This window comes from Prunus avium, chromosome 7 (genome assembly GCF_965620075.1).
Source record: "Prunus avium chromosome 7, drPruAviu1.hap1.1, whole genome shotgun sequence".
Taxonomy (NCBI): Eukaryota; Viridiplantae; Streptophyta; class Magnoliopsida; order Rosales; family Rosaceae; genus Prunus; species Prunus avium.
This window is the reverse complement of record NC_142290.1, coordinates 7,376,763-7,448,646: the sequence shown is the minus strand read 5'-3', so window position 1 is coordinate 7,448,646 and position 71,884 is coordinate 7,376,763. Positions and strand designations below refer to the sequence as shown.

General features: G+C 37.2%; 4 protein-coding genes, 1 non-coding gene and 1 pseudogene across 9 annotated transcripts; 3 read left to right on the top strand and 3 right to left on the bottom strand.

The window, feature by feature from the left end:
- The first annotated feature begins 12,131 nt into the window (after positions 1 to 12,131).
- LOC110754937 (Chaperone DnaJ-domain superfamily protein) lies at positions 12,132 to 16,999 on the top strand. Of its 4 annotated transcripts, XR_002526418.2 has the most exons (4): positions 12,132 to 12,793; positions 13,207 to 13,276; positions 15,831 to 16,137; positions 16,220 to 16,999. XR_002526418.2 is itself a non-coding variant. In XM_021956067.2 (3 exons), exons 1-3 carry the CDS (start codon positions 12,393 to 12,395, stop codon positions 15,846 to 15,848), a joined length of 489 nt encoding a protein of 162 aa, XP_021811759.1. In that variant the 5' UTR covers positions 12,132 to 12,392; the 3' UTR covers positions 15,849 to 16,999. The 4 variants fall into 4 exon arrangements, 3 of the variants coding, with proteins under 3 accessions (XP_021811759.1, XP_088100270.1, XP_021811758.1); XM_021956067.2 differs by having other exon boundaries at positions 15,831 to 16,999; XM_088244144.1 differs by lacking the exons at positions 15,831 to 16,137; positions 16,220 to 16,999 and adding an exon at positions 15,669 to 15,824 and having other exon boundaries at positions 12,133 to 12,793.
- On the bottom strand, positions 16,653 to 17,735 carry LOC110754936 (membrane steroid-binding protein 2). Its single transcript, XM_021956065.2, has 2 exons — positions 17,282 to 17,735; positions 16,653 to 17,017 (listed from the first exon to the last, which is right to left on the bottom strand). Exons 1-2 carry the CDS (start codon positions 17,626 to 17,628, stop codon positions 16,762 to 16,764), a joined length of 603 nt encoding a protein of 200 aa, XP_021811757.1. The 5' UTR covers positions 17,629 to 17,735; the 3' UTR covers positions 16,653 to 16,761.
- A 7,275-nt stretch (positions 17,736 to 25,010) lies between these two features.
- LOC148292942 (uncharacterized) lies at positions 25,011 to 49,947 on the top strand. Its single transcript, XM_088244512.1, has 5 exons — positions 25,011 to 25,190; positions 46,146 to 46,508; positions 48,708 to 48,845; positions 48,981 to 49,877; positions 49,921 to 49,947. Exons 1-5 carry the CDS (start codon positions 25,011 to 25,013, stop codon positions 49,945 to 49,947), a joined length of 1,605 nt encoding a protein of 534 aa, XP_088100638.1.
- LOC148292943 (small nucleolar RNA R71) lies at positions 45,081 to 45,187 on the bottom strand. The gene has a single exon (XR_015826015.1). It is a non-coding gene; the product is annotated as a small nucleolar RNA R71 (small nucleolar RNA).
- Positions 49,948 to 57,070: 7,123 nt separating the features above from the next.
- Positions 57,071 to 58,129, bottom strand: LOC110751987 (uncharacterized; annotated as a pseudogene).
- A 4,024-nt stretch (positions 58,130 to 62,153) lies between these two features.
- LOC110757303 (protein kinase family protein / C-type lectin domain-containing protein) lies at positions 62,154 to 67,034 on the top strand. 2 transcript variants are annotated; one of them, XM_021958881.2, is made up of 6 exons: positions 62,154 to 62,371; positions 62,501 to 62,600; positions 62,712 to 62,769; positions 64,366 to 64,797; positions 64,884 to 65,454; positions 66,091 to 67,034. In XM_021958881.2, the coding sequence occupies exons 2-6, from the start codon at positions 62,511 to 62,513 to the stop codon at positions 66,614 to 66,616; spliced, it is 1,677 nt and encodes a 558-aa protein (XP_021814573.1). In that variant the 5' UTR covers positions 62,154 to 62,371; positions 62,501 to 62,510; the 3' UTR covers positions 66,617 to 67,034. The 2 variants fall into 2 exon arrangements, with proteins under 2 accessions (XP_021814573.1, XP_021814572.1); XM_021958880.2 differs by having other exon boundaries at positions 62,154 to 62,600.
- Positions 67,035 to 71,884: the final 4,850 nt, after the last annotated feature.

Here is a 71,884-nt window from a genome sequence, read left to right as displayed (position 1 = left end):
GGATCTACCTACAAAAATACACATAATATAATATAATTATAATTAATTATATTATATTATTAATTTAATGGTTTTAAATGAGTGAGATTTTAGGCCATTCGCTCTTTATGGCTAAAAATAATTTACTATTTTAGTTTAGTTAATTTTAGCCATTGAAATGAATCAAGTAATTCTAAAAGCAGAACTCAAGGTAGTTCCTTAGCTTCTTCCTTTTGTTTCTTTAATTGTCTTAAAATTCCTCTCGTTCCCTTTTTCCTATAAACTAGGAATTCATAGTTCTATCGACTAGAAGTTTGGTATCACCCACAAGGCTCCGGCCACCACCACACACGTCTTTGGCTACTTGGCTCTCCCTATCAGAGAAGACCACCATCTTTTTGTTACTGATAGGAGCATATTTATGCGACTTTGCTATCTTATTTCTTTGCATTTACTTAGTTAATTCCCATTTGTTAGAGTGATTTAGCTTATTTTCGTACTATTGTAGGTCCAGATGGCAAGATTGGTAAGAAAGGGCATTTTGGGGCATTTTAGAGCAGTTTTGGACTTGGAATGGATAGCATATGCATGGGGCAAGATGGATGGACGTGTTTGAAGTTCAAAGAGGCTAGGAATGTGCTAAAAAGATGGGGAAATTAATTCAAGAATCAGCTTCTTAGAAGAAAGCATTGGGGCCGCACCTTTCTCCTAAAAAGGTGGCGCCTGGGCCCTATCCTTGTTCTAGAAGAAATCTACCAAACAAACCCTAATATCTAGTGTTTCTGCTAGGCCCTTTTACCCTAGATCTACAACATATATAAAGGAGGGGTTGCCGCAGGAAAGGTGTGTTTTTGGGGGCCGTAGCAAGAGAGGAAAAAGAGAGAAGAACTTGGAGACACAACCTGCTGCATCCATTGGGGTTTTCAGAGTTCTTCTTCCCTATTTTAGTTAAATGTTTATTCTAGATTGCTTTTCAGTTATTATGAACATGTGTAACTAAATTTCTTCTTAGTTAGGGGTGAAATCGAAGCCATGGACATATGGTTTATATGAATTGATCACTTCCAGTTATGGTTTCATAAAGTATGAATGCGATTTACTTTTCTGTTTTATTGAGAACTTATTCTTGTATGCGTATTAAGGATGCATACTTAGTTTGTATGTAGGGATTTGATGCTAGAATATAAGGGAATTTCACCTAATCGTTATGAACTTATATTCACAAGTGGTAAAAGTCACTAGTCATGATTGAGTTAAGTAAGTTCTTAGCAGGAGTATCATGCTTTTCATAGTTACGAATGCTTTGTTAATGCTTATGATTTTCACAAAATTTAATGATCTTTGATACGTATCTTTATCATGCTGTTCATATAGGGAACTTGATGAGAATAATTTGATTGTGTCGCTGAGTCCAATTCAATGAACTTAGGAAAATCTGAGAGTTAATTAGTGCATTCACAATTAATTTGGGGCATTGTCATTCATACTTTATAGAAAGAGTAACTAGAGATCGATTTGTATGCATATGTTCCATGTGTGGAGAAGGATCCTCTAGCTATCCCTTAATCCATACTTCATTCACAACTTAGTTGTTTGCTGCTGTCATTATTACTTTAGTCTACATCGTCCAAATTTCCCCCAATCATTGTTTTCCTTAACTTAGTTTTCAGTTTAATAAGTTTAATTTTTGTTGATTAGCTTCCCTCCTAATCCCCAGAATAGAACGATCCCTACTTACTTGTACTACGATTGCATAATTTATAGGGTTTAATTTGTGTGTTAGTTATTTCTCACGCCAGTTACTTTATCATATCTTTCTCAAGATCCAATTAACTGACTCAGGCATCGAAAGGCCTTTGGCCAACACCCCTTGGGTGTGGTATATTTACTCCAATCTTTTTTGAAGGGATTGAGGAAGAAGAGAGAAAAGGAAGTTCGAAGGGCGAAGAATCTCTTGCAAATATTGTCCCGTGAGAATTTTGCTCAAATAGTTGGTTTGATCCCGTCAAGGGTACATCCTACTAGACGCAACCACGATAAAATTTGAATCATTGGTTACATCAACCAAATTCCCACAAATCAAATTCATTCCATAGCCCCAAATTTCTGAACTATGTTGGTTTGATCCCTTCGAAAGAGTACTTAGGCAATCTAGGGTCAATCTAGATGCAACCGCTTTCAAATAGAATCCATACAGAATCCTTGGTTTCTCAATCAAATTCCCCCCTAACACAATTCCATATTGAATCCCTGGTTTATTCATCTAAATTCACTCAAACACTCCTCAATATGATTCAAATCAAATTTTCCTTGCAATGAGTCATTTATTCATTGCGATTTTTTGAACTACGAGTTGCTTGATTCTGACAAGGGACACAAAGGCACCTTGAGGTTTGACTTGGGATCAGGTGCAAAACCAAACACACACATTCTGTTTCTTTATGATGGAATCAAAAGGTGTTGCCTTGTATGTTGAAGAAAAATGTGAACCTCCCAACATAATTTCACCACCACTATTTAAATAATAGGATTTTATTATTCTAGGTTCGACCCATTCGAGACACAATGCCTCTTAATTACAATCTCTTGCATTAATCAAGGGAATACCCTTTGATTCCATCATAAAGAAACAAAACATGTGTATTTGGTTTTGCAGCTTCAAACCTCAGGGTGCCTACGTATCCTTTGCAGCAATCAAGCCACTCGTCGTTCAAAGAATTGCAATGAATAATTGACTCATTGCAAGAAATTTTTTGACTTGAATTGTATTGATGAGTGTTTGAGTGAATTTAGCTAAATAAACCAAGGATTCGATATGGAATTGTGTTTGGGGGCTTAATCCCGTACTCATTTTCTCTACTAGCTTTTTGCTCAAATATCATGGTAGAATATGAGGCACTCAACATTGGCCTTGAAATTTCTCTCGAGATGCATATTGATTGTTTGCAAGCATACGATGATTCACAGTTAATTGTCAGATAGTTAAATGGCCAATACACTGTCAGAAATGCGACTCTCTTTCCATACCATGAAACGGAAAAATACCTCATGTCACAATTCCTTGACATTCATGCCAGTCACATCCTGAGGTTAGAAAATGATAAAGTTGATGCACTAGCTAATTTGGGTGTGTCGTTAATGCTACTTGATGAAAGGGATATTCAAATCACTATTGAGGAACGTCATTTACTACCCCCAGCTATAGAGATAATCGAAGAAGTTGTTGCGTCAAATGTCATTACAGTTTCTGAATGTGAGAAAGAACTAGATGACCTTGACTGGCGCCATCCCATAATTGAGTATCTCCGACATGGCAAGTTTCCAAGTGATGCAAGGAAACGAGTTGAAGAGAGACACAGAGCCATCCAGTTCGTGCGTTTAAACGATACCTTGTACAAATGGTCCTTTGATGATATGTTGTTAAGGTGTCTGTCAAAACATGACGCAACTAAAGCCCTTCATGATACTCATGTTGACACTTGCGATGCTTATCAAGCCAGTCCAAAACTCTCAATAGATTTGGTTATTACTGGCCAACAATGGTACGACTCTCAATGAAATTTGTAACCACATGTAAAGATTGTAGTTGCCTAGAGATTTCATACACTAGCCACCCCAACAATTGCATTTGACAACTTTGTCTTGGCCATTTGAAGCTTGGGTATTGGATGTTATTGGTATCATAAAGCCTAAGTCATCACGTCAACACCAATTCCTATAGAGAACATACAAGCAGACGATGTTACAAACTTCATAAGGAACCACATCATCTGTCGTTATGGGGTTCCATCAAAGATAATATCTGAAATGCATTGTATTTCAACTGCAAGTTAATGACCAAGTTGTGTGAGAAGTATAGGTTTCAACACTCGTTTTCCACGAGTTACAATCCTTCGTCAAACAGTCAAGTTGAAGCTTTCAATAAGAATCTGTGCAATATCCTAAAGAAGATGGTCACAAGAAATAAAAGAGACTAGCATGAACGCCTCCCTGAAGCATTATGGGCATATAGGACAACTGTACGCAACTCAACAAGATGTACACCATACAATTTGGTGTATGGCTCCGAAGAAATTATAGCGTTAGAAGTCCAATTGTAATCTTTAGGGGTAGCTTTATAGTTGACAAACCCCAACAAAAATGCAAATGTAAAACTGGCAGAACTGGAAGCTTTACAAGAGAAAACACTGCCAGCTCAACAAAGGCTCGAAATCTATCAAACTCAGGTTGCAGGGGCATTCAGATCCTTCTCAATTGGAGATTTAGTTTTAACTATCCAAAGACCCTTTGTCATTACCAAGAAAGATGCATGGCAAGTTTGAACCCAAGTGGGAGGGGCCCTACGTCATTACTAAAGTTTTCTCCAAGGGTGCCTTTGAGTTGTCAAACTTAGAAAGCAAATGCATCTATCCTTTTGTGCATGAGAAATTCGTCAAGAGGTTTTATGCCTGATGGTTCAAAAATGCTCGTTGAACTAAAAACCCGCAAAGGCTGTTAAAGCAAAAGTTAGGGTGCCAAAAAAAAACACCCGTTGGACTGAAAACCCAAAAGGGCAGTTCAAGCAAAGTTAGGGAAAATCAAAATGCTCATTGGGCTAAAAAACCTGGAAGGGCAATCCAAGCAAAAATTAGAGCAAAAAAATTATAATTTTTTTATAAAAAAAAGAAAAAAAAAAGAGCTTTGTGGCCTGAAAACCCAAAAGGGCAGGCCAAGAAAAAGAACTATAGTCAACTTGATCCCTCAAAAGAGGTACATAGGCAGTCTAGTTCCTTAAAATTAAGATTCAGTCACAAGTTCGAAAATCCCCCTTCATTACCTCAATTCAAAGAGGGTGAACTATGTTCGGCTCGATCCCTTTAAAGAACTATAGTCAACTTGATCCCTCAAAAGAGGTACGTAGGCAGTCTAGTTCCTTAAAGTTAAGATTCAATCACAAGTTCAAAAATCCCCCTTCATTACCTCAATTCAAAGAGGGTGAACTATGTTCGACTCGATCCCTTTACAAGGTATATAGGCAAGTTAGCCCAAAATCTAGGTGCAACCACAAATGATCACAAATTCATTTTGTCCATCGATGGTATTAGCAGTTGGTTAAATTGTTGTATGAACTCCAACATCACATGAGCATAATATGTGAAATAGGAAAGCAAAATCGTACCAAATGTTTATTTTAGAAAATTATTCTTGGTGGAAAAACCACATTACAAGAGCAAGGAATGTTGAATCAAGCTCATCTATTAGGGCTCACTACATAAAGAAATTGGGGCATTGATTAGTTGGTGAATCTTTTGCTCTTGAGCCTTCATTGACAGTCGACTACTCCCAATTTGGGAAATCAGATCGTCTTTAGCATCAATTCTCGTTTGTTAAAGCCGGGCTGCCCGTTCATTCTGATGCTCCAAAGAAACCTCCAAGTTCATCTTTTGCGCTTTAAGGGAAGTTTTCTTAACTTCGTGCTCTTCCCGCATCTGGCAAACTCTCTCTTCTACTTCCCTGATAGTAGCTTCCTTGACATCCAAGTCATCAAGCTCTTTAACAATCTCTGTTAGATGCGTGTCAACAATTTACTTAGTGGTTAAACATTCCTCGTGCTGACGGATCAAATCATCAATTAGATTAACATTCACATCTCCTAATGCTTCAATGTAGGCGTTGCTCTTGGAATGTTGCCTGGAAAGCTCAAAAATCCAGTCCACAAACCTGACAAATTGTTTAAATGTAGCTTCACCACACCCAAAAATATCAACCATGGACCACAAAAGTTGAAGGGCCTTGAGAACCTCGAAATGGTGCATAAGAAGTTAAGCAGGTGTCTCTGAGGAGGAAAGTCAGCTGAAGATACCTTTAATTTCTCCACTGATGAACTCCTGCCTGCTTTTGCTCACTTCAGTCCCAAGAATCTTACAAACAAAATTCTCGACATATGCTAAATTTCAAAGAAGTTGCATAACTGCTAAGTTAGTGTTCTTATGAATAATGTTTTCCTCCTCACTTGAAGAAATGAACTCAAAAGTTGAGTTATCTGCATTTATAGGCTCCATTTTGCAAGGGAAAACAACATCATCAAGTCTCATTTCCCATTGCATCCGAAATGAACTCTCTTCTTCGGGTACACGGCTAGAACTTTCAACCTCAACCTTGTTGTGTTTGTCATGACGTACTTGTTTGAGGTGTGTGAGCCTCGATTAACCTTGGGGAAGTGGTGCATCGCTGGATTAACCCCAAAGAAATGGTGCCCTCTAGCATCACGAATTCTGTTCTTGTGTCCTTCCTCAAAGAAGCACCATGAGGAGGTGAAGATGAATTGGAGCCCCTTTTTCTCATTCATGTCAAGATATTTTTTAAATTATCAGTCACAAAGACATGGTCCTTCCATTGGACGTGCTTGTCTACAACTGAGAAATTATTTGACACAGAAAATCCCATGTAAGGTGCAAAGTCATCCACCATCTACAATACCACAAAGAGCATTCTCCTATGCAGGTAGAGCGTGGAATATAGAAGTGCACCATGGTGTATTTCCGAAGAAGAACGGCTTGTGCTCTTTCTATTTTTTCAATCCCACATCGCCATCTCTCACACACACACAAGACAAGCTTGTTCGTTGGAACACCTTGGTCAAAACCAAATTGGTGAGCGAATGTGTTTAGGTAGTAAGGCTCCAACCAAAGATTGCCACCCGCCCTCTCAAGAAGCAATGCAAAGCACATGCAAATCAAGTACTCAAAGACATTGTGTGCTAAAGTCTCTGTGTCTAAAAGGATACAATCTTCATGTGCGAGGAAGACACTGGGCCGATAAACCATGAACTCGCACCTGAAGATGATTCTAGCTTGATTGGAACTAACATATTTGGCTTCGATCTAACCACCTCGCTAGAAGAGGATAATTTTATGGAAAGTTGCTATCACATCGACGAGGAGTCAAATTAGGAAAATGCTCAACTAGCCATCCGACCACGTAATGAATGGGAAGATGCTCATTCACTAGCCGAGGTCCTTTATGATGAGTAGCAACTATACCGAGAGGATGGTAAATAAGGCCTAATACCGTTGGTCCAAGTGAAACTAGACATATAGAAACATTCTAGCCTTATAGCCACACTAACTTGCAAGACAAAACGACTAAGCCAAAAGGCTAAGAAAGCAGTCAATTGTCCTTCACGTGAAATGTCCAAAGGAAGCTTTTGGGCCTTGTCTTTTTATTCAGGAATTATTTGCTTGCCATTCTCAGCAACACCATATACAAGTTCTCCTTGCAAAAAATGTTGAATTCAATGACGGTAGTAATTGTCTGCCGCGCAAATCTCACGGCCTGGAGTTCCGGGCCGAGGGGATGTGCGTTGACACGCGATTTCCTGCTTTCGGGTGCGGTGCGGTTGTGCGTGGGCGTGCCAGCACGGTCTACCGTGCGTCGAGATGTTGATGAGTGTAGGATGGATCAGTGATGCGCCTATTTGAATTCATCTTCTAATCAAACGATTGTAGCCGAGAGAGGAACTAGTCTCGGCTGTTAGGTTCACGGCCTGAACTACAAGGCCGTTGAGTGATGGTGTTGGTGGTGGGTTTTGGGCGGTGCTCCGGCGCGTCGTTCAGGGAACGACGGTCGTATGATATATGGGGTGAGGGAACGAACAACAGAGATGGTGCTCCGGCACCTTGAAAATCAAGGGTCGTATGATATATTGATGAATGAATTTTCCTTACAGTTTAACACTACTCCTAGGAAAGCAAGTAAAGATATTGAAAGTGCATTACAGGAAAAAATAAGTTGCTCCGTGGGAGGCTTTGGTTTGGTGTTTGAACCCGTTGAATGTAGCTCGAGCCTTGTATTTATAGGAAGAGTTCCTGGATGAGTAATCGAGGCTAAATTTACGCATAGTGGAGTCTGATTAGCGCAAGTGGGTGTCCAATCGACATTTGGGATCGTGAAGCATGGTGGTGTGACCCCATAAATCCTGGTGAATCTCGGCCGCCGCCCTAATCGTGGTTTCTGCGCAGCTGGCCGTGGAGACGCATTTATTGCTCTGATAGCTGGTGACCTAATCTCTCAAGCTGCAAGAATTCTTGTGAGAATGTCTACGTCTAATCACTCTGTCTTCTGTCGCCACAACCTGACTTCAGTCACTTCCCACCTTCCCTCATGCATTAAATGCTTATTTGTGGCCAGTGGGTTTGCTGCATTAAACAGGCGCTACTTCATTAAATGAAGCATGGGTCCTTGCTATCACGTGATGATCTAACTTTAATATTTCTGGCCGCGATTTTGCTTGGCCTCGGCCTCGGCCTGCACTCGAGGCCGAGATGATCATGCCTTGGCAATTTTCTTTTGTGTTCAGGAAGGCAAAGCACCTCGTTGAAACGCTGCGTTTCAGTTTTACGAGCAAGTGTCAGGGCCGAGAAAGGAGGCTTCTTCGGCCAGCTCATGGCCGTGATTTATTAGGCACAAATAGTAATTTATTCCTTCTTATGGAAAATGCATAGTTGAGCGTGGATCCTCAAAAGTTCCCCAACAGTTGAGGGATATAAGTCTTCGTGACATAGCTCTTCGTTCAAAGGGATAAACTCATCATATGGGAGACCCAAAATTGGTAATTTGCCAATTACTTTCAGGTCTTATAAAGAAAAGCTCATTTCACCATTCCAGGGATGGAACATGTTAGATAAAGGCCCCCATAACTCACAGAATGCTCGCCAAACATTAGGGCAAATATCGTAAGAGTAACGGGAAACATCAACTGCACCATAAATATTAGTTTGGCATAGGATGTCACCAAAGTTGTTTAAGATAGACTCCATCCACTACAATATAAATGGTTGAAAATTAGCACGACCGAAAAACCTGAAATTGCTTCCCCATGCAATTTTGTTACAAATCATCTTGTGCATGACAGGATACAAATCGTCTCTTGGTATAAACTATTTGTCCCCATCCAACTCATTGTTTACTTTCATCAAGCAGTGAGCTTGGAAGCAATGACCTTTTTGCTTGAGAACTGATACTTGGACATCGATCCAAAACATCAACTACATGGGATCGATAGGATGGAAAATGTGCCAATGGATGTGGTGATAAGGTGGAATTCAACTTATAAAAAACTTGATTGTGCTTTCAAGTACAAGATAGTTTTCAATAGGATGGTGGCTGAAAATCAAGCTTTTCAAACTTACTAAGTGCAACCAAACCGATTACATCCAATTTAATTTTCCATGAATTGGTTAGTTTACAAGTTGAGATTGAACTCAAAATGAATGATCCAAGAGATCCGGTCTTGCAAAGGTGGCTTGATGAATGAAGAAGAAGTTTTAAAAGTATTGGGGAAGTTTTAAAAGTGAACAAAATGACTTTTATAGCATTAGTGCCAAACCCAAGATTTAAACTTCAAATGCTTAAGATAAGCTTCCAAAATCTCAAGGTCGATTCTAATAAGAAAGATGAGGTTGTGAGAGAAGTCAGAACATGCTTGTTCAACTTGTATCATGAGTATAGAGGGGTGGATGCCTTAGTGAGCCAACCAATGAATGAAGGCCAAGATGAAAATTTTGCAAATGAGGTTTAAGGCTATTATGTTCTTCAAACTAAAATGTTCCATCAACTTGTGCAACAAAGGAAGGAGGAAACACTTGTGGAAATATCCAATGAAGTTGATAAAAATACTTCATCGATCCTTTTGAAAGCCCTTTTAGCAAAGGATTTAAACTCTTGAATTGGTATAAAGGCAATGAGGGTAGATATCCAATCCTTTCAAAGATTTCCAAGGATATCTTTGCTATCCCAAGCTCTACTGTTTTTAGTGAGAATGTTTTTAGCTTAGGCAAGAGTCTTGTAGATCCTTTTAGAGCTTCATTGACACCTAAAATGGTAGAGGCATTAGTGTGTACCAATGATTGACTCAAGGCGGATGAATTTTGCTTCTACAAGGAACCAATAGATGAAGAGTTTGCGTTCTATAAAGAACTTGAAGCACTTAAAAAAGTAAGACATATCTAATTATTTTTAAAACAAAAATTTCTATTTGTGGCTTCTTTTTTTCACATTAATATTTTTTTCACTTGTTATTAGATTTGGCTGGTACTCAAGCTTCTACAACAACATCACTACCTCCTTGATTTGCTTCCACATCATCATTACCTCCTCTTTGAAGAAATATATCATTTTGATTTGTGAGAGAGACCATGGTTTGTAACTTAAATAAGTTTTCATTCCACTTCATTTCATATTTAGGTTGTAATTTTAATTAAGTTTTCATTGCACTTCATTTTCTATTTGGGTTGTAACTTTTAATTAAGTTTTACTTGCTATGTAGAATAATTTGATGATATGATGATGCAATGCATGATGATAAATTATGTTATGAATGAAAAAGTGCCTTAAATTATGTTCAAAAGTTTTGAATCAAAACTTGGCTTTAAGTTAAGTGGCCTAAAACTTACATAAAAAAAAGGCTTCAAAAAATGTCCTAAAAATTGTCGAGTTTATCTTTGATGAAGGCTTCTAAAAACTGTGCTTAAAAGCTGTTTAGGCTTAAAAACTAGGAAAATGGCGCAAAAAACTGGGCAACTGGATCGTTCGATACTACGATTCAATCGCAACTTACAGCACTAGTCATGGTCAACTTTTAGGCCTTTTTGATGGCTGTCGAGCGTTAACTGGTTCCCATAGCGCACTGAAAACATCACTAACGAAAAGGAGATAAAGCTTGAAAAAACCAAGCCATAACAATATAAATAAAACTCTCATAAAAAAGAGGTGGAAAGCTCTTACAAAAGAGAGATGAAAAACTCTCAGAAAATGAGAGGTGAAAACTACACAAAAAATCTAGAGAGTCTTTGCGACTTATTCCAAACATGAAGAAACCGCAAAAAGAGATGGTGATAGAGATCAGATACGACATTGAAGTGCAGGTAAAGATCTGACACTGAGACATGTGAATCCTTATTCTTTAAATTCAAATCAAATTATATGTTACTATGTCGTCAAAGGTATCCCTCAAACTAGCTCACCCTTTTTTTTGACCTAGCCGCCCTCTCTCCCTAGGAAAGAAAACCCAAGGTTTTTGGAGACTTAGCTGCCACCCCCGTCTCCCCTCCCCTCTCCTCTCGCCCCTTCCTTTGTTTCCCATCCTCTCTTTCCCTTCCTTTGTTTCCCATCCTCTCTTTCCCTTCCTCCTTGAGTTTTCTTCCTCGCCCTTTTCTTTTACTGTGACTTTGGGATTTTCTTTTATTTTGCAGGGAGTGTGTGGTTGGGTGTGGGTGGTTTCGTTGTTTTGCTCCTATTTTGGATCTACTTTGTCCAGGGATTACTTTTGTGTTTTAGTGGCTTGGGTGTGGCCGCCGCAGTTGCTTTATTGTTTCCGTTGTTGTGTTGCCGGCCCTTTTTTTTTTTTTTTGCTTTGTTTGTTTCTTTTGCAGATTTGAGATTTGATTCATGCTAGAAAGCTACTTCAGATATGTGATTTGCCTCTATCTGTGATTTGGTAGCAAACAGGGTGACCAAGCGTGCTATGCAGTTCTCTTCAGCCTTTTGTGCTGCTTTTGTTTTCAACCCATTTGTGGTGTTCATCAATATTCTCTTCTAGTTTTTACTTGTAAGAGCCTCTAGTGCTTGATATGTATTTTCTCCTCCTACCATTAGCGGCTATTTCTCGACACCTTCCCTTCATCACCATCTTCAGTGCCTCGACCACACGAGGGTCTCCTTTCCTTGGTGACTCTTATGCAGTTAGGGTTGCTTTTAAAGTGCTTATGTCACTTATTGCTTGGATTATGGTAGCGCTCTTTGTAACTTTGGTAGCTTGTTCAGCACCATTTTTTGTCTTGAGCATTGGTTATTGGTTCCTCTCCGGTGGGTGTGGGCTTGTGTTGATTATGCTGTTGTTTGGTTATGGGTGGTGTGGCATTTCCCTATTCCGTATTCATTGCCTTTTGTGTGCGCTTTGCTTTTTTGGGCTTTATGTCCTCAAGTTTTATGATGTAGTAGATTTTATGCCTTCTTGTGCTGCAGCTTGTTGAATTCCTTTGTGGAGCTCACTTTGTTGTAACCGGCTTTTGCCTTCTATCTAATAAAAAAAAAAATTTCCCCCAAACTAAATAACATTATGTACACGCCCTGTATCAAACTAAAGTCGCCAAAGAAAAAACTATAGGGGCTAAATTGAAATTTTGGGCAAACTTAGGAGACAAGAGCGAAATTTGCTTGATCCATTTTTCCTGAAAATGAATTGCAGGCAAACTGCAAAAGCATGGCAAAAAGGAAGCGGCTACGGCGCTGCCACGAGGTTGAATTTACCATGACGAATTGAATTGATAAACCCCTCTGAACTCACTCCTTCACTCCAATTCCATGGCCATGCCAACAGAAAATTGAACAATCACAAACAAACATCGATTGAAAATCATCAAATTCCAAAACCAATGGACCACTACAAGGTTCTGGGGTTGCCAAGGAGCGCGAGCAAAGAAGAAATCAAGGAAGCGTTCAGGAAACTGGCGGTGAAGCTGCACCCAGACAAGCACTCCCACTCCCCCAAGGCCGTGAGGGAGAGCACCACCCTCAGATTCAAGCAGGTCTCAGAGGCCTACCAGGTCCTCATCGACGATCGCAAGCGCGCCGACTATAATTTCCGGAGCTCTCGCTCCCACAATTACAATGCAAATACTAGTAATTACGGCCATGGTTATGGTTATAGTGCTACCAATTATGGAGGCAAGTACAGACGAGCCTCCTCTGGAGGCTCTGGAGCTTCCTCTGCGTTTGAGAATGTGCTTCGCTACGTCACGACGCGAGCGTTTCTTCTGAATCTCTCCGTTGCAGGGTATTGTTGTGTATTTTCCATGGTTAATTTTTATGAGTGAATTGATGGTTGCAATTGAGAAATGTATGAATATACATGGTTGGTTTTTGTTCATTTTGATTTCTTTGACTGGTAAACATGTTGCAAAGATATCTGATTTGTTCAGTTGTTACGGAATTTAGATTGTAATTTGTATCAATTTGTGATCATGGGTTTTAGATGTTGACAAAGTGCTCTTTGCCCTGGTATTTTCTAGTCTAGTTAGTTTCAATTTTGTGCTAATTGTAATGATGAATGCTATAAGAAAAACATACCTATTAGCTAATGATGCAAACATTTCAGTACTTTTAACGATACCCAAATCTTCTTATATATAAGATTTTTGGTACATTTTCTCTTTGGAAAATTTTCATTGGTAGATGAATTTTATGCAGGGCTTTCTTAGGCGGCATGGTCGTTGTTAATAGGGGCTGGGATGCTCTATGGAAGATGCATAATGCTGAGGTACGTTTCTCTTTTCTTTTTTTTTTTCCCTCTCACCCTGGAATTCCTCTCTCCAGGGTTTTGTTTTTTAAATCCTTGCTTTCACTACTTTGTGGTCATACAATCTTCCTGGTGGGGACATGTGGTGTGTAATATGATTTATAGAAACCGAACCAAAGACCAATATTGATCCTAATTTCAACCATTGTTCTCTGATTCATTTGGCTTACCTAAATGAACAAAAGAAGGCACCCTTCAAGGTGCAAGCTAAATAAATCCTTCCTAGAAACCTAGCGAGTTTGATAACTGTCATATGGCGTGGTTTTTGCGCACTTTTGATTATTAATATGAAATGCAAATTCAAAAAGTAAATGTAGAGGCATGCACAATCAAAATTTTCTTATATTAGCTCCAGCAAGCATACATGTGGTTGCTTTGTTAGTGCCATTGATTTTGAACTACTTTCAGTTGGTTTCTCTTAAACCTTGTCTAACAGTAATTGAGACCTGAGATGCCTACTGGAGGTTGTTTTTTTTTTTTCGTTACTGAACTTTAAATACATTTACTTTATTGGGGAATGCCCTACTTGGTCATTTTGAAATCATACCAGGGATATAATGCAGAATGAATGTTCTCCAAGATTGTTTCACTGACAAGCTTTCATTTGCATTCAGAAATCATTTGAAGAAACAATGAGATCCCTTGAAAGATCCAAAGTACGTAAAGAGAAGCCGTAGGAGGTGGCCATTAAATCTAGTTTGCCTTCTTCTTATTGTACTTAGAAGTCATCTTGGTCAAATCACCACATTTGTGTGCAGATAAAAGCAAAAAGTTCTCATTAGTTTATGAGGACAGAGTTTGTCGCTTTATAAGTTTTTTCTTGTGAAACAATAATGTATTTGTTCATGTACATAAAAAAAATAGTTACAATAAATGGAACATTTTAAGTATCATGTATTCAGGTTATGTATCATAGATATTTTCCTGATGTATACACACACATCCACACAACCACAGTAATCACTCCATTACATGTTATTATAAGTTTATTAAAATTGCTATATTTATGTATGAAACAGAGTCCTTTTTTGTCCAGGTAAAAGCAAAGAGCTCTTACTGGTTTTTGAAGATGGAGTATGTTGCTTTTAACGTATTTGTATAATCTGTCTATACTTGATTCAGTATTTCTTTCTCGGTGTTGATTTTTTTCTCTCTCTGAAGAATAATGCACTTGTTCATGTGGACATATATTACAATGATTGGAATTTTTCAGTTGTCATGTTATTCAAGTTATGTGTCATAAAAATTTCTTGATGCATCAATAAACGCACACATCCACAGAAGCACATTAACATGTCCCTTGCATGTAAGTGATAAGCACAGTTATTTTGGTAAAATAACATTTTTTTTAAAGTATTATACATAAAACAAAAGAAAAATAAATCTAGTTGTATAAATACTTTTAGTTGGAGTTTTGAATATTGAGTTTTTATTGAGAAGGTCTTCAATGTAAATTTATTTTTATTAAATGTTATTCTCAACCCTTCTTTCTATTTTGGCACAAAAGGAAAGCATTGTTCTCTTACTTTTCATTTTTTAACAGATAAGGATCTGCATCTTTCTTAATCTCTCTTCTTTTCCTTAAAGCCTCTCTATGTCACATTCTGATTTGCTTTTTTCTTTTTTCTTTTTTTGCCTGTTTTGATGGTTTCTGATTATTTGGATTTTGGTTTGTTCCTAAAGAAGAAGGAAACAGGTAGAGGAGGCCTATTTCTCAAGATAATCTGAGATGGATTCTCTTAGATCCAGGAAAACCTAGGTTTTTTTTAATTTTTAATTTTTAATATAACCAGGAATCCACCAATCCACATTGCGGACTCAGCTTTGAAACTGGGCCCCCGGCCAAGCCCTACAATCATTTGGTTGCTTTTGAACCTCAGACCACATGGGGGCAAACCATGAGCCTGACTCTTCCAACTGACCCACATTGGTGGTTTTCTTGTGATTATCAGAGTTGGTTTATTTTTTCCTAGTTTCTTTCTGATTAACCCTTTTGCTTTACTCTCTTGAATTTGTGGATAAAGGTTGGGTTGTAGTCTCGTTTTCATATGCTTATGTAGTCACATGTATATTTAAGGGTACTGGGCAAGAAAAAAGGGTTAGTGCGGAGGATAGGATTTCGGTATTTGCCCGTTGATTATCTGCTAGAAGGAGAAGGATTTGGTGGGCTCTTGCTTAGAAATTAAATTTAGCTGTGAAGTGAAGCCTTCAATTTTTTTATTTGTTTTTAATTATTGGGAGGTTAAATCGATTCTGATGATTCCATTTCTTACTGCTGCTCATGTTTTATTTTATTGTGATGGCATAACCTGTTTATAATGTTATTACATTTGTGTGGGGATTGGTGTACCAGTGATAGAGCAAAAGAGGGGATATAAGATGTTTGAGGTGGATGAAAATTTGAGCTTATTGATCAAATGTTACAGAGAGAAGAATATGCGGTGCCTTGAAAATATGTTTCCTTCAGCAAAGGAAGTTTCAACAATACTGGTATTGAATTTAGTCTGTTGACCAGGTAATCAGAAGAAGATAATTCTGAAGGAGCTGATTTGTTGATGCTCCAGAGTATGGAAACTGTTCTATTTCTAGTGATGCTCTGGTTCTGGAAAAGTGAGGAAGACGAAATCTGATGGAATTTTTAGTGGCTTCAGTTCAACATGAGAGGTTGGGTCTGTAATAAGCTTGCCGGATGTTGTGGAGATTGGAAATGCGGCGACGGTCGGATTGTTGGAAAGGCTGTTGTGTTGGCAGAATCAACTATTGGGCAAGTGCCTTCTGATGAACTCACTAAGGAGGCAGTAAGCTGAGGTTGGAGTTATCTAGTAAGTCTGAATTAATAGCCTCTAGTATTTTGTTTTTATTTTTTTGGAGTCAAATGGGGGAAAATTAATGTCTGCATAGCAGGTAGCTGAAGTGTTGTGAGCTGGGCTATATATTCCCCGCTGAGCTTTTGTATCAGGAATATTTCAAGTCAAATTCTTGTTGGCAATGTTGTGATTAATGGAATGAGCCAAACGTTGAGTGACCTAACCGGTAATTTTTTAGCTTTATGATGGCAATTGGGGTTCCCAGGTTGTTTTTCTCAGATCCTTTACAGATGAACTCTGCATGTTGCTTTGATTCTAGAAATGAGTAGACTTCATTTGATTGTAGAGTTTTGGTGGCTCTGGATCCCAGACGTGACAAAAAATTACATTAAGTTAAAATAAGTAAAAAAGATGGGATGGAAGGGCTGACCGCTGTGAAGGGAGTGTGGTTTTTATTTTATATCGACGTCGCAATTTAACATATCGGTTAAAGATGCCCTAACTAACTACCATATTTACACGAACAATAATAGCAACAAACAACTGCAAAGCTCAGATTCAGAAGAAATAACAGTTGATAGATTTAGATACCAACAGATTAGCCTCTCCTCTCCTCTCCTCTCCTCTCTCCTTCCCTCTCTATTGTTCTTGCCCAATTCCTTGCTGTTGAGCTTCAGTTTGCTCGGTCTTTGTTGGCTCTGCTACAAGCTTCCCGACATTGGGATATTTTTCAATGAATTTATCTTCCCAGTCCTGTAAAATCTCAAGTTCATCGGGCCCAAGACCTTCAATGTTGCCATTTATGTCTTGGGGCTTAAAGGACAGAAGAGCTAAAGCTCTGCTAGCATCTCTTCCAGCAAACATTGCGTACGGTCCCCCAGGACCATAAAAATTCCTGCAGGTTGTAAGGGCCACCAAACTCACTCAGTCCAATAAATTCAAAAATAAACCACAAAACCAAACTTGAAAAATAATGCCAGTTGGCCAGGACAACATTACAAATCCGTTCAAAATACTCATTCAGCGACACGTATTTACTTTATCACTAAATTGGACAGAAATTAGTACGTGTTCTTAAATTGCAAGAATATCAAACTACGTGGGTCTAATTGCCACAATTGAAATGAAATAGACAAAAGTGGAAAATCCGGCAAACTACCTGGAGATAGAGACGTCATAGATCTGAGCTCTGATGGCCATGAGCAGAGGCTTATTGGGATCAGAACCATCAAAGCCTCTCAATTGTTGCTCCGTCATGTCTCCCATTTGCGTCGGAGTTTTGGTGGTGGTTTGGTTGAGATTCAAGTACTTGTTAACCAAATTGGAATCGGTGCCGATGCTTGCCGCCATGGGAGGCTTGTTGTAGTCTTCGGGCCCCACAAACATTGCGCTGACAATTCTGTAAACCACAACCATCATCCCTGCGATTGTGAAGAAGGCCGCCGGTGAAAGTCCCGTGTACAACGTTATCTCCTCCATCACTGCCCCGTATATTCCTCCTCCCATTTCTTCTCTCTTTTTCGTCTTCTTCTTCTAATTTCTCTGTTTTTATGTATATGGATTTGATTCTTCTACTTCACCTACCAAGTCAAAGCTCACCTACCTCTTTTTTTATCTTTTTTTTTTTGTTTCTTCGATATATATGTTTTGTCTTTGCATATTTAACCCAGCCACTCCATCAATATACTTCACACTAAATAACCGGTTGCATTATAAAATGAAAAAACATTTTGATTCAGCCCAAAAATGGGAAGTCTTTATAAAGAATGACAAAATTCTAGTATTTGAACAATAATACCCTTATTAATTTTTTTTATTGTGTAAGGAGTCCTTTTTCTATTTTTCAAAAGGTGCCAAAAGGTGTTTCTTCTCGCTTGACGTATGGTGGCAAGGCACCTTCTATAGTACACCAGGTGCACCCATGCACCATTTGTCCTTTATGATGCTCCCAAATTTTTAAAAAAATTGGTTACCGGTTATACAAGTTATCAAGTTTTCACTTTTTGAAAATACAATTGCATAAGGGTCATGCAATTATGCCCTTCCTGTTTGGCAATTGGCATATGATTGGATAGTAATTTACAGTAGTTTGGATATGAGAGTACCATAACATTGTAAGAGGATCCTAAAACTTATAAGTTACAAGATTTGGGTAGCGATTTACAAGTTTTTGAACCAGGATTACAACATTAGGGTCATGCAATTATGCCCTTCCTGTTTGGCAATTGGCATATGATTGGATAGTGATTTACAGTAGTTTGGATATGAGAGTACCATAACATTGTAAGAGGATCCTAAAACTTATAAGTTACAAGATTTGGGTAGCGATTATGCCCTTTCTATTTGGCAATTGCATTTTTGAAAATGCAATTGCATAAGGGTCATGCAATTATGCCCTTCCTGTTTGGCAATTGGCATATGATTGGATAGTGATTTACAATAGTTTGGATATCTGAGTACCATAACATTGTAAAAGGATCCTAAAACTTATAAGTTACAAGATTTGGGTAGCGATTTACAAGTTTTTGAACCAGGATTACAACATTAGGGTTCACCTAATCCATAACGTTGTAAATACCCATTTACAAGGATATTGATCCACATTACAAGGACTTGGTAACTCCGGACCATGAGGATGTAAATTGGGTCCTTATTCTAGTAAAATGAGGGTTTACAAGACTAAGGGCCGATTTTACAATTTTAGGATACGAGGGTACCATAACCTTGTAAAGAGGATCCAAAAACATGTAAGTTACACGATTTAGGTAGTTATTTACAAGTTTTTGTACCACGATTACAACGTTAGGGTTCTCATAATCCTTAATGTTGTAAATCCTTATTTTACAAGGATATGGATCCAAATTACAAAGAATAGGCAAGTCCGGACCATGAGGATGTAAATTGGGGTCCTTATTGTAGTAAAATGAGGGTTTACAATATTAAGGGCCAATTTTACAGTGGTTGGTATACGAGGGTACCATAACATTGTAAAAAGGATCCATAAACTTGTAAGTTACACAATTTAGGTAGTGATTTACAGGTTTTTGCACCACGTTTACAACATTAGGGTTCTCATAATCCTTAATGTTGTAAATTCTTATTTTACAAGGATATGGATTCAAATTACAAAGAATAGGCAAGTCCGGACCATGAGGATGTAAATTGGGGTCCTTATTGTAGTAAAATGAGGGTTTACAATATTAAGGGCCGATTTTACAATGGTTGGGATACGAGGGTACCATAATGCTGTAAAAAGGATCCATAAACTTGTAAGTTACACGATTTAGGTAGTGATTTACAGGTTTTTGCACCATGTTTACAATATTAGGGTTCTCATAATCCTTAACGTTGTAAATCCTTATTTTACAAGGATATGGATCCAAATTACAAAGAATAGGCAAGTCCGGACCATGAGGATGTAAATTGGGGTCCTTATTGTAGTAAAATGAGGGTTTACAATATTAAGGGCCGATTTTACAATGGTTGGGATACGAGGGTACCATAACGCTGTAAAAAGGATCCATAAACTTGTAAGTTACACAATTTAGGTAGTGATTTACAGGTTTTTGCACCACGTTTACAACATTAGGGTTCTCATAATCCTTAACGTTATAAATCCTTATTTTACAAGGATATGAATCCAAATTACAAAGAATAGGCAAGTTCGGACCATGAGGATGTAAATTGGGGTCCTTATTGTAGTAAAATGAGGGTTTACAAGATTAAGGGCCGATTTTACAATGGTTGGGATACAAAGGTACCATAACGTTGTAAAAAGGATCCATAAACTTGTAAGTTACACAATTTAGGTAGTGATTTACAGGTTTTTGCACCACGTTTACAACATTAGGGTTCTCATAATCCTTAATGTTGTAAATCCTTATTTTACAAGGATATGTATCCAAATTACAAAGAATAGGCAAGTCCGGACCATGAGGATGTAAATTGGGGTCCTTATTGTAGTAAAATGACGGTTTACAATATTAAGGGCCGATTTTACAATGGTTGGTATACGAGGGTACCATAACGCTGTAAAAAGGATCCATAAACTTGTAAGTTACACAATTTAGGTAGTGATTTACAGGTTTTCGCACCACGTTTACAACATTAGGGTTCTCATAATCCTTAACGTTGTAAATCCTTATTTTACAATGATATGGATCCAACAGTGTAATACGAGTCCTTCCTATTGTAAACCCTTTTGTTTTCAAGGATAAGAACCTAATTTACTTCTCTACTGTCCCACCTTCGCTTTATAGGTTTATTTTGTTATTTAATTATAAATTAAATAGATGTTTACAAACTATTAACACAGGGCAAAAATCGCATGTTTTTCAACCAAAAAAAAAAAAGTTTGGGGTTACAAAACTATTTCGAGTGGGAAGTGAAATCCTGTGGAAAACGAAGCCAAACGTTAAGAAAATAGGCATGCATGCACGTTTGCAATTTCAAACAGACGGTTTGTCAATTGCATTATACTTGTTCAATTTCCTACACTCTGTTTGTCAATTGTATTATGCTTGTTCAATTTCCAACTCACTGTTTGTCAATTGAGTTATTTCCTTTTCTTGAAAATAGGCAACATGTCTTCCATGGCATAATTAATATGAAAATAAATGGATACACATCAATTGTATTTAGTAGAAATATAAACATACAATTAAATTATGAAGGATTAGTCCTTACTGAGAGATTCTACATTTCATAATTGTGCACATATAATGGCAATTGCGCGACAAGAATGCAAAGAGACTATTTTGTTTGTCAGTTGCAAGACTATATTGCAATTAGACGTAATTGTTTGTCAATTGCATTCACAAATCACATATGTTCTCAAAATGTAAAAGGCTACCAATAACATGGCAATATGGATACAATCATTGCAAAATAGGACTAACCAATTGGTAATTGGATTCAAAATGACATATTGAAGTACCTCTTACATTTCCATTACCAAAATGCAAGGCTACAAATATCATGCCATTTGCATTACAATTAATAAATTCTATCTAATGTTTTTCGAATGAGTCACAAACTTTTCAACATCAACAATATGCCCAACATTAAAGAAGAGAAAAATATTGACATTGATCATATTGTGTTTCTTGTCTGTGAAATAACTCAAATGCAAAGATAATGATAATTGCAAGACTGAAATGCAAATGGGACAACCTTTTTTTTTTCCTTTTTTTTTGTTGGTCTAAATCGAGTTTCATTAAATAAGGAGAGGAGAGAAAAAGAAAAAGAAAGCAGGGGAGAAGGGTCGGTGACCACTTCCCCCTCTTGCGGAACTAGAAGAGAGGGGGGCTAAGGTTGGGAGCTTTTTTTGCTTTGTAAAAAGCTTATTTTTGATGTCGTTGAGCTGTTAATATTGCCTCAAATGCAAATGGGACTACTTTAGTTGTCAATTTCACTACTAGAATGCAAATTACCCTACCTGTTTGTCAATTGCATTGACAAATCACATATTATATTTACATTTTCAATTAATTGTGCACAGATCATGACAATTGCTCGACTAGAATGCAAATAGTACTACTTTCTTTGTCAATTGCACGACTGGAATGCAAATGGCACTACCTGTTTGTCAATTGCATTGACAAATCACATATTGTGTTTACTTTCTTAAAATTGAAAAGACTGCCAATAACATGATAATATGCGTACACTAATCTCATAATACAACTTTTGGTACAATGCCCATTCACAATGCTAATGGGAAGATTGTTTCAATTGGCACATAAACTATGATATAACAGTCAAATTTACTTTAAAAGCTTATTCTCAATGGTACTATATCCTCATCAAAGCCAACATAAACTTCATTCATGTGATTGAATGTATTGTTCAATACATTCACTCTACAGAACCAATAATTATAAATATAAAATCTTAAGTCATTATGTATATATATATTTTTTTAAAATACAATCTCCAGATACAATGAAAATATTACAAATTCAAGTAGCCAAATAAATAGACTCCAAAATAGTATATTAGTCTTGTACTTGGCCTAATTCTTTACCCCAACCTGAAAAACAATCACGAAACTATCAATAAAATGAATGGAAACATAAAGCAATATGCTAATATGAAAACAATTAGAAATTCATCATTGTAAACAAAAAAAGAACAAACCTACAACATAATTAACTTGAATAGAAAGCAATATGCCAGTTTGGGATAGAGATTTGTTCTTTTCTTTTTCCTTTTTTTACTTTTTGGATTGTATAACGATCATCAATCTTATAGGCTTTGAATATCAAACAAAAAAGTGCAACGAAAGCAGCCAAAAGCTGGGACCAGCTTCAACCATGTCTCCAATGCCATGTACAATGGCCTAGTGTTTGTCTTTACGTCCTCATTTTGTGATTCCAAACTTAACTATTCTTAGCACTATGCCACAATTAGGCAAATAATACCACTTCCAATGTAGCATGATAGTTTTTAACATGCAGTTCATAATATATATATTCCTCATGCATTACTAAAATAAATAAATAAAATCCTCAACCATTCGCCAAAATGAAAGACAGAGACAGAGAGATAAATTTGAAGGGAAAAAAAAATTACCCTTATCAGATGCTGGGAAGGGTGGATGGCCCGCTAGTTCGAAGACCTGCAAATCCAAAATCAAAATCAAAACAATACCTAACTGAAAAACATAATCAAAACCAATTTCAAATTAAGAAGCACAAGAAGAAGAGTGAGTCCCTTTCCCATGTAGAAGATATAGAAGTCGTGTAAATTATTAGGACTCTTCATATGCATGGTACCATTGATTGCAGTGAAGTTTCATGTTCAGTGGGTTAGGAAATCCTGTAAACATGAAAACATACAAGCCAAATAAAACAATAGTTATAGCTAACTACCCAAATAGGACTTTAGATGATGATAAAAAGAAACAAATAAATATCCAGTCTCATGTACAAATTAGTGCCTCAACATTTTCAGGTTTGAGAGCACTACAACCTTATAACTTAAGCAATACCACCTTATAACTTAAGTAAGAGTATATCAGCTAGCAAATGTAGCTTTGTATTGTAACCTGAATATCCATTGCTCTCATTTCCTTCTTTTAATATATATATATAACCCTATCATGCATAGGCATTTGTTTACACTGACTCTTTTCTTCTCAGCACTTGAAAGACTTAAAACAAGAGATGTTACAAGAAATCCCTTTTCTAACATAATTGCTGGATGAACTGAATATAGAGGTGCACATCTCCCTTTTTAATAGAATACTTAGACTGTAAATCTAAGTCTACTTATCTAGCTTTTCGTTAGCTTGAATTGTATTTCACAAGGTATTTTTTTATCGAATAAAATATTATGAATTCTCCCCAATGTAAAAGCCAGTACCAAGTAGTTTCAGTTCATGCTAATGAAGATTACATTTTCAATACCAAGAGATTTGTTGAAGACTAAGCTAACTAATTCCAAAACACTGTAAGATGGTCTTGGATGATACTATTACAAATTTGAACTAATGAGAATCTAAAATCAACCCCTAGAAGGCCAGAGAGTTCAATGATTTCACACATTGCCAAATATATATATATATATATATATATATATATATATATATATATATATATATAATATGAGAACATCTCACACATTCAAATTCATACATAAAAGAAGATAAATTCAAATTCATAAATTCACATCAATGATAGCATTTTTGTTTTTTTGTTTTTGTGAATGCAGAGAAAAAGTTGGGAAAAAGAGGAGCACAGTTGTGATGGTGGACGGCTCACAAATCGAAGAATTAGACGCATTAAGAGACAATGATCAATTGTTTATCTTTTGAACATGAACATGAAAATGATGTATGAATGATCACTAATCAGTTTCAGTCACTTTATGAATGAAATTCTATAGCGTAACTCATGTCAAAGATGAAGATTGGACGAAGAACTTACAACACCTACATTCTATGCTCTGTTGTTGAACATCTCTAAAACTGCATAAGAAACTAAAGGTATTACTCTACAATGCAGACTAAATTATCTCAAGCACAAAAATAATACATTATAAGAAGTCATGGATCTCATGGGTTGTAATGGACACCAATTTGCTCCATTGTCGTGGAGGACAATAAATGTCTCAATCCTAGCTCAAGTTTTAGATCATTATTTTAACATTAAGATCTCAAGTAAACAAAGTACATAAAATTCCAAGTTATCAAACACAGAATACACACAATTTACAAAACAGAAACCTGCAATATCTCTTCAAGGCTAAAATGGATGCTCCATCGTCTAGCACATCTTCCTTCAAGAACCCAATGCTTTTGGTTTGAACAATATGCAGTCTCAAGGCCATCAATTTAAAGTCCCATATCATTATCAACAATGAACAACTCTCAAGCTTCCAACCCTCAAATTCAAATAATAAAAAAAAGTAAGAAATTAGCAACGTATATCTGAGAGGGAGAAAGGGGAGAGGTGGGAGAGAGAACAATTCGAAAGAAAAAAAAAACAGAATTATAATTTCAAAAAATTACCAAATTCCTATATAAATCCAAAATATTACCAAAAAAAATAAAAAGGACTTGCGATTCAATACCCAACTCATTAAACCCTAAATTAAAATAGGACATATAAATCATTTTGTTAGAAAGCCTAGACCAAAATTCAAAGTTGAAATACTTTCTGCTATGAGGCGAATCATCTAAATCGCACAGTTAGAAAGAGAGGGAGAAAATTAGAGTTCTGACTTGCCACAGAGAGGTTAAGAGAAAGCCATCCACAGAGATCCAGATGAGAGTGAGACAGAAATCATAACTATGAAAACCTAAAAAAACAAAACAAAGAAACCAGTGATGAAGCAGCAGCAACAAGGAAGATACCCAGACCAAAAACCCTAGAAAGGAGAACGAAATGAAGAAGGAGAAGAAGGAGCATGACCTACTTGAGAGGAGAGGAGAGGAGATGTGGTCGCGGGCATCGTCTCGTCGTCACAGAAGGAGGAGAGGAGCTGCTGTGGAAGGAATCGAACTAGAAGGGAAAGAAATGAAAAACCCAACCCTAAACTTGAAATGTCTCTTACTGAGAGAGCAAGTATTTTTGTATTTTTTATTTGGTTTTACCTACAACAACCAATTTAACCGGTAACCAACAATCAACGCTTTGGATTACCCCACATGCCCCAGCTACTCATCCAATGGTCTATAATGAGTGGCGCATCAGTGCGCCAGGCGCACTGTAGAATTTTCCATGGTGCCAAGAGTTGGATTATCGTGCTTTGATAAATTTTGTGTTGATGCTCCATCTTCTATTATGTTACTGGGATGATCCCTTCACATGAAATGAAGTTGATATGTTTCTGCTATCATGAGAGCTTCACATGGAGTTATGCTTCCAATATGTTGTTTATATTGTGTAGCTCTTCTTCACATGGAGTTTTGCTCCTGTTTTGCTTATCCTGAATTCATGTGTCATATGGTCTCCTAGACTTAATAAATCTTGATAAAGTTGGATTGATGAAGGATGTAGTCTTTGAATAAATCTGAATAAATATTATTACTCCTCCGTATTTTTGAATGTCTTGCTTGGTGGAGATCTCTGTATTTACGAATTCTGCCAAACTAAGCAGTTCATTATGAGAAATAATAATACTATGTTGTGCTCTATCTGGGTAAATACTATCCGTAAACCACTCGGAGGTATGCCGGTGAAAACTAATTTTAAGTTCTTCTAGAGAGGGATATAAAATCTTATAACTTCTTTTAATTTTGAGGAAAATGAATCTAAATGATGATTATTTTCAATATAAAGTTTACCTAAATAACCATACTCTCCTAAAAATACTGGAGTAATTGTGATAGTTATTTAGTTATGCTCTAAATGCAGTTCTCTATATTCCACCATGTTAATACTAGTTAAATAAATAGTACAATGAAAACATGGGATTGTTATAAAATAAAATAATCAGAGAATAGGAAGTACCACTAAATATTGGGAGTGGAATTATGTTTGCTCTTTGTGGTGTTTACACTAATATAGTTTCTCTTCAGATAGACTTCACTCTCTCTTTTCTTTTCTTGCTCTCACTCTCTTTTATTCTCATTCGTGTGTGTTTACAAGCAGATATAATGCCTATTTATAGGCAAAGTAAATGGCTCTTAAGGGAGACATAACGATTTCTTTCCAACATTATAATTTTATCTTTTGACTAATACCCCCTCACTTTATTTATGTGGACTTCACTTTTTACTTTATAACACTCCCCCTTGAAGGCCACATGTCCCTAGATTGGTTGCCTCATTAAAACCTTGCTTGGAAAAACCCAATGGGAAAAAACCTAAGCGAAGGAAAAAGAGTACAACAACATTTGGGACATTAGGGTAATGTGAAGTGCGCTCATGTTGCCTCGTTAAAACCTTGCTAGGAAAAACCCAGTGGGAAAAACCCTAGTCGAAGGAAAAAGAGTACAACGCGCTTATGTCCTGTGTTAGAGGACTCTTGAATGCTCCCCCTGATTTTGCATGCTCCAATTTGATTGCTTGCAGAGTTGTCGCAATCCGATGCCATGCACTAGCTTCTGGAATGTGCACTTGGGTAAAGACTTGGTGAAGAGATCTGCCAAGTTATCACTTGAACGGATTTGTCTGACTTTGATTACTTGACTCTTCTAAAGCTCATGCGTGTAGAAAAACTTGGGTTATATGTGCTTGGTCCGGTCACCCTTGATGTATCCTCCTGTGATTTGAGCAATACAAGCTGCATTGTCCTCATTCAGGATGGTTGGAGTTTCTGTTGCTGAGGGCAAGGCACATGTGCTTCGGATGTGATGAATCATCGACCTTAACCAAACGCATTCACGACTGGCTTCATGGAGGGCAAGTATTTCTGAATGATTGGAAGATGTGGCTACCAACGTTTGTTTCGTTCACTACTACAAAAAGGGCAAAAGACGACCAGTAAACAACGACGGTAGATCAAAAAACTGTCGTTGTTTTTTAAAAGACGACGGTAATAGAAACCCGTCGTAGAAACATACTTTAAACACCTAAAAAACGGCACACGTATAGATATTTTGAAACCACGACGCACCAAATTAAAAAAGCGTCGTCTTATTACAAAGGTATTTTCAGAGTTAAAATCTGAACCTAAAAACAACGACTGCATCTATGAAATCACCGCCGTAGAAAGTAAAGACGACGATATAAAAATAAGACGCCGTGTTAATTAATTAATAAACACGACCCAATTTTCTTAGTCAGCGACGCATAAATTCAAAGGAATCTACGACGGTTAATTACAAAAAAAATCGCCGCTTTAAATTAAGTTACCACGACTGTAAATATAAATTTATCGACTTTTTAATTATAATATACTACGACGGTATCCATAACTCTACTGTCGCATAATTGTACTAACCACGACGGTTTGTTAAATTAACGACGTACAAATTTTATGCAATTATTCGTCTATCATTACCAGAATGAACTCTGTTCCTCATCATAATCGAACCAGAATGAACAAAGGCAATGTTTTAGAACCAGAATGAGTTTGAGGGCAAGAAGCTTGTCTCAGCCGCCAAGGAAGGTCTCAAGCTTGATGAGAGTGAAGACGAGGCAAAGAAGAAGGAAGAGTTGAAGGAGAAGTTTGAGGGACTCTGCAAGGTTGTGAATGATGTTTTGGGTGACAGAGTGGAGAAGGTTGTGGTGTCTGACCGTCTGACCGTGGAGACAACATGGAAAGAATCATGAAGGCTCAGGCCTTGAGGGATAACAGAGCAGCTGGGTACATGTCGAGCAAGAAGACCATGGAGATCAACCCAGAGAACCCCATCATGGAGGAGCTGAGAAAGAGGGCTGATGCAGACCTTGTTCTCCTTCTGTGCAGAAAGACAATTTTTTAGATGATGTGTGCGTGTTTGTGTCTTTCAGATACACAAACGCGCCCACACATCAACATCCAAACTGAAAAATGAAAGCGAGATGAGACAGAGAGGTGATGTGCCTCCAGAGAATTGAGAAAAAGTTGAAACCCTAATTGAAAAATGAAGACGACAGAAAGACAGAAAACCCATTATTTATAAACAAATATTATATACCACGTCGGTGTTTTAAAATATCGACGTTTATATATAACATACACGTCCTTTAAATCTAAAATAAGGTCGTATAAATTATTTAACAACGACGCTATATAAAAACGACGTTGTAATTTTTTTGGAAAATTAATTTATTGTGTAATTAAAAAAATTACACGTCGGTATGAGTAATTAAAACGACGTGGTATTAATTTTTAACGTCGTTATTATTGAATATAAGGTCGTTTGGTAAATTGGAAAATGACGATTCATCTTTTTTGAAGAAACATGCGTCGTGTAATTCGATTTCAAAACGTCGTTTCATTAAAACATACCGTCGTTGAAAGTAATATTATAGGGCAGTGTTAACAATAGCGCCGTATAATGTATCATACTAGGGCGCATACTATTAATAGCGTCGTTGTTATGAAAAGGTTTTTTATTATTTTAAACTTTTCGCCTTCCTGACCCATACTTGCATTGGTTCCAAACCCGAGAAAAACTTTCAAGCTTTGCTCATTTTTCATTCTCCAAGAACTGTTTCAAACTTTCAAGCTTATCTCCTCTTCGTCTTCATCTCTGAACTGAAACACCAAACTCCAGAAGAAAGCTTTCATCGCAAGCAAAGGGTAAGCATTTCTGGAAGGATTTTTGTTCCTGTTTTGCATGCGCATATCATTTTCAATTTTTTAAATCTTTTTACATTTTTTCTTTCCAAGTTTGATAAAATTTGCAGACAAAGACGAAAAGTTTCCAAGTTTGAACACTACTCTGGTTCTTTTACTTCAACTAAATAAGACGACGGTGGCTTATTATTTACGTGGTTAGATTTATAGACCACGACGGTTCGTCAGTCACCCTAGCGTCGTGTGAAAGTGTTCGTCGTTGTTTTTTAAAATGATATCCTTTTTTTGTTTTTGATTTTTAAGGATATCATTTTAAGTTTCCAAGCTTTCATCGCATGTTTGATTTCTCTGAACAATGGTTTTTGTTTCGAAAATCTTTTTAATTATTTTTCTGCTGAAAATATTTTACGTTGTTCCTAATTTGTTTTTGTGGTATAGACGACGGTATATTAATATTTACGTCGTTTTATTTTCAATACCACGGCGAATGTTTATTATTAAGGTCGTTGTAATATTTAATACTCTGTTTTTATTATATCATAAGACGTCGGTTGTTTATTATTGACGTCGTTGTAATATCTTATAACGTCGGTGATTAATTACCGTCGTGTAAATTTATTATTACGTCGTTTGTTTTTTTCTTACGTCGTTTGAAATATTATAATACGTCGTAGTTTATAAATAATCGTCGTGGTTTTTCTTAATTTCACTGATATATTTTCACTTGCAGGTTTAATTTGTCTGTAACCATGGTTTCTCAATCCCAAAGTAAGGAGTCTGGTTTGAAAAAAAATCAATCCTCGAAGGAGGAGCTTAGAGTTGTAAATCCTCAAACCAAGGCCTCGAAGAAGATGAAGTTTGTTTCATCTTCTGAGACAGAACCAGCCAGCACGGCAACTATTTCTGAGGAGGCAAAGTCAAGTCGGGGTATGAGCACAATGCATCGTGTTGTGTAGAGAAAAATTCAGAAAATCAAGCCTGTTGTTGAGTACAATGAAGAAGGGAAACCTTATGGCCGTGCACATAATGAGATGCAGTCCTACATTGGTGTGTTGGCACGCTCCAGAGTCCCACTTGTGGACAAGAAATGGGTTCAAATATCCAAGGATATAAAAGAGCAGATTTGGGAAGCCGTTGACATGGCTTTTGTGGTTGGTAAAGGGGGCAAGCAAATGGTGCTATCTTCTGCCGCCAAGAAATGGAAAGATTTCAAGTCCACACTAACGAGGTTTCATATCCTTCCATTCATCAAGGAGCAGGATAGATTAAGGCAGCCCCCTGAAACATACAAATTCATAGAGAAAGCTCAATGGGATGCCTTTGTAGCTTCAAGGTTATCTAAAGAATTTGAGGCTGTGCATGAAGAACAATCACAGAGGAGGGAGAAACTCGAGTACAATCATCGATTGTCTCGAAAAGGATATGTTGGTTTTAAGGAGGACTTGAAGGAAATCATGCCTGGGGTAGATATTGATCGATCTACCTTATGGAAAAAAGCAAGAGAAGACAAACATGGTAACATCCCGGATCCAAAGACTGCAGAGAAAGCAAAATTAATTGTAAGCCTACTCACTCTGTTTTAAAAAATTTATTACGTCTGCTGTTATATTTTTCCGTCGTGTGAAAAGTTTTACTACGTCGAAATATTTTAAAAGGCGACGTTAAAGGTCTGAATATGGAATCCATGCTCTGTTTTTTGTATTTATATCATAAGACGTCGGTGGATTATTATTGACGTCGTGTTAATATATTAATAACGTCGGTATTTAGTTAGCGTCGTCTTAAATATTATATTACGTCGATTGTTATGTTATTGAGTCGTGTGAAATATTATATTACGTCTATTTTTTATAAATAACCGTCGTTTGTTTCCTTATTCTGACTTTTTATTATGTCTTTTTGTTAGGATGATTTGCAAAAGCAAGTCTCTGAAGGCACAATTTCTCTGTCAGGATCCAATGATGTTTTGACAATGGCTTTGGGTCCCGAGCATCCAGGAAGAGTTAGAGGTGTAGGGGCTGGGGTTTCCCCTAAGCAATACTTCAACTTACCTAGACAACAGAAGATTAGGTTTGCTGATCAATTGAAGGAAAGTGTAAGACTTGTCCTTCAAGAAGAGACTTTGAAAATGGAGGCTAGATCAAGGGAAGAGAGTTTAAAGATGGAGGCTAGGACGAAGCAATTGGTAGAAGCTGAGAGGGAAAATTTGCTGAGTCAGCTTTCAAAAATCATCCCCAATTTTGATCCAAGCCTGCTGAAACTGAATCCATTGTCCCAAATCCAAGGGCAAAGTCCCAAAAATCCAATGTCTGACAAAGCAAGCTGTTCTGGGGCACTTGATGTTAGAGCCCTACAATTTGAGGAGGATACTGCCAAGAATGGGGAACAGCAGGAGGAAATGGTAACGTCTTTGAACTTTGAATTTTCTGTTTCTCTGTTTATATTTACCGCCGTGTTAAATTTATACCACGACGCTCTTTATTAAACCGTCGTTTGATGTTATTCAGACGTCTGTAATTATTTCATACCGTCGTCTGTTAATGTTTACCACGACGGTTTATTTATTTGTTTTAATTTTTCTACAATGTCATTTATATATTTCTTTATTTCTTATAACAGAAATCAGGGGAAGTTGAAAAGAGAGTAGAAGGAAAGATACTTGAGATAGTTGAACAGGTAAATTCTCATAACTTTGCTTTTTTCAATTTTTTTTTTCAATAAAGGAATTACCACGACGTTTAATGAATGTTACACGTCTGCAATTATTTAATTGAATGTTTAAATTGTTGTACAAGCTTAGATACCGTTGTAGTATATGAAATACCACGACGTTTATTATTTACCGTCGTGTGATTAAATATGCACGACTGTAATTCTTAAATACCGTCGTTTGTTGTTATTACCACGACGGTTTAATTTAATTTTTTTACTCTTTTTTTTTGCCCTTTTTGTACTATGTCTTATATATATTGAGTTTATTTCTTATAACAGAAATCTGGGGATCGTGAAAAGATTGAAGAAAAGAAAGATGAAAAGGTAAATTCTCTTAACTTTGCCTTTTTCATTTCTTTTTCAATTTTCAAACGTCTATATTTTCTTTCAACCGTCGTTTGTTTTAATTGAATGTTTAAATTATTGTACAATATTTCTTATATATATATCTCTTTATTTATTAAAACAGCAATCCAGTGTTGGAGAAAAGAAAATTGAAAAGGTAAATTCATTAATTATGAATTTTGCATTTGAATTAGACGTCGGTTTTATTTAAACGACGTAATAAAGTATTTATTACGACGGTATTTTTTTACCGTCGTGTAACTTATTTTAAGACGACGTTTTGTTATTTAAACCGTCGTTGTTATTTATTTACCACGTCACTTATGTTGCTTTATTTATTCAAACAGAGTACTGAAGTACCAGATTATACAAAGCTGGAGTTGCCATCTTCTTTACAATCCCTTTGTAGTTATGTTGAATCGACACTAAAGCCTCAGGAGAAGGCTATGAGCTTTATGATTGAGAAGGAGGTGTTTGGCATAGATCGTAACACCTTCGTCTTGCATGAAGATATTACCCAATTTGCTGGCATGGAAGAAATTGGGGCTACTGTCGTTGCAGTATATATGAGGTTTGTCCTTATCAAATATTCATTTGACACTCTCCTTTTGTTTAAAAAAAAAACACTCATGGTTTCAATTCATATATTTAGGTGCCTGTTTGATCATCTGAAAGCTGCAAATATGGTGAATATGGTTGGCTATGTAGACCCTGCTCTAGTTAGTGCTGACGCTGGTTCATTAACTGAAAGATCACGTCTCGTAGCCAATCGTCTTCAAAAAACAGATGGTGAACAGATTTTCCTAATGCCTTACAATCCAGGGTTAGTCTCCAAAACAAAAAACAGGATTTTGTTTGTATGATGCTCTGCATATAACACTATTTAACCTTTATATTTATTTTGTGCAGCCGTCATTGGGTCTTGATCATTGTAAGAGCAAAGAAGGAAACCGTCTATTTTCTGGATCCACTGCCTGGAAATCGGTTTGTGGATGAGGACGGGAAAAACATTGTGAACTCTGCTCTAAAAATGTATAATACACACATAGGCAGAGTAGGCCGTAAAACACCTCTCTGGAAAACTCTGCCCGGCACTCCAAAGCAACCAAGCAGTGTAGAATGCGGGTATTATGTCATGCGCTTTATGAGAGACATCATAAAGGATACTTCCCTGGAATTTGAGAAGATGGTAAGAAGAAAATTTTCAGATTTATTTTTATGTGGGTTTTTATATTATCAACGACGGTAAATTAAAAATACCGTCGTTGAATATATATACTACGTCGGTGAATGAATAATAGCGTCGTCGGTGAGATTAATCTTTGTTTATGGACTGCAGTTTGCCAAAGGAAAGGATCAAGCGCCCTACCCCCAAGCTGCCATTGAAGAAGTTAGGAAATAATGGGTAGAGTTTGTGTGTGTTCATATGGAGTAGAGGAATTTTAGCATACTTAAACATTTTTATAAAATGTACAAATTTTGTTAGAATTAGACAAGTTTTTGTACAAAATTGGTTAGAATTCGCAAGTTTTTGTTGAAATCAACGTCCCTGTAAATTTGTTGAGGTTTTCATGTTGTGAAAAACCGTAGTTTGTTCAAAAAGACGTTGTATACACATAACAACGTCACAGTTTTTAAAAAAGCGACGTAAGAGGTTTTTCAAACGACGCTCTTGGTTCTATAGACGACGTTGTTTTTTTAATATTAGACGGCGAGAAGTTAAGAGTTGTGGTCGTGGAAAATGTTTTGTACGTCGTTTTATGTGCAAAAATGGTCATGGTTTAGAATTTAAACGACGTTTTGTTTTAAAATTAAGTCGTTTATAATAATTTAAAACGTCGTTAATTTATTAACGCCGACGTGGTTTGTGGGTTTTATTCATAATATTTTATTCCATTTCATTCAAATATTCATAATAAATTGAAAATAAATCCAAAAAATGCAACGTCAACTCCTATGAAGTCATTGAGATATTTTCTTCCCCCTTAAGCTTTAAAAAATTAAGTTTGAGTTATACAAATTTAAAATTACCACCAAAAAGAAAAATGTTTTCATGAGTCACAACATCACTTATACTTTAATGGTTTAGGGTTTAGGGTTTAGGGTTTAGGGGGATGAAGGTTTATTTTTGGGGTTTAGGGTTTATGGTTAATATATATTAGGCCCTAAAGCCATAAATCCTTTTCTATAATTATTTAAAAATATATATATAATTTATGGTTTAGGGTTTAGGGTTTAGGGTTTAGGGTTTAGGGTATAGATGTCATATTTAACGACGGTTTTATTGTTTTCCGTCGATGATTTACGAAGAGCGCATTTCTAAACCTTGGTTTCTTTAAAATGACGTTGTACACACATAACAACGTCATAGTTTTTACCAAGCGACGTAAAAGGGTTTACAAACCGTCGTATTATAAATTTATAACGACGGTAAATAATTCATAACTGACGTAGTTATCACAACTGTCGAACGACTGTATTTTAATAAACCGACGTGGTTACTTTGGGGTTCTGAAAACGACGTCGTTCTCTTTTTAATACTCGCCAAGTGACTTTTGGATTTCCGATGTAGTTATGACGGCGCTTGTTTATCTAAACGGACGTTGATTATTAAAATATGACGTCGCTATGTATATTAGAACCGACGTTGTACTTATATAATTTGTTTAAATATGATTTTTTCACGCGTTTTTTAACTCTCAGTTTTCAATTAGGGTTGCAGAATGATTCCTCACAAGAAATTGTCTTTCTGAAAGCAAATGGGTTTGCAGAATGATTCCTCACAAGACCAAGCATGGGTTTGCTACATCCTCCTGTGTAGCAAGGGTGGAACCAGCTTTAGAACCTGCATGGGTTTGCAGACGCACAACCCACAACAGGATCTAAGGCTGGTTCCCCCCTGCTACACAGGAGGATTGAAGTTGATCACTGTGGAAAAGGGGACTACAATGTAACCAGGAATCGAGGAGTGAGCTTTTCACACTTTGTTGATTTTGATTTTCTGAAATTATTAGATATTCATCTGTGGCTGTGCAGGAGCTTGAGAACAAGAGGAAGGAGAGGGCCCAGCTTGCATATGAGAGGAAGAAACAGTTGAACAAGCTGAGGGTGAAGGCAGAAAAGAAACCACGATGTATTTGCCAAATTTGTGTACATATATTGTGTAAATATTGATCAATATTTAACACAAAGAGATTTGCCTTTTAAGATGAAAATGTTGTTGAGGATTGAGAATTAAATTTTGTTTTGTGTTAAGAAAGATATTACCAAAATAAAAGAAAAATTAATTAATTTTAAAAAGCTATAAAAATAAGACGGCGGTTTACATTGAAGGCAGACGTATAAATTGAAAAAATACGACGGTAATTTGAACTTAGGACGTGGTAAATAAACACGACAGTAGTGTTGTAGGTACCGTCGTAGTATGCTCCAAAATAATAAGTCGATAATTAATCTCTCGCGTCATGGTATATTATTTAACACGTCGTTTTTTGTAATATACCGACGTGTATTAATTACATATACACGTTTAGGTCGTGGAAAATGGTTTGTACGTCGTTTTCTGTGTAAAAATGGCCATGGTTTTAACTTTAAACGACGTTTGTTTAAAAATTACGTCGTTTATTATAATTTAAAACGTCGTTAATTTATTAACGCCGACGTGGTTTGTGGGTTTTATTAATAATATTTTATTCTATTTAATTCGAAATATTCATAATAAATTGAAAATAAATCCAAAAAATGCAACGTCAACTCCTATGAAGTCATTGAGATATTTTCTTCCCCCTTAAGCTTTAAAAAATTAAGTTTGAGTTATACAAATTTAAAATTAAAACCAAAAAGAGAAATGTTTTCATGAGTCACAACATCACTTATACTTTCATGGTTTAGGGTTTGTATAAATTTAGAAAAGGGATTAGGGTTTAGGGTTTTATGGACGAGATATTTTAGGACATAAAACCCTAATCCCTTTGGAGAAATTATTTTTAAAAAATATATATATATAATTGTGGTTTTATTTATTAGGGTTTAGGGTTTAGGTTATATTTGTCTATTAGGGTTTAACGACGGTAGTTTGGTTTTGCGTCGTAAGGATATTTACAACGACGTCATTTTTAAAATAAGCGTCATGTTTAGGTTGAACTTTTAACGATGATTGTGTTTTTGTTTCCGTCGATGTTTTTTAAAAAGCGCGCTTTCTAAAAATTTCACCTCGACCTAAAATTTTCAGATTTCGCTCTAACTCTTATACAAGTTGCCAAAATTTCTGTGTCCTAAAACATTTCGCTCCGCTCTCTCACTTCAACTCTAATTCAAAGTTGGTCTCTCCGTCGAATCCAAGTTGGCCAAGTTTACAACTCCGTCGAATCCAAGTTGGCCATAAGCTGTGAGCTCTGCCTACCTGTAAGTGCAAACCCTAATCTCATGCTTGTAAATTCATTGAATGATATTCAGTTCTGTGGTAAAGGGTTTTGTGATGTTTTAATGTTGTCGACGATATGGGTTAATGGATTTAATGTTTATTGTTTTCATGAATCGGATTTAGGGTTTAATGTTGTCGGATCTTTTAATACTCTCTGTTATTATGAATCGGGAATGGATTTAATGTTTTCATGCTTAGTATATGTTGGTTTCGTGCTTAGTATTAATGTATATGTTGTGTTCTGAATATATTCTGGGTTCTTGAAAATAAACTGGGATTTCGAAATCTTTTTTATGCATACGACGACGCTTGTTTTAACAAACCGTCGTCTATAAAAATATACCACGACGCTTGTTTTAACTACCGTCGTGGTTCAAGTTCGCTGGCGTCTGTTTCTTGCTAGCATTAGACGACGGTTTTTTAAAACCCGTCGTCTATATATGTGTAAAACGTCTGTTGTTGTTAAAAAACCGTCGTCTGTTTACTATATTATTTGCTATTAAAACCTTATATAATCTGCTATAGTGATAGTCATTGCTTGTCTTTTCACCTTATATATGTTGTGTTCTGAATATATTTTGGGTTCTTGAAAATAAACTGGGATTTCGATATCTTTTTATGCATACGACGACGGTTTTTTTAACAAACCGTCGTTTGTAAATATATACCACGACGCAGTTTTTAACTACCGTCGTGGTTCAAATTCGCTGGCGTCGTTTCTTGCTAGCATTAGACGACGTTTCTTTTCAAACCCGTCGTCTATATATGTGTAATACGTCTGTTGTTGTTTAAAAACCGTCGTCTGTTTACTCTATTATTTGCTATTAAAACCTTATATAATCTGCTATAAGTGATAGTCATTGCTTGTCTTTTCACCTTATTATAGATAATAGGATATAGTGTCGGAGATGGATAAGTCATGGATGCACTCGGATAGAAGATCGAAGGCATATGAGTTAGGGGTGGAAGCATTTTTGCAATTTTCTATAGAAAATCTTCTAACTACAACGCATATCCGTTGTCCATGTGTTAAATGTGCGAATTTGAAATTGTTTGGGGTTGGAATTATAAGGGATCACTTATACTTTAATGGAGTTGACCAAAGCTATAAGAATTGGACATTTCATGGAGAACCTTGGGAACCAATTGCAACTAGTAATGCTAGTAGAAATGTTGAAGATGATGATGACCATAGTAGGTACAGTTTTGTGTCTGAAGAAATAGAGATGGATGATAATGATTTTGGTGATTTTGGATCCGATCCTTATGAGTTTGCTAATGTGATTGGGGATGGAGATCAACCATTGTACCCTGGTTGTAGAAAGTACACCAAGTTATCGGCATTAGTGAAGTTGTATAATTTGAAGGCAAAACATGGGATGAGTGATGTATGTTTTACAGAATTATTGATACTTCAGGGCGAGTTGCTTCCAGAAGGAAATACAATACCGGCCTCTTTGTATGAGGCAAAAAAGACTTTGTGTGCATTGGGGCTGAGTTATGAGAAAATCCACGCATGCCCCAATGATTGCATCTTGTATAGGAAGGAGTATGAAGATTCAACTAATTGTCCTACTTGTGGTATCTCAAGGTGGAAGGAAACCAAAGATGGATTCTTGAAAGAGGGTGTGGCAGCGAAGGTGTTGTGGTATTTTCCTCCAATTCCAAGGTTTAAAAGGATGTTTCAATCACATGAGACAGCTGCGAATTTGACTTGGCATGCTGCTAGAAAATCAATTGACGGTCAGATGTCTCATCCGGCGGATTCCCCGTCTTGGAAACTTGTTGATGATAAATGGCCCGAGTTTGGTAATGAGCCGAGAAACTTGAGATTGGCTCTTTCATCTGATGGATTCAATCCCCACAGTTCTCTAAGTAGCAGATATAGTTGCTGGCCAGTTATCTTAGTTACATATAATCTCCCACCATGGTTGTGCATGAAACGAAAGTTCATGATGTTGACTTTATTGATTTCCGGTCCTAAACAACCTGGAAATGATATAGACGTCTACTTGGAGCCTTTGATTGATGATTTAAAATCTTTGTGGGATGGGATTAGAGGAGTGTATGATGCACACATAGGAGAATATTTTACACTCAGAGCTGCATTACTGTGGACCATTAATGATTTTCCCGCCTATGGAAACTTATCTGGTTGTGTTGTTAAAGGATATAAAGCTTGTCCAATATGCGGCGATGATACACCTAGCCATAGGTTGAAAAATGGCCACAAAATTTGTTACATTGGGCATAGAAAATGGTTACCAATTAATAATCCATATAGAAGGCAACGTGCAGCTTTTAATGGGAAACCTGAATATGGCACGCCTTTGGAGCCATTAAGGGGAGAAGAAGTGCTGCATATGGTTGAAGATATTAATTACATATGGGGATCGAAAAAAGGGGGAGGTGGAGGTGAAAATGATGGTGACAGAGTTTGTTGGAAGAAGAAGTCAAAATTCTTTGATCTTGAGTATTGGAAATACCTTCCAGTGAGGCATGTCCTCGATGTTATGCACATTGAGAAGAATGTTTGTGATAGTATCATTGGTACATTGCTGGAGATCCCTGGAAAAAATAAAGATGGGATTGCTGCTCGGTTAGATTTATTGAACATGGGGGTCAAAACTGATTTGCAACCCGAGTATGGAGAAAGAAGTACTCGTTTGCCTCCAGGGCCTTGGAATTTGTCAAGAGCAGAGAAGAGAGCGGTTTGCAATTCTTTCTATGGTATGAAGGTCCCTGAAGGTTATTCTTCAAATATAAAAAATCTTGTATCTTTACAAGATTCAAGACTTCTTGGCCTTAAATCACATGATTGTCATACCTTAATGCAACAATTGCTCCCTGTGGCAATTCGTTCTGTTTTGGAGAAGCCTGCAAGGTATGCAATAACTCGTTTGTGCTTCTTCTTCAATGCTATATGTGCAAAGATGGTTGATGTTTCCAAGCTAGATAAGTTGGAAGAAGATGTAGTAGTTACTTTGTGTTTGCTTGAAAAATACTTTCCACCTTCATTCTTCGATATCATGGTTCATCTAGTAGTACATCTTGTTAGAGAAGTTCGTCTATGTGGGCCAGTTTATTTTAGATGGATGTATCCGTTCGAAAGATATATGAAAGTTCTAAAGGGGTATGTTCAGAACCGTACTCATCCCGAAGGTTGCATTGTGGAGCGTTATATAGCTGAAGAAGCTGTAGAATATTGCACTGAACATTTATCTGATATTAGTACAATTGGAGTGCCATCAAGTCAGAAGATAGGAGTTTCAAAGCCATTATCAGGTTGCACAGTGAGCTTAGTTGATCGGGACCTATTGAACCAAGCACATCTATATGTCTTAGAGAATACGGAGGAAGTTCTACCTTATATCGAGTATGAGTTTTATTCCTTAAGTTTCCATTTTAAATTATTCCTTATGTTTATCTTATATGTTTGGGACCGTAATGCTTGAATTTTTCGTGTCATGTAGGGAACATATGATCCACATCAAGGCCGCTTATCCAAAATTTAGAAAGAGAACAAAGTGGCTGCAAGATAAGCACAATAGCACTTTCATTCAATGGCTACACTTCAAGGTATATGTTATTCAATAACATATTGGACTTTTAATTTTCTTCTTTCTATGTTAGATTGAATTAAGATATGATTAATTTGCAGGTTCAAAGGGAACTTGATGAGGGAGGCAATCATGGGGTATCAGAAAATTTAAGGTGGCTAGCAGCTGGTCCAAACATGGCAGTGCCATTATATAGGAGCTATCTTATTAAAGGTGTTAAATTTAACATCAAGGCACAAGATGATGTGCGGACAGTTCAAAATAGTGGAGTTTATTTACTTGCACATACCATGCAAGTTGCTAGTGCCAAGGATAAAAACCCAATTCTCTCAAATATGGGTTTTTATGGTGTCATTCAAGAAATTTGGGACCTTGACTACCAAAAGTTTACAATCCCAGTCTTTAGGTGCGATTGGATAGATAGTACTTCCGGCCTTGTAGTCGACGAACTTGGATTTACCCTTGTAGATTTGAGTAAAATTGGACATAGGAATGACCAATTTGTTTTGGCTTCTCAAGTCAAACAAGTATTTTTTGTTGACGACCCGATGCATCATGGTTGGTCGGTAGTGTTATCAGCGCCTAATAGAGAATATAATGATGATGTTATTGGTGATGATGTCTTAGGTGATGTGAGAATTGAGTGTGAGCCATTTACTAGAGGGATGCCAAATGCTGACACATTTGATGAACTAGTGGGTGAGTTTGGGAGTCAAAATATTCGAGATGGGTGTGAAGATATATGGATTGAATGATGCTCTTGTAATTTATGAAATTATTTATGCCCTAAACAGCACTACTGTATGACATTAATTTTGCAATAAATTGTAATGTGTTTTCTTCACTTTCATTATGCAGGTTTTGGACACAAAACAATCAGTACATAAAATACTGGTTCAGTATTATAAAACGACGATCCTTATAAAACTGTGAAAAACAGACGTCTGTTGCCATAAAATTGTCAATAAAAAACGACGTTTTGGAGCATTCAACGACGGCATTGAATTTACCGACGTCTAAAAGCGAACTAAAAGTGAAAAAAGACGACGTTATTGTGAAACAGTTATTAACGATATCATGTCGGAGAAGGATAAAGAGCCGACATGTAATTACAAATAACACGACTTCAGTACAATAATACCGACGTCTAAAAGGACAAATATCGAACTTGAACGTTACAAAAGACGACGTCTTGGATGGATTAGACGACTATTATTTTACTAAAGACGACGTATAAATAGGGAAATACGGCTGTCTTTTACATGATTACGACGTTGTATATCACATACTACGTCGTTTATAGAAATAAATATGTCGTAAGTCATGAGCCTAACATATTTTCCACGTCGGTTATGTAAATATATAAGACGTAGTAAATATTAATAACGTCGTATTTTATTTATTTAAAGACGTCGTATATACATACAAACGACTGTGTTTGTATAAAATAGGTCGTCTATTCTTCTAAATGAAAATTTTTTGGTTCATTTTTCAGTATACAGACGTCGGTTGTTTTTGTAAATGACGTTGTTTATTATAACAACGACGGTGATTTACCTTAACCGCTATTTCCACGTCAATATTAATGGAAAAACTGAAGTAACAATACTATTTCACGACGATTATATAAATATATTCGACGTCGTATGATTTAATAACGTCATATTTTATTTATTTAAAGACGTAGTGTTTTCTTTTACACGACGAATGTTGTATAAAATAAGTCGTCTATTCTTCTCCATGACAATTTTTTGGTTCATTTTTCAGTGTACAGACGTCGGTTTTTTTTTGTAAATGACGTTATTTGTTATAACAACGACGGTGATTTACCCTAACCGCTATTTCCACGTCAATATTAATGTAAAAAAAGAAGTGGCATTACTATTGCACGACGGTTATATAAATACATTGGACGTCGTATGATTTAATAACGTCATATTTTATTTATTTAAAGACATATTGTATTCTTTTACACGACGGAGGTTGTATAAAATAGGTCGTCTATTCTTCTCCAAGACAATTTTTTGGTTCATTTTTCAGTATACAGACGTCGGTTGTTTGGTTGTTAATGATGTTGTTTGTTATAACAACGACGGTGATTTCGCGTCGTGGTTTTACTTTGCAAAAGACGTCGATCGATTTTACGATGGTTTAAAAACCAAATTCACGACGGTGAATTCCCGTCGTCTTTTGCCTTTTCTGTAGTAGTGGTTGAGCGCCATGAGATTGCAGTTCCTCCACATGTAAATACATACCCAGTTTGTGAGCGTCCTTGATTTGGATCAGAGAGATATCCTGCATCAGCATATCCAACAATACTCGGGGCATTGGTCGATTCACTGGAATAGAATAAGCCCATGTCTGTCGTTCCACGAAGATATCGTAGAATATGTTTAACGCCGGTCCAATGTCGGCTTGTTGGAGCAGAGCTGTATCTTGCTAACAAATTTACTAAAAATGCTATGTCAGGTCTGGTACATTGTGCTAAGTACATTAAAGCACCTATTGCACTAAGATATGGTACTTGTTAAGCTCATAATTTCATACATATACATGCCCAATTTACTTACTTCTTTTGCTTAGTTCCTATAATTCTAAGTTATTTCCCTCCCTTTGTGTGTTTTGTAGGCCAATAGAGCAAGAGAGCATAATTCATGCAATTCAAGCATGTTAAGGCCTAATTTGGATGAATGGAAGAAGAGCTTAAAAGACAAACTCATTTTGGCTACAGCCCCCTGCCAGTCCAGTTCCGTAGGTCATATTGCAAGCTTTGTTTCAGCAACCTACACAGCTCGGATGAGGCAGCATTCTTCATGAAAGTTGTTGCAATGGGTGTGTACTATAACATATCCAAAATTCAGCCCCATTGGATAAATATGGAGTCTGTTACCTAGCAAACACAGAGCCATGCTCAGGATGGATTTTATCAGCGCGCAATATGAGTTAGCAATTTGTTTTGGCCTTAACTTCCTCCTCCGACCTTGGATTGGCCCAAATGACATATGGCTGGAAAGAAGACATTCTGAACTTCAATTTCGAGTGCTTAAAGTCCTAATTTGATTAAGAGAAGCCCAAGTTGTAAGCCCTTGAAGTTGCTGGTTATGCTGACCTCAGCATGTGCTGGTTGGATGCTTGGTCATGGTGAGCTAGGTATGAGCTATCATTTCTGGTTGGAAGCTTGGTCATGGTGACATGAAGATGAGCTAGGGCTGCTGGTGGGATCTATTGGTGAAGTGCATCAACCAATTCAGATTTTATAATGCAAGTGTTGTATGCATTAGTGAAGTGCATCAACCAATTCATCTTTTATAATGCAAGTGTTGTATGCATTAGCCATATTGAATTCAGATTTGTCACTCCCCTCTCCCTATAAATACCACATCCATTCCACATTCAAGACACAACAAATCCTGAGATTCACAACCCCCACAATTCACTCCAACCATCCTCAAACACTCTCAAAATCCCAAACACTCCAACAATCACCAAAACAACTCCAGCAAACCTCTCTTCCATTTCCCTACGAATTTCATCTTCCTTAGCCATCACCACTCACTCAAACTCATCCCAAATCACCTCCATATCCTTCATACATCTTTCTAGAAGTGGGGAAGCTCTTGGAGAAGCATTAGAAGTGGAGAAGCACTTGGAGAAGCCTTGGACACCACAAGAACTTCAGAAAAAGGGTTTTTCTACTCTTATTGTATTCATTATGTTTTCTCATTTCTGTTCAAGTCTCTTTTCCATTATGAGTAGCTAAATCCATAACTAGGGCTTCGATGTAACCTAACATGAATATTCTGGGTTTATAAGTTTGGAGTTTCAAGTTTGATTCATGATTCATGTTCTTATTCATTATGCTTATAAGTTAACATGCTTGTTTGAATGATTGATCACCATTAGAACTTGTTTGTTAACTATCTTGGTTTGAATTAAGAGTATACACCATGCTTTAATTCGAATTGAACTATGAATAGGAAGAGTATGTATGGACATTCGACAACAGGGATTAGATACATACTTGGTTGTTTAAAATGTTCTTCTATGCTTAATGGGTTCCTAATGCTTAATTTTAGGTTAGACAACAAATGATCAAATTAGGGAATTAGGAACACAAGGTTAGGACCAAACACCATGGCCTAATCATACTTTAGCTAGAATCAATCTTTGAATCTGAATTAGACTTGTTACTTGAATCTTTATAACCCAGAATTGAATTGTTATGGTGATTCGAATGCCCTAGTCTCAAAATCTGTTTTCCAACTCTTAAAACCACTCTTTGTTACATTTGTTTACTTGTTTTTGTTTGCAATTTCATTTTGCTTCTTTTGTTCAACAATCACAACCACTCTTGTTTTAAATTCTGTTTTAGACATAACCTCCTACTTTCTTGAATTTGGTAATCTAAGTACATAACTAGTTTTAACTTCTCAGTCTTCGTGGGTACGACCTCGTACTTGTCTTGCTATACTACTAACTGCCCCGTACAATTGCGAGTTAACATAATATTAACAACAAATTTTGGCGCCGTTGCCGGGGACTGAACGAAAGTTCTTCCCTGGTTATGTGCCCAAGGTTACCCTATTCTTTTTAGTGTTTCTAATTAATCTAATTTTCTGTTTCAGGTAGTTTATGTCTAAAAATCCATTACTTGAACAAGTGAGGTCTTCGTTCCAACGTTCTAGATCTTTGAACGCAGGACCATCATTGCAACCCAGACGAGTGACCTCTGAAATTCAGAATCGTCTAGAAAGGGAGTTGTCAACTGCAAAAGAGCAAGCTCTTGCTACATTTACAAGTCTTGCTCTCCACACTGAACTTCCCGGTTCTTCACTTTCAAATTCGGAAGCAAGTTCAGACCAAGAAGAAGAAGAAATGATGGCTGCCATTGAGTTCATGGGAGAACTTGATATCCCAACAATTCCAGCATCTCCTTCAAGCATTTTGCTGCCCACTGTAGCTCGAAATTATGAGCTTAAATCTTCTCATCTTAATATGCTGCCTTCCTTTTATGGTTTACCTAATGAAGATCCATTGACTCATATAAAGGATATTTTTAATGTTGTGAGTTCTTTTCCCTTGACAGGTGTGACAGAAGATCAACTTCGAATGAGAGTGTTTCCATACACTTGAAAGGATAAGGCGAAGTATTGGTTGAATTCTTTGAAGCCTGGTTCACTCACTACATGGTCTGCCATTCAAAAGAAGTTCCTGGAAAAATACTTCTCCACGCAAAAGACCGACATGCTTAGGGACAAGATCTTGTTATTTGCACAGCAAGATGATGAATCGTTTTGTGAAGCATGGGAGAAATTCAATGGGTTGCTCAACCAATGTCCTCATCATGGGATTCCATTGAAGCTTCAAATGCGTATGTTTTATAAAGGACTAACCCCTTCTAGTCATAATATAGTCACCAATTTTGCAGGTGGTTCTTTTAAAACCAAAACTCCAGAAGAAACGTACGAACTCTTTGAGGAGATAGCAATGGAGACCCAACATACGGATACAAGAGGTAAACGTGTTATTAGTGGTTCTAATGATGCTTCTAGTGTGCAGATTTCAAAACTGGAACAAAAGCTAGATGCTCTTCTTGCATTAAACTCAAGAAGCCCTCCGAAGGAAGTGTGTAGCATTTGTGAATCTCATGACCATGCTACCACAGCTTGTCCACTTGGGGCTGGATATCCAGAATTTGTGCAAGAGCAAGCTAAGTTGGTAAATTCCTACAACCAAGGTCCAAGAAATGATCCATACTCTCAAAGTTATAATCCAGGTTGGAGGAATCATCCAAACTTTTCATGGAGAAATACCCAGAATCAAGCAAATCCCCCTTCATTCCAAAGGCCACAACAATCATCATCATCATTGGAAGATATAGTGAAGCAGATGGCAATCAACCAATCCAATTTTCAGCAAACTACACAAGCTGCCATCTCCAAATTGGAAGTCCAATTAGGCCAAATAGCTGCTGAAATAACTCAAAGAGTGCCTGGGAAATGGCCAAGCCAAACTGAGATCAATCCAAAGAACCCAGAAGCCAAGGCCATTCATGTGCTCAGATCAGGTAAGATCATTGATAATAAAGATGATTCTAATCTTTCAAATGATGTTGTGATTGTAGAAAATGAAGAGGAGGAGACCATGGCCACGGAAGGAGAACAACTCAAAACTTCTCAATCTGCTCCTAAGGCCAAATCAGATTCTCAGAAATCCGATCAATTCCAATTGCATAAAAGGGATGACAAATTTGTGCCACCACATCTTCAAGAAGATAGATACGTGCCACCCGCTCCATATGTTCCACAGATTCCATTTCCAGGCCGTCTTAAGAAAGCAAAGCAAGATAAGGCTTTTAAAGAGATTTATGATATTTTGAGTAAAGTTAATATCAATTTGCCTTTGCTTGATCTTATTGAACAGATTCCTGCATATGGAAAATTCATCAAGGACTTGAAAACTCACAAGCTCAATTTCGCTCCAAATGAAGGAGTAAAGCTCGACCAGAATGTAAGTGCTGTATTGCAAAGGAAGCTTCCACCAAAACTAGATGATCCTGGCAGCTTTGACATTCCCATTAACATTGGAGGCAAGAAGGTTGGAAGAGCCATGTTGGACTTGGGAGCAAGCATCAATGTTTTGCCATATTCAGTTTATCAAGAGCTTGGCTTAGAAGGGATGAAGAAGACTTCAATGCGACTTGAACTAGCTGATCATTCTATAAAATATCCAAAAGGTATTGTAGAAGATATTCTAGTTCAAGTTAATACACTAATTCTCCCTGCTGATTTTGTAGTGATGGACATGGAAGACAATCCAAATGGAGATCGTGTTGATCCCATTCTCCTAGGCAGGCCATTCATGGCCACTGCAGACACAATCATCAAAGTGAAAGATAGCACTCTCTCCATGACTGTTTTGGGTGAAACTGTTGAATTTAAAATGCTTAATGCTCTATCTCAACCTTCTATCTCTCTTGATTCTTGCTTTTCAATTGATGTTGTGGATCATGAGGTTTCTTCCAAAATTTTGCAGAGAAAGTCTAATGATGCTCTAGAAGCTGTCTTAACACAAGAAGAGGAAGATCTTTGTGAACCGGAGTTCCAAGAAGTGGTGGCTGCCTTAGAAGTGTTTCCGCCATACCCACCATCCTTTAGGCCACCAATCGAGCCTCTTGGACCATCATCCACGAAATTGGAGCCATCCATTGTCATCCCACCAAAGCTAGAACTTAAACCTCTTCCCAATAATCTTAAATATACATATTTGGGTGCTAACGAAACTCTCCCTGTTATAATTGCTGCAGGTCTCTCCTCACATGAAGAAGAGAGCTTAATTAAAGTTCTAAAAGAGCATAAAACAGCCATTGGGTGGACCATAGCAGACATCAAAGGAATTAGTCCAAGCATGTGCATGCACCGGATTTTAATGGAAGAAGACAGCAAACCATCTCGTGATGCCCAAAGGAGGCTAAATCCCAACATGAAAGAGGTGGTTAGAGCTGAAGTTTTAAAGCTACTCGATGTAGGAATCATCTACCCAATTTCAGATTCTAAGTGGGTGAGCCCTGTGCAAGTTGTTCCAAAGAAGTCCGGAATCACCGTTGTGAAGAATGAGAAGAATGAGCTAGTTCCTACACGAACTGTCACTGGTTGGAGAGTTTGCATTGATTACAGGAAGTTGAACACATCCACTAGAAAAGATCATTTCCCCTTACCTTTTATTGATCAAATGCTTGAACGTTTATCTGGCCATGCTTACTATTGTTTTCTTGATGGTTTTTCAGGTTATAATCAAATTCCCATTGCTCCGGAAGACCAAGAGAAAACCACATTCACATGCCCATTTGGTACGTTTGCTTATAGAAGGATGCCATTCGGTTTATGCAATGCCCCAGCAACTTTCCAAAGATGCATGATGTCAATCTTTTCAGATATGGTGGAACGATTCATTGAGGTATTTATGGATGATTTTTCAGTTTTTGGTTCCTCTTTTGATAATTGTCTTCACCACTTGTCTCTAGTGCTTAAAAGATGCCAGGAAACAAATCTGATTTTGAATTGGGAGAAGTGTCACTTCATGGTGAGACAAGGCATTGTACTAGGCCATGTGATTTCAAGCAAGGGAATCGAAGTGGATAAAGCCAAGATCGACCTCATCTCAAATCTTCCACCCCCTACCTCTGTTAAAGGAATTAGAAGCTTTCTAGGTCATGCTGGATTCTATAGAAGGTTCATCAAAAATTTCTCAAGCATTACAAGGCCATTGTGTAATCTCCTTGCTAAGGATGCTGTTTTTGAGTTTAATGAAGCTTGCATGGAAGCTTTTTCTACCTTGAAGAGGGAGCTAACTTCAGCCCCTATTATCATAGCTCCGGATTGGTCTTTACCATTTGAAATAATGTGTGATGCCTCTGACTTTGCTATTGGTGCAGTTTTAGGTCAAAAGAAGAACAAGCTGCCCCATGTGATTCATTATGCTAGCCGGACCTTGAATGATGCTCAAATCAACTACTCCACAACAGAGAAGGAGTTGCTTGCTGTGGTTTTTGCTTTAGAAAAATTTCGTTCTTACCTTGTTGGTTCTAAAGTAATTGTTTATTCTGACCATGCAGCCCTTAGATACTTGCTCACTAAGAAGGATGCCAAACCACGCTTGATTAGATGGATTCTCTTGCTGCAAGAATTCGATTTGGAGATTCGAGATAAGAAGGGATGTGAGAATGTGGTAGCTGATCATTTGAGCAGAATTGTGGTTGAAGAAAAAGGAGGAGCTGTGCTACCCTTGAATGAGACTTTCCCTGATGAACAACTATATGCTGCCCAAGTCAAAGAGCCATGGTATGCTGATTTTGTTAATTATCTTGCTTGTGGTGTTCTTAGAAATGATCTAACTTCTCAGGATAAGAAGAAGTTCTTTTCCATGGTGAAACATTATGTATGGGATGAACCTTTCTTATTCAAGCATTGCCCGGATCAACTCATCAGAAGATGTGTTCCAGAAGAAGAGCAAGAAAGCATACTTAGGCATAGCCACGAATTGGCCTGTGGAGGTCACTTTGGAGCTAAGAAAACAGCACTTAAAATTCTGCAATCTGGTTTCTTTTGGCCCACTCTATTTAAAGATGCATTTAATTTTTGTGTTAAGTGTGATAGGTGCCAAAGGATGGGGAACATAAGTCGCAGGAATGAAATGCCATTGAATAACATACTTGTTGTGGAGCTCTTCGATGTGTGGGGTATTGATTTCATGGGACCATTCCCATCTTCCTTTGGTTATACTTACATACTTGTTGCTGTTGATTATGTGTCTAAATGGGTGGAAGCCATAGCCACCAAAACCAATGATTATAAGGTGGTGCTGAAGTTCTTGAAGGATAATATTTTCACAAGGTTTGGTACTCCAAGGGCTGTCATTAGTGATGGAGGCAGCCACTTCTGTAACAAGCCATTCGAAGCACTCATGAAGAAGTACAACATCACCCATCGAGTCTCTACACCATATCATCCGCAAACTTCTGGTCAAGTGGAAATAAGCAATAGAGAAATTAAGCACATCCTGGAGAAGGTGGTGAACAATACAAGGAAAGATTGGGCAGCCAAGCTCAATGATGCATTATGGGCTTATAGGACAGCATATAAGACTCCTATTGGAATGAGCCCTTATCGTCTTGTGTTTGGGAAAGCTTGTCACCTGCCAATGGAGCTTGAACACAATGCTTTTTGGGCCATCAAGAAGTTAAATTTTGATCTAGACAAGGCAGGCCATGCAAGAAAGTTTCAGCTGAATGAATTGGAAGAAATTAGACATGAGTCTTATGAGAATGCAAAGCTTTACAAAGAACGAACCAAGAGTTACCATGACAGAAACATTCAACGGAAAGAGTTCTCCAAAGGTATGTCAGTTCTTTTGTTTAACTCACGTTTGCGTCTCTTTCCAGGAAAATTGAAGTCTAGATGGCAAGGCCCATTCACCGTGGTCAATGTTTCTCCCTATGGAGCTGTGGAGATTCAAAACCCTAAAGATGGCTCGACTTTCAAAGTAAATGGACAACGTTTAAAGCCATTCTATGAGGGAGTTTCAGCTGGCATCCAAACTGGCCATGTGGTAGATCAACTTCCCTTCGTACCATCAACTTAGCTGATTGCACAATGTCTTGCCAAGACAGTAACTAAGGCGCTTCTTGGGAGGCAACCCATGTGTTCAAGAAGAAGGTGCTTGGTAGCAATCGACCTAATCGCATCAAGGGGGAGCATTTCAATCCTTTCTCTTTACTTGTTATTATTTTAAATTTCTGTTTTTTTTTTTTTTATAAAAATTTAAAAAAAATAAAAAAATTTAAAAATTTAAAAAGATTTTTCATATGAGCTAACTTATGGTAACTCCAGTGAGCACTTCCGTCAATACAGTGTCTAGGAGTTCTTTAGGCGACACCTTCGGTGTCTAAGAAGTTTGGGTTTTAAGCGGGACCATTGTGACCCCTCCAACCTTCCCGGATCCCCTGGCTGTGTTTTCTGAGGCCCTTAACTGGTCATCCATGAGTTGCTTATATATTCATTTTTTTTATTTTTTATTTTTCCTAAACCTTCTTCTAAACTTTTCCCTTTATCATTTGTTTGTTCTCAATCATCTTTTGTATGCTTTCACATTGAGGACAATGTTCAATTCAGGTCTGGGGGGAAGGTTTTCAATTTCAATTTTCTTATCCATTTGTGTTTTCAATTTTCGTTCTCTTGTCACAATTTTATTTTTTATTTTTTTTATTTTTTTTATTTTTTATTTTTATTTTTTTTAAAGAATGTCATACAATCAATGCTATGGAGCTGCTATTTGAGGTTTTCATATCAGAATTTTGCACTTCACAAAGCTTTTGCTCTTAGAATTCTGGTGGCTAAAGTACCACGCTCAAATTCTTGAAGGAAAATAGTGGAGACTACCCTAGTGAGCTATATCGAGCCTAATTGCTTTCTTGAGAGGGTTTAAAGTGTTCTATTTCTCATCCATACTTATTTTCTTCAATTCACTCTAATTGATCTCATTATTCCATTTTGATTGAATACTAAGGATGATTCTCTTTTGCAGATATCATGTGCTTGCTCTCATTCATGAATGAACTCATTGAAGTGATGCTAGGCTATGTGTGCATAACCATTCTATGTGCTTTCTTTTCACCCTACCTATATGTGTGTTCCATCAACCCTCTTGAAGCCAAACACTTAAAGCCTTTTCTTCTATCACCCTCATCATTTCCCTACCTTTGTATCTCAATCTGAGATACTTGACCTATTGTAGCCATACCCTATAGCTTAGAAATATACCAAGGTGTGCCAAGATAAAGTTTGAAGCAAGGAAGTTGCAGCCATGTACCTAAATAAAGATGATGTGAATCTGTGCAATGAAGTTAATGAAGATGCAGATCAAATCAACGAAGATGAAAGTGTTTCGATTTGATCTAAGTGTGAAAAATAAAGTCTATGCCAGGAGATACCATGAAGTTTGCTGCCATGCCAATCTAAATCAATGATGCCTTGCAGATTAATGAAGCATGCAACCTTGGTATGTTCTTAAGTTATTTGTTTTTCCTTCCAATTCTTCCATTTCCCCTAAACCTTAGCCTTTCATTACAACATTGTGAAAGACCTAGCTGATCTTTGAGGATGTATTCATGGGTGCTGGTAAGTATGTGTGTATCTCTATTCTTAGTATTTAATTCCTTTCATGAGATCTAACCAAATTTGTGCTTCTATTTCATACACTCACTTATGCTTTCTTGAGAGAATTAAAACATAGGTTCTGAGTGATTGAGTGTTATCTGTGAGAATTAGAGTCGAAGCATGTTCTCTATTCAAGGTTTGAGTGTGCTTGCTTTGAAACTGTGTGCCTTTGAGCTATAGCTTCCACTTGTACACACTGATTGATGACCTATCTTGGCAACTCTATGGTGTTGGAGGTATGACTAAAACTTTCTTTCATTTTCATTAGTTGATTTCAAAGTTGTTTTTCTAACCATTTTGTTTTGTAGAGTTAGAAAAACGTTTGTGGGTATCGTATCTGTTAAACCCTCAGGAGACACAACTCCTCCTACTAGGGATGCCTAGAGGTTTAAAGGCTTGTTGCATACGCTCAATGCAATCGAGTTACCTACGAAAGTGGTCTAGTTAACTTCTTGTTTTGTTTTTATCTTTGTTTCTCTTTTGTTTTGCTCGAGGACTAGCAAAATCTAAGTTTGGGGGTGTGTTAAGCTCATAATTTCATACATATACATGCCCAATTTACTTACTTCTTTTGCTTAGTTCCTATAATTCTAAGTTATTTCCCTCCCTTTGTGTGTTTTGTAGGCCAATAGAGCAAGAGAGCATAATTCATGCAATTCAAGCATGTTAAGGCCTAATTTGGATGAATGGAAGAAGAGCTTAAAAGACAAACTCATTTTGGCTACAGCCCCCTGCCAGTCCAGTTCCGTAGGTCATATTGCAAGCTTTGTTTCAGCAACCTACACAGCTCGGATGAGGCAGCATTCTTCATGAAAGTTGTTGCAATGGGTGTGTACTATAACATATCCAAAATTCAGCCCCATTGGATAAATATGGAGTCTGTTACCTAGCAAACACAGAGCCATGCTCAGGATGGATTTTATCAGCGCGCAATATGAGTTAGCAATTTGTTTTGGCCTTAACTTCCTCCTCCGACCTTGGATTGGCCCAAATGACATATGGCTGGAAAGAAGACATTCTGAACTTCAATTTCGAGTGCTTAAAGTCCTAATTTGATTAAGAGAAGCCCAAGTTGTAAGCCCTTGAAGTTGCTGGTTATGCTGACCTCAGCATGTGCTGGTTGGATGCTTGGTCATGGTGAGCTAGGTATGAGCTATCATTTCTGGTTGGAAGCTTGGTCATGGTGACATGAAGATGAGCTAGGGCTGCTGGTGGGATCTATTGGTGAAGTGCATCAACCAATTCAGATTTTATAATGCAAGTGTTGTATGCATTAGTGAAGTGCATCAACCAATTCATCTTTTATAATGCAAGTGTTGTATGCATTAGCCATATTGAATTCAGATTTGTCACTCCCCTCTCCCTATAAATACCACATCCATTCCACATTCAAGACACAACAAATCCTGAGATTCACAACCCCCACAATTCACTCCAACCATCCTCAAACACTCTCAAAATCCCAAACACTCCAACAATCACCAAAACAACTCCAGCAAACCTCTCTTCCATTTCCCTACGAATTTCATCTTCCTTAGCCATCACCACTCACTCAAACTCATCCCAAATCACCTCCATATCCTTCATACATCTTTCTAGAAGTGGGGAAGCTCTTGGAGAAGCATTAGAAGTGGAGAAGCACTTGGAGAAGCCTTGGACACCACAAGAACTTCAGAAAAAGGGTTTTTCTACTCTTATTGTATTCATTATGTTTTCTCATTTCTGTTCAAGTCTCTTTTCCATTATGAGTAGCTAAATCCATAACTAGGGCTTCGATGTAACCTAACATGAATATTCTGGGTTTATAAGTTTGGAGTTTCAAGTTTGATTCATGATTCATGTTCTTATTCATTATGCTTATAAGTTAACATGCTTGTTTGAATGATTGATCACCATTAGAACTTGTTTGTTAACTATCTTGGTTTGAATTAAGAGTATACACCATGCTTTAATTCGAATTGAACTATGAATAGGAAGAGTATGTATGGACATTCGACAACAGGGATTAGATACATACTTGGTTGTTTAAAATGTTCTTCTATGCTTAATGGGTTCCTAATGCTTAATTTTAGGTTAGACAACAAATGATCAAATTAGGGAATTAGGAACACAAGGTTAGGACCAAACACCATGGCCTAATCATACTTTAGCTAGAATCAATCTTTGAATCTGAATTAGACTTGTTACTTGAATCTTTATAACCCAGAATTGAATTGTTATGGTGATTCGAATGCCCTAGTCTCAAAATCTGTTTTCCAACTCTTAAAACCACTCTTTGTTACATTTGTTTACTTGTTTTTGTTTGCAATTTCATTTTGCTTCTTTTGTTCAACAATCACAACCACTCTTGTTTTAAATTCTGTTTTAGACATAACCTCCTACTTTCTTGAATTTGGTAATCTAAGTACATAACTAGTTTTAACTTCTCAGTCTTCGTGGGTACGACCTCGTACTTGTCTTGCTATACTACTAATTGCCCCGTACAATTGCGAGTTAACATAATATTAACAACAGTACTTCTGGACCAAGGACCATTTCATCATCCCCTTTTGGACGATATGGATCTTTCTTAGTGTCAAGCGACCGGACGACCATTGGAGTGCTAAGTGGATGAGCTTTATCCATGCCAAACTGCTTTAATACATTTTCAGTATAATTTGATTGATGCACCAAAATTCCATCAGCACTGTTCTCAATCTGTAAGCCAAGACAATATTTTGTCTTTCCAAGGTCTTTCATCTCAAACTCACGTTTGAGATAATCAGCGGTCTTTTGGAGCTCTTCAGGAGTTCCAATTAAATTCATGTCATCGACATATACTGCCACTATCGCAAATCCAGACTCTGATTTCTTAATAAACACACATGGGAAAATAGGGTCATTTGTGTATCCTTCCTTTAGTAAATACTTGCTGAGACGATTATACCACATTCGCCCAGATTGTTTTAACCCATATAATGATCTTCTCAATTTGATTGAGAACATGGCCCGTGGTTTATTCCTGGCTGCTTCAGGCAGCTTAAGTCCTTCTGGGACTTTCATGTATATGTCTGTATCCAACTCTCCATACAGATATGCGGTAATGACGTCCATAAGTCTCATTTCAAGTTTTTCTGAAACCGCTAAGCTTATCAAGTAACGGAATGTAATTGCGTCCATTACTGGAGAGTATGTTTCCACATAATCAATTCCAGGCCTTTGTGAAAAACCTTGCGCAACAAGTCGTGCTTTATACCTCGCAATCTCATTTTTCTCATTGCGCTTTCTTGTAAATACCCACTTGTAACCTACAGGGTTCACATTAGGTGGAGTTGGAACAATGGGTCCAAAAACACTCCTTTTTTCCAAAGAATCTAATTCTGCATGGATTGCATCTTTCCATTTAGGCCAATCCTAACTCCGTGTGCATTCATCAATGGAGCAAGGCTCAATATCATCATCTTTTATGATCTCAGTAGCCACTAAGAATGCAAATATATTATCGATGATTATCTCATCTCTGTTCCATAATTCATTAGTGGATGTATAATTTATGGAGATTTCTTGACTTTCAGGTACAACTGCCATTTCAGGAGCACGTGTCTCATCAAGGACATTTTCCTTTTCAGGAAGTACATGTCCCTCTTGAGAGGGATTTGAACCATGAATTGTGGGCTCTCCATTTATTTCATTTGGATTCATTTTGGCCATCAACTTCTTCTTTCGAGGAACTGAGTCCTTTGAGCCTAGTGGTCTGCCACGCTTCAGGCATGCAACAGATGAGCCATTTGCTGGCGCATTGCTTTGTCCATTGTGAATATCAATTCTTGCAGGTGCATTTGCAGCTGGGATATGTGATTTCGTCACCTTTGTTGCATCATTAAATGCATCTGGCATCTGATTTGCAATACTTTGGAGGTGAACGATCCTCACTTCGTTTTCGCATTGAGCGGTACGAGGATCGAGATGAGATAGAGTGGGTACATCCCACGATAATTCACGTCGTTCTTCAGGAACGAGTTTGCCTTGTTCTTTAGGAACATATTTTTCTCCCCCTAATAGTGGGAAAATTGTCTCATCAAAATGACAATTCGCAAATCGTGCCCTAAAGATATCACCCATCTGGGGTTCCAGATATCTGATGATAGATGGTGAATCAAAGCCAACATATATTCCCAATCTGCGTTGAGGGCCCATCTTAGTACGTTGCGGTGGTGCAATAGGCACATATACCGCACAACCAAAAACTCTTAAATGTGAAATATTTGGTTGATTACCTAACACAAGTTGTATTGGAGAGTATTGATTGTTGGCGATAGGCCTCAACCGCACCAGAGATGCTGCATGTAAAATGGCATATCCCCAAGCAGAAACTGGCAACTTTGTTTTCATTAGCAATGTGCGTGCTATTAATTGAAGACGCTTAATCAAAGCTTCTGCCAAGCCATTTTGAGTATGAACATGGGGAACAGGATGTTCAATGTCAATGCCTAGCGACATGCAGTAATCATCAAAAGTTTGAGATGTAAATTCACTAGCATTATCGAGTCTAATTGACTTAATGGGATAATCTGGGAATTGGGCTCGCAATTTAATTATCTGAGCCAAGAGCCTAGTAAATGCCATATTCCGAGTGGACAAAAGGCAAACATGTGACCATCGGGTAGATGCATCCACCAAGACCATAAAGTACCGAAATGGTCCACAGGGAGGATGAATAGGTCCACAAATGTCCCCTTGGATTCTCTGCAAAAATGATGGGGACTCAACATCAACTTTCGGTTGTGATGGTTTGATCACCAACTTCCCTTGTGAACAAGCTTGGCAAAAGCTGTGACTTGATACCATAATGTGTTTTGTTAATAAGGGATGTCCCTTAGAGTTGGTGATGATCCTACGCATCATGGTGGATCCAGGATGACCCAACCGGTCATGCCAAAGCTTAAAAGTATTTGAGTCAATGGACTTCTGGTCCATGACATTGTGTGCCTCAATTGTCTGTATGGTTGTATAGTACAATTCTGATGATAGAGCACGAAGCTTCTCTAGTATACGCTTCTGGGTATGACTGGAAGTAATGCAAAGATATTCCATGTTTTCCTCATTCTTTGTTTCAACATGGTAGCCATTCAAACGTATATCTTTGAAACTCAACAGATTCCTTCTGGAGTTAGATGAATACAAGGCATCTTGAATGGACAGTATTGTTCCATTTGGTAACATAACTTGGGCTATTCCTGAGCCTTCAATCAGATCTGCAGGACCTGATATGGTTGTTACCTTTGCTTTTGTAAGCATCAAGTTTGAGAAATACTTTCGATCTCGGAGGATTGTATGAGTAGTCGCACTGTCTGCAAGACAAATATCTTTGCTAGAGCTCGTGTTTTGGGGGCATCCATAATTTATATCCATGCCTTCAAATAAATAAAATAAGTTGAATCAATAAACAATCATTCAAACATTGCCACTTTTATTGGATTGAAATGAAGACAGGAATAAAAAAATAGTGCTTCAGATAATACAAATGTTACATGAAGGAATCTAATCCAATTCGGACCCATAAACTTCATTCCCCCCTTCGGCTACAAAATCGGAAACATCTAGATGCGTCTTGTCTAACTGATGCGATATTTCCAATGAGCCTTCTATGGCTGGCGGATCTGGTTCAACATAATTTGTCTCCACTTTCCTGTTTTTAAGTGAAGCTTGATAAAGATCCAACAAGTGCTTCGGCGTACGACATGTACGCAACCAATGTCCCTTTGCACCACATCTATAACAAGTGCTTTCATCATTTCTGGGTACATGGCTTGTTTGTGTTTTTCCCTTATTTCTGGATGCATTTTTTCCATTCGTGGATGGATTGCTCCTTGGCCTCAAGCCATATGAATGAGCACCACGATCTTTTCTACTCCCTTACCTTTGGCCACGCTTGCCTCCTCGCCCACATTTGTGGATACTGCCACGAGATGAGGTGGCATTCACTTCCCGCGATGCAGTATTTGTTTCAGGAAGTGGTGCTGAGCCTGTTGGGCGAGATTGGTGATTCTTCAATAAAAGCTCGTTGTTCTGCTCAGCTAACAGGAGGCAAGATACAAGTTCTGAGTACTTCGTGAAACCACTATGCCTATATTGCTGCTGTAGGAGCACATTTGAGGCATGGAATGTACTCAGAGTTTTCTCGAGCATATCTTCCTCAGAGATATTCTCACCACATAATTTCATAAGGGAGGTGATCCTGTGCATAGCTGAGTTGTATTCAGACACTGTCTTGAAATCCTGAAATCTCAAGTGTGTCCATTCGTATCTAGCTCTTGGGAGAGTCACCGTCTTCTGATGATTATATCTCTCACATAAAGCTTTCCATAGGACCAATGGTTCATCAACTACCACATATTCGCTTTTCAGCGCTTCATGAATGTGGCGGCGAAGGAAAATCATGGCCTTCGCATTTTCCTCAGGTGATGCATCACTTCCATCTTCAATTGCTTTTCCAAGGCCATTAGCACGCAGATGGATCTTGGCATCCAAGACCCATGATAGGTAGTTGTCCCCAGAAATGTCTAGGGTAGCGAATTCCAATTTTGCCAAATTTGCCATCTTCAAAAGAAAAATGAGATGCATTAGAATTCGCAATAATCTTCAAGCTTAATATATTTTTGAACTTCAGGTCAAAAGATATCATGCATATTTTACCCAAAATTTCAAGCTCGAGATCTGGGACATTAAGCCATTTATTAATAGGAACTTCTGGCCCTGTAATTGTTTGAGGAACTCCAGGTCCTCATTTTGATTATAAAAATAAAGTGCTATAAATTTGCTGGTATGGACGATAAACCCGCACCATACTTTAAATGAAAGTAAATGTGCGATAAAGTAAATTCATAAAGTAAATTGGTTGTTGTATGGACGTTAATCCCGCACCATACTTTAAATAAAAGTAAATGTTCGGAAAGTAAATTCACAAAGTAAATTGCTTGCTGTATGGACGTTAATCCCGCACCATACTTTAAATAAAAGTAAATGTGCGGTAAAGTAAACGTGCTGGTATGAGCACTAATCCTGCTCCATACTTTTAAATAAAAGCAGTTGTGTGGACGATAAACCCGCACCACACTTTAAATAAATATTGTCATATGGGTAATAAACCTACACCATACAGTAAATAAAATAAGTGTGGGGATAAAACCACCACTAAAAATATAGGAGGTGAAAACCGTCCATAGTAAATGTGGGGATAAAACCACCACTAAAAATATAGGAGGTGAAAAACCGTCCATAGTAAATGTGGGGATAAAACCACCACTAAAAATATATTATATTTTGTAGGCAATATAACTGCACCACTGTTCAAGATATAATAGATGGGTTTTAAGATCACACCATTATTTATAAAGAAATAAATTAAACAAACATGGATGAAACAACACAAAAATTGTGAGAGCACAAAAAAGAAAGTTTGCATGTCGTCGTAGTAGTATAGTGAGAGGAGACATATGACGGAGAGGAGAAAGAGAAATAACCACATAGTGTTGAGCTGAGAAAATTTAAAGGTGGAGAGACTGTCGTGCTGATAACGTGTTATAAAATAAAATAATCAGAGAATAGGAAGTACCACTAAATATTGGGAGTGGAATTATGTTTGCTCTTTGTGGTGTTTACACTAATATAGTTTCTCTTCAGATAGACTTCACTCTCTCTTTTCTTTTCTTGCTCTCACTCTCTTTTATTCTCATTCGTGTGTGTTTACAAGCACATATAATGCCTATTTATAGGCAAAGCAAATGGCTCTTAAGGGAGACATAATGATTTCTTTCCAACATTATAATTTTATCTTTTGACTAATACCCCCTCGCTTTATTTATGTGGACTTCACTTTTTACTTTATAACAGGGATGTCTTTATTAAGAATGACAAATTTTTAGTGTTTGGACAATAATGTCCTTATTCATTTTTAGATTGTCTAAGGAGTCCTTCTACTTTTCAAATGGTGTCAAAAGGTGTTGCTTCTTGCTTGCCATATGGTGCCAAGAGTTGGATTATCTTGCTTTGATAAATTTTGTACTGATACTCCATCTTATGTTACTGGGATGATCCCTTCACGTGAAATGAAGTTGATATGTTTCTGCTATCATGAGAGCGTCACATAGAGTTATGCTTCTAATATGTTGTTTATATTGTGTAGCTCTTCTTCTCCTAAGTTATTCTAGTATAAGTTGTCGTTATCTTCTACTTCAATTTGTTTCGCTATCTGGTTATAGATTTCATAAAAAAACTTTTGCTCCTATTTTGCTTATCCTGAATTCATATGTGTCATCTGGTCTCTTGGACTAAATAAATCTTGATAAAGTTGGATTGGCGAGTGATGTAGTCTCTGAATAAATCTGAATATATATTGTTGCTCTTCTGTATTTTTCAATGTTTTGCTTGGTGGAGATCTCTGTATTTACGGATTTTGCCAGACTAAGTAGTTCATTAAGAGAAATAATAATAATATGTTGTGCTCTATCTGAGTAAATACTATTTGTAAACCACTCTGGAGGTATGCTGGTGAAAACTAATTTTACGTTCTTCCAGATAGAGATATAAAATCTTATAACTTCTTTTAATTTTGAGGAAAATGAATCTAAATGATGATTATTTTCAATATATAGTTGACCTAAATAACCATACTCTACTAAAAATGTTGGGGTAATTGTGATAGTTTTTTGGTTATGCTCTAAATACAGTTCTCTATATTCCACCATGTTAATCCTGAAGGAAACATGAATCTAATGCTTAGGAAATGAACTTTAGCTACAACATATACAACAAAAACATTCTAAATGGCGGATTCATTTTGTTTATACTAGTTGAGCTAAACCTTTTTCATTTTAAACCAAGTATCTTAGCCTAGTCTCTTTGAACACAAATAGAAAAGGGAAAAAGGGAATATATTTTTACCCTTGATGACATTTTATTGATTTCTCAAGAATAAACAGCTTTGTTGGAAATGTCTTCTCTTTCTCTTGATTTTGACTCCTTCACCTCTACCTTACCACACCAAATGCTCCTAGAGATGAAGAGAAGGCAATCAAGAAGTGTGGATGCTAGTTTACTTCTTGATTGGACCAATTTTTGGTTTATGGAAGATGAGAGATGATCACTCATCAACCAAAGTAGGAAACCAAAAACTCTAACTAGGTTTTCTCCAACACTTAGCTTATATAGGACAACACAAAAAAGCAAGGGAAGAGCTTCCCCTTCGGTGTCGAATTTTGGGTGGGTATTTGGGACTCCATTTGCTCCATGGGTCATGTCATCTTATGCCACTTTATTCCTTGGGTCCAATAGCCTTTTGGGCTATTTTGTCCATTTCCTTTTAAATCATATTTAAAAGCCCAATTCAATATTTCTAAATATCAATATTAATTCCATAATTAATCTTTTAATTATAATTTAACTATTAAACTATAATTATAATCTTATGCAATTTGAACTGGTCAAAATTATTTGACTTTGGTCACTTGCTTCAGTCAACATGTTGACTTTTGACCGTTGACTTTGACATATGATTATCAACCATTGACTTGTGTCTCCTCATTTTATTTCTCCTCATTTGTACCTCTAATCACATTCTTTGGGTGTGCAGATTCATAGGTTCCCTTTGCAGATCCGTAGGTTCCCTTTAGTAAGGTGGATCCGGATCCTCTGCTCTGATTTTCTCTGCCATGATCTGCTTTACTTTTGTTCTTCATACGCTACCTCATTAAAATTTAATTTAAGGGACTTAAAAATTGACACATCATCATTCAAACAAAAATCCAATTTACTCCTACTTAAAAAGGAAAATAAAACCCTAATCCAACTAACGGTAAAGTTAACGTCTTGTTTTTGTTTTCTTCTTCCTGTCTCACGCCCTCCTCTTCCTGTCCTTTTTTTTCCTTCTTCTTGACTGTGCCCCAAAATCTCATCTCTCACCGTGACAAACATACTTGGCTTTACCCAGAAATGAAAAACAAGAATTTATTCTTCTTTTTCTTGTTTCTCAAGAAGCTTTCTAAACATATTGGATTTTTATGGTTAAAAATGAATAAGTATGTCAACTATCTAAAAAATTACAAAAGGCATTAGATTTGGAAGCCTCATCACAAATTTGGCTACTGGAATTCGGAGAAGGCTGCCACTTCACCATAAAGCCCAAAAACGCAAAAATCCCACCACCTACGATAATAGTAATTCAAATGTACAAAAACACACCCTCTCTTAAAACGTGAATTTTCTTTTGATGGGGGAAAAAGAAGGGATTGTCATTGCAGAGGTTTTGGAGAAAGGAAAGCTTGGTGTGAGAGATAAGATTTGTTACAAAGACATGAAGAAGGAAAAAAATAAGAACAGGACGTGAGACATGAAGAAGGAAGAGAAGAAAGAGGACATGATGTTAAACTTTGCAGTTAGTTTGATTAGGGTGTTTTTTTTCTTTTTTAATATTAGGAGTAAATTGGGTTTTTGTTTGAAGGATGATGTGTCAATTTTTAAGCCATTAGATTAAATTTTAATGAGGTGGCGTATAGAGAACAAAAGTAAAGCATAATCAGAGCAGAGAAGATCCGGATCCAATTGAAAGTTAGATTAAAAAAAAGGTCAAATTAGAAGGGGAAAATAAGTGATCGACGGATACGAAGAGACTCTGACAGAGATGAGCGAGAGAGAGGACGACTGAGCGTGAGCGAGAGAGAGAGGGAGTCAGAGAAACAAAGAGTGGGAGAGAGGCTCGCAGAGTGGTTTGGTGCCAAGTTGCACTCTTGCAGATGAACAAGGACTTCCTTGCTGCTCTGTTGGGTTGACCATCTGAAGTGAGAGGTTGGTGGTCTGAAATGGCGGTAGAGTTAAAATGACTACAGATAGAATTATTGAGATGGTTCGCTCGCGGGCTGAAAAGGTGTAATGCTAACAATTGAAATTTCACTTGTATACATTTTTGCTTTCTAGGGTTTGTGGCATGGTTCTCATGGAGGGGAATCTGGGTGCTCTGCAATTGCTTATGCCTCTGATTGTTTGCCTTCTGCTCGGTGGATGCGCTTCACATAGGGTAAGAAATTATGATGAACCATGTAGTTTAATTTTTCATTTTTTCAACTTGAAGAGTTAAGATGATTTACATTGTGGATCCATTTATTGATGCCTCGCTCTCATTCGTTAGGTATATAATGAGTCGATTCATAGGCAATTGGTTGCTCCTGGAACTGAAGAAAGTAAAGGTGTGAGTAACCCTTTAACTTTAAGTGCTAAATTTTGTGTTGAGCCATCCTAATTATTTTTTGAAAGCCAATTTTTGGCTTTATCCTAATTATTTTAAAGTTTCTTTGCCATTGGATGCTTCCTTAATCTGTCTCTTTTTTTTTTCTTCTTTTAAATGTCTTCACCAATGTCTTTTGATAAGTGCTTTGTTTGAGTTGTTTGGATCTCTCTCTTTTTGGAACTTCTTAATAATATGAATCCTAGGTTAAGCGTTAAGGGGTGCTCTGTGTGTGTGGGTTTTTGTAAATTTTATCCTCATTCAAAATAAAAATGCATCTCTCCGAATTCTAACGATGTGTTTGGATGAGGGAGTTTAAGAGTACTAAGGGAATTCAGGACGACAGAATCTAAAAAGATGTAATTTATTTTTAGAATTTATGAACTTTCTTCTTTTGCTAACCTGTTAAGCATAGCAGAATTTGGAGTTTATCTTTATGGAGGTATCAATATATGTAAATGAGTGGTGGTGACAGTTGTGGAAATGGTGGTGGCAACAAAGGCGGGAGTGATGCTGGTGATGGCAATAAAGGTGGGAGTGGTGGTGCTGCTGCTGGTGGCAGTGCTAGAGGCAGAGAGGGTGGTTGGAGTGAGGTGGCGATGGTAGTAGTGTGTGTGGTGGCGGTGTCAGTGCCAATGATGATGGTGACGGCAGCGGCAATGGAACCAATGATTGTGGATGTAGGATGGTGGTGGTAATGACAATGACAAAGTGATGACAGCGGTGATGGTGGTGGTTGTTGTTGTAGCTTTATTTCTCAAAATCTCTCATAATTTTGAGAGTTTAGAAATGGCACCTATTTTGGTGAAATCTTAAGTTTGGATTTATGACTCCCAAACTCCCAAGTTTCTTTTTCATGTGAATATTGATTTTCTTATGACCCCAAACAAGGAAATTACTAATTAGTATATGTTATTTCAGAAATCCTGACTTTTATCTCAATTTCAAGTTTTTTTTTCCATCCAAAAACATCCTAATACAGCTCCCAATAGAAAACCAAGAGCAAGTAGACTCTAATTATCCATTGTCCTTGCCTTCAAAATGTTTTCAAGGTCTTTTGTGCTGAACAAAAGTTATTTGATCACAAAAACAAAAACATTTCAGACGTCTGGTACTAGCTGATTATGCTTCATTGCTTTTACTGATGAAAAAAGCACATCATTTTCTTCTCCCTTTAACAAGAACTAAGAGCAAGGCATTCAATTTTATGTTACCTATATAGAACACTTGGTACTGTGATGGCTGAGGTCTGAAATGCATAAAACTGCTATAGAGGATACTTATGATATGGAAGTTCAGCTTAGCTATGGAAGGCACCAGAACACACATATAATTTGCCTGTTGAAAAGAATAATCTTAATGCTCCTGAAACTGATAGTGTACGTTTATACCATGCAATTAAAAGGTTTGAATATGCTGTTCCATGATAAGCTAATTTAATGTGCCTTAGTTTTTACAGCATGCTGGTAATGTTTGTGTTGATAATATAGATTGCGTTAGAGTCTATATCAGTTTGTAATCGAGCTATTATGTTAACATTGTCATTCTTTTTGAACAGCACCATGCCCCAGTGGTTGGATTCTTGGACCCAATAAGCGGAAGTGCTTTGGTTATATGAGCAGCCACCAGCCTTGGAACGAGTCAGAAACCCATTGTAAAAGTTATAATGGAAACTTAGCAGCATTCAAAACATCTCAAGAACTGGCCTTTGCTCAGAATCTATGTGCTGAAACCATCAGTGGCACTGGCTGCTGGGTAGGGGGAAGAGGTGTCAACTCTACTATTGGTCTTGGTTGGAATTGGTCTGATAATACTTCATATTGGAATGAGTCTCTCTTTCCTGGGGAACCCCTTCAATCCATTTGCAGTAACATCTCTTGTCACACCAATAGTTCTATTGATGTATGTATATTGGTTACTAATGGATCCACATCCCTCTTGGTTGAAAGATGCAACATGTCTCATGCTTTTATATGCATGGTTGATTTAGGTATATATTCTGTCACATCCAAGTCATTGTGCACTTCAATCTTGCATTGCCTATCCAGCTAATTTTAATGTTCCTGTTTCTTTCAGGGAACAGATGTTACCACATGCATTGCCACAGAGAATATCTCATCATCCTTGGAGTTGTAAGTGGGTTGATTCTCTTCACAACATTAGCTGTAGTGATTTGGCTTCTTGCATACAAGCGGAGCAAGAAGCGGAGACGTTCCCGCAGACTTTCCAATCCAGCAGCTACTGCATTAGTCCCTCCATCATGGAAAGTCTTCATGAAAGAGGAACTGAGGTCAATTACAAAGAACTTTAGTGAAGGAAACCGTCTTCTGGGAGATGCCAAGACAGGAGGAACATACAGTGGGCTTCTTCCTGATGGTTCAAGGGTGGCAGTTAAGAGGTTGAAGAGATCTAGTTTTCAAAGGAAAAAGGAGTTTTACTCGGAAATTGGAAGAGTTGCAAAGCTTCACCATCCAAATTTGGTGGCTGTGAAAGGCTGCTGTTACGATCATGGTGATCGCTACATAGTTTATGAGTTCATCATTAACGGGCCCTTAGATAAATGGCTGCACCACATACCTAGGGGTGGTCGAAGCTTAGATTGGGGAATGAGAATGAAAATTGCAACAACTCTTGCACAAGGAATTGCGTAAGTTATACAACACTTTCCCTTGTAGTCTTATTAGGTAAATCCAAACATCGAAAATCTGAGATTGATGCTTGCTTCTGTGGATTTTTCCAATGGGTGCTTTTTTCCTTATTCTTTAAAAAAATATGATAGTTTCATTTCTAATAATAATGAACAATTTCAGTCCTCACTAAATTTCTAAGCTCACCACTGTCCAATTGACCTTGTTAGCAACATTTCTGAAGGCAAGTCTCCTCTTTATGCCTGTTACCATAGTTCTTTTGTTTACTGTGTTCTCAAATCACTTTGTACAAGCCATAGACAATTTTCTTGAAGCTATATTATATTTGAACTGTGTTATAAATATCGCAGATGAGCATTCGTTAAATTTTATATGATAAGAGGCGTTTTGGAAAAAAAACAATACATTATGAAGTGCAAGGTTTGTTCCCAAGGGCTCTAATTTTTTGGCCTGCTGGACATTATTGTTATGATTGTAATGGTTTCATCCATTGTTTTTGTTCTTGTAGAGGTCCTTCTGTTAATTTTTATGATGCTTTCGCTTGTAACTGTGTGGCTTCATGTCTGGACAGGATTTGAATGTTGAACAATGAATTGTGTTTAATTGGTGTTTCACCTGTTAATATGTTATAACAGGTTCCTGCATGACAAAGTTAAGCCACATGTTGTGCATCGTGATATCCGTGCCAGTAATGTACTGCTTGATGAAGATTTTGGAGCACATCTAATGGGGGTTGGTCTCTCAAAGTTTGTGCCGTATGAAGTGATGCATGAGAGGACAGTGATGGCTGGTGGCACATATGGATACCTGGCTCCAGAATTTGTCTACAGAAATGAGCTTACAACAAAGAGTGATGTTTATAGTTTTGGTGTGCTGCTGCTTGAAATTGTGAGTGGGCGTAGACCTGCGCAGGCTGTTGATCCAGTCGGTTGGCAGAGTATTTTTGAGTGGGCAACGCCTCTGGTGCAGGCTCATCGCTACCTAGATCTCCTGGATCCTCATATAACCCCTTCTTCTCCGGATATCCCGGAGGCTGGTGTGATTCAAAAGGTGGTGGACCTTGTTTATGCTTGTACGCAACATGTGCCATCAATGCGCCCAAGGATGTCTCATGTTGTTCATCAACTTCAACAGTTAGCCCAGGTTCCCATTCTAAAATAGTTTAAGCGAGTTTCGGGCTTAGTATTTATGTATACAGTGCAAGTAATGAGAATTTGCAGCCTGTAATGTTTATTCTCTAGTTGTTTAGGGGCCATATGACCAACTAGGGTAAAGCTCGTAGCCAGAATGTAGGGTTTAGGGTTTAGCACACTGAAGGCCATAAGACCCTAGAGTCTAGCACTAAGTGGCAGATGTAGTTGTCAGACTGACACGTGCAATCCAGTCGGTAATTTAATCGATAATCTGTCTGTATTGAAATAAAACAAATGGTAGGGGTAATTTGGTCTGAAATGGGCCCAGAGTCAAAATTGCAAAGTTTTCTCAATTAATATGTGCACTCCATTTATTTATTGGAATCCTTATGTATTTTTGTTAGTTTGAATGCACATAATAGATCCCATTTGAATTTGGACTTGAATTTGGATCTGGATCCTCTGCTTTGATTTTCTCTTCTAGTATCTACTTGACTTTTGCCCTCCGTATGCAACATCCTTAAAAATTTGGGTGATTTTATTTGCACTTTATTATTTGCTATGTTAATCCTATACTAATTCTAAACATGGATAATTTACTTTACTCTTGCACATAATTACCGTTAAGGGCAAAAAATGTTTAAAATAAAAATTAAATTTACTTACTACATTACACATACATTCCTGCAATCCTAGTTAAACTCTTTTCTCAAACTATCATGTTCCTACAACCCTAATAAGGTTTATATACTTATATTGGTGAAAACATATATAGTATTTATTCATGAAGGGTGAGACTGAAATTAGAGAGGCTTCAAATGAGGTATGAGTTTATTTTTTGGTGTTTTTCAAGTTTAGGGTTGCATGGTTGTTGCTGGTTTCATGTAGCACACCAGTACCAAATGCAACAGGAAAATTCGGTGGCATGCCATTGAAATATTGAACCTATTTCGGTTGTGTTTGATAGGCCGTTAACTTAAGATGCAGTAAAGATTCACAGTAACGTGGAAAGGACTTCGGTGAAGTATGATCGACTTTTACCAATCATTCAGTGGTGACAAACTGAAATATATTTGCTTTTTCAGTAACTTATTGTCGACCACAAATTTAATACAAGCTATTTTAACCTTATTCCTATTAAATGAACAAAAATAAGGTGACGCTACTACTAAAGGCAATAGTGTTGGAACAGAATGTGCAATTGACTATAGTGATCAATTCACAACTTATTCGGTACATAACCATGCTGTTTCGGAGTATCTTCAAGGTTATTCATTTGTGGAGTGACTTTCTGAAGAGGAGAATGCCTTGTTGGTGGACATGTCCAGGGGTGGATCCACATGGGGGAATAGGGGCTAATTGACCCCTGCAAGCCCAGAATTCACCATTGGAGGTGAAGATGTTGACCCCTGTAAATTGTCCATAAACTGCTTGATGAAATGCTCTAGACGTCAAAACGACGATGTTGTACAAATTACCTTTTTTTCATTTTCATCATTTAAGTAAATATCTTTGTCCTTTTACTTTCATTTATTTTTATATTACTCTATTTACTTAAATTTACAATGTAAATAAAGAAGTACCCCCCCATTTGGATTCAAATAAAAATACTAGAAAATAAAATTCCCACCAAATCAAAATACGAAAAATCGATTTTAGTGCAAATTACGATTTATGCTAAAAATGATGCCTCATTAAGTCAATATATACTTCATACTAAAATCCCATAAAATCAAGTTTTCTTATTTGATGTACAAGGAATAAAAGCTGCTAAAAATTATCTTGAGAAAATGATTATTCCGAAAAACCATTTTTCATACTTAGCCAATATTTTTACATAAAACAATTTTTCATGAAGCCTTAGATGTTCAATCCACAAAGAGTTTTACAAGAATAACCTAACTCTTACGTATTGAAGAAATATTTGCTTGAATAAGCTCTCCCTAAGACAGTACTCATAAGGGTCCAAAGTTTGAGAACTAGAGCTCAAAAGAAATGCAGATAAAGCCCAAAATCAAAACGACACCTGACCTAAAAAATGACATAAATGCCCTAAAATGAGCAGAATTGCGCTAATATATGCCAACTCTTACGTCGAATAGGACGAGATGCCTTGGAAGGTGAAAAGGATTGAACTAATTTTTTGGTTTATTATCACATTCTTAGAGATATTTCTGGTTTATTACAGTGTGTCTATTTTTTGAAGTTGATGCAGTTCTCTTTGAAAATGAACAGAGTATTTTGTATGGTTTTATCTATTAACTATGAATTAGAATATTATCATTTCATTTCGATGGGTCTATGTCGTATAGAATATTTTTTAACCTTTTACATGTTGACTCCCGGAATGAAAATTCCTAGATCCACCACTGAACATATCTAAGAGTTTAGTGAAACTCACAGATATTTTAGTCACCTTGAAGGATAGAGATGCAATGAATGTTTCAACTATGAAGACAATATTCAATGCTAGGATTCGAAATAGAACCAAAGAATTTGCTGGGAGAACACAGATGCAACAATTGCTTACTAAGTTGTCCGAACACAATTATATTGAGTGGCATAGGACATCTGGTGATACTGTAACTGACTTGTTTTGGACACACCCCGTTAATATTGAAATTTTTCGTGCATTTTCACATGTACTTATTATGGATTGCACTTATAAGATTAATAGGTAGCGTTTCCCACTATTTGAAATTGTGGGGTGACATATACTAATATGACATTCTCTGGTGCGTATGTGTATATTAATCCCAAGAAGGAAGATAATTACACATGGAGTTTGACTATATTGAAGAGTGTATAATTGTCTTCATGGTGTTAGCACTTATGAATTATATTACGTATATATTTCCGAAAGCACGAAATTTATTATGTAGATGGCATATTAACAAAGGAGTGTTGGCAAACTGCAAGAAGTTATTTAGGACCCTCAAACAATGGAAGCAATTTAATGGGTATTGGAATATTTTGGCTGGTTCAGAAACAGAGGAAGAATATTAGTATTGTTTGCAACAAATTGAGTCTAAGTTTAGTGAATTTCAAAAGGCTCTAGAATACATACATGACAATTGGTTAAATATATTTAAGGATAAGTTTGTGGCAGCATGGACATACACTTGTATGCATCTTGGATCGACAACCTCAAATAGGTGAGTATTTTAGTGCACTTTTGATAAGTTAATTTTATAATTTATTTTGCTTCCATAGAATTTATTATTGTTATCAACAGAGTGGAAAATGCACATGCAAAGTTGAAGAGATAACTCCACTCGAGTCAACTTTGTTGGCGTGACTTGTGGACCATTGACTTTCTTTCCTTACACATCAAAGATTCCCATTATAATTATATTTGATTTACTTTAATTCCTGATTTCCTACTGTAAATAGAAACTGAGTCAATATGCCCCTTGTGCTTCACCGAAAATCTCACTTTGCCCCCTACACTTAAAACAGTTTAAAAATATTTTAATAATAAAATAAATTAGAAACGAGGGAAAAAATAAAGGTTTATTTATGGATATGCCCCCTGTGCTTTCAAAATAGTCTCAGATTACCACATGTTCTTTGAAATGTCTCAATATACCACCTATACTTTCAATAAGTGTCTCATGTTAGCTATTCCGTCAAATTACCACCTGTTACGAGATGGAAAAGAAGTGGGGGCCACATCAGCTAACGAAACTTCTCTCAAATATGACGGAATAGCTAACGTGAGACACTTATTGAAAGTATAGGTGGTATATGGAGACATTTCAAAGAACATGTGGTAATCTGAGACTATTTTGAAAGCACAGGGGGCATATCCATAAATAAGCCTTTATTATTTACTTGCCCATTCAGGTTTCATTGTATTATAAATATGACCTCCTACAAGGAGAAGAATAAACAAAAAATTCCCACAAACAAATATTCTCTCATAGTTCTCATATTTTAGCATGGTATCAGAGAGGCGATTTTGGAATTGTTGACTCTAGTTTCCAAACCCCATTGCCACTATGGGGGTTGATGATTTTTTCAACCCTCATGGAGGTAGCACCACTGACTCCTTCTCCCCTTCTCAACCAACCATAGCTGAGATGAGTGCCCAGGCTGCTCAGCTCCTACAGATGTAGACTTTGACCCCGACCTTGAACCCGATCCTGAATCAGAATCCTATTTTGACGACCTTGACCCCGACCCCGACTACAATGACGTCCCCGACCCCGAATATGTCTATGATTCAGACCCAGATCCCGACTTCAAATCTGACCTTGATTTGGATTCATACTAAACTTGTATCCTATGCATCTTCCGCTACACAAATTATGACTTCCCAACTAACGACCCCGACACATGGACGAGATTGCGCATACTATGGTGATCCGAGACACACTCGTGAGACTTGTTTTAAATTGCATGGCTACCTCAAATGGTGGGCCACCCTCAAAGATCGAACACCACCCAATACGACCTATAATGATATTGGTTATGGATTCCATACTTCGGATAAGAGTGATTCCACGAGTTGGATAATTGATTCTGGTGCAACTGATCATTATGACGTTTGATATTGATGATTTTCTGAATACTACCCAACCTCGACGAACTTGTATTGCTAACACCGATGGAGTTACTTATCCTGTGACAGGGGCTGACACTATTGCACTCTCATCCTCTCTCTCTCTCATTGTTTAATACTTTACTTGTTCCATCGTTATCCAATTAATTGTTGTCAGTTAGTCAGCTTACAGAACAATTGAATTTTTGTGTACTCATTTACCTGAGTTTTTGTTTGCTTCAGGATATTCACACTAAGGAGATTCTTGGTCGTGGTACTAAGATATATTATGTAGATGACTTTAGTCCCAGCATGGCTAACAATGTGAAGCATCCCTTTGATAGCAAACAAAAGCAAATCTAGTTGTGGCACCGTCAATTGGGTCATCCGTCTTTTAGTTCTATGAAGCATCTTATACCAGATTTAATCTCAGGTTTCAAGGACTCCGACTTCACATGTGATACTTGTATTTTGGCCAAGAGTCATCGTGTGCCCTATTTGTTGAGTATGAACAAGTGTACTACTCTGTTTACTTTAATTCACTATGATATCTGGGGACCTTCACCAATCACTGCTCCTTTTGGTGTTCGGTGGTTTCTTACATTCATAGATGATTGTACATGGATGATATGACTTTATTTGTTGAAGAATAAAAACGAAGTGTTTTCTCGTTTTCAGTCCTTCTACAAACATATGAAAACTCAGTTCAATGCTCAAATACAGATTCTTCGCTCAGACAATGGTGGAGAATTT

Bases quoted from the DNA above. Each gene is read 5' to 3' on its own strand.
- LOC110754937 (XM_021956066.2), top strand. From the start codon at position 12,393: ATGGACCACTACAAGGTTCTGGGGTTGCCAAGGAGCGCGAGCAAAGAA. The intron at 12,794-13,206 runs GTATTGTTGTGT...AATTTTATGCAG, and splicing joins CTGAATCTCTCCGTTGCAGG to GGCTTTCTTAGGCGGCATGG. The intron at 13,277-13,929 runs GTACGTTTCTCT...ATTTGCATTCAG, and splicing joins GGAAGATGCATAATGCTGAG to AAATCATTTGAAGAAACAAT.
- LOC110754936 (XM_021956065.2), bottom strand. From the start codon at position 17,628: ATGGGAGGAGGAATATACGGGGCAGTGATGGAGGAGATAACGTTGTAC. The intron at 17,018-17,281 runs GTAGTTTGCCGG...TACAACCTGCAG, and splicing joins TATGACGTCTCTATCTCCAG to GAATTTTTATGGTCCTGGGG.
- LOC148292942 (XM_088244512.1), top strand. From the start codon at position 25,011: ATGAAGAAGGAGAAGAAGGAGCATGACCTACTTGAGAGGAGAGGAGAG. The intron at 46,509-48,707 runs GAAGGGATGAAG...TATCTTGCTTGT, and splicing joins TTTATCAAGAGCTTGGCTTA to GGTGTTCTTAGAAATGATCT. The intron at 48,846-48,980 runs CAAGAAAGCATA...AATTTTTGTGTT, and splicing joins GATGTGTTCCAGAAGAAGAG to AAGTGTGATAGGTGCCAAAG.
- LOC110757303 (XM_021958881.2), top strand. From the start codon at position 62,511: ATGGTTCTCATGGAGGGGAATCTGGGTGCTCTGCAATTGCTTATGCCT. The intron at 62,770-64,365 runs GTGTGAGTAACC...CTTTTTGAACAG, and splicing joins TGGAACTGAAGAAAGTAAAG to CACCATGCCCCAGTGGTTGG. The intron at 65,455-66,090 runs GTAAGTTATACA...ATGTTATAACAG, and splicing joins ACTCTTGCACAAGGAATTGC to GTTCCTGCATGACAAAGTTA.